We start from the raw sequence: 72,089 nt of genomic DNA, 5'->3' as shown, positions 1-72,089 counted from the left end.
TTGCTGTCAATATTCTTAATCTTTCATAAATACAGGAACACTTTCCTGATCTCTAGGACGCATGATTGCTGAGGGTAAGCCAAGTATTAAGTCTGTGCCAGCACAATGGGTTCACATTCTCCCAACATTTAGTATATAAAAATTTAACTATAGCTTGACTAAGGGAAAAAGAGAACACATATTTACACAGAGGGGATAATTTTGCCCTCCATTTCACTCAGTGGGCACGTGCTCTGCCCTGAGAATGAGATCTGATCCCTTAGCCTGTTGTTTCTGGCTGTTGGCCGGCCCGTGAGCATCGCACTGTGCCGAGATCCTGGTGTCACTACCTAAGCAGCCCACCAATGGACCGGCCAACCAGTAGACCCTTACTTGTTCCTTCTTTTGTTAATCCTCCATCTGCATTTCTAAAATCAAAAACCAACGGGAAACTAGTGGTATTTTTTCTAATTTGGTGGCAACACTTAATCTAATTTTTTTACAGTCTTTATCTCACATAGTTTTAATAGTCATACATTTACCTCAAAAATATTGTGTGGGGACACAGAATGCTTCAGCTGTCTCATAAAATATTGCATATGCTCATATTGCCTTTTTAATGTCCTAATGAATCAGGCCTGAAGGACCAGGTTAAGCAGAAAAGCACTGCTCTCTTTACCTTACTACAAGCTCTTAAATTAGGTACAGTGGTTATCCCCATTACACTGATGGGGAAACCCAGAGAGGTTGAGTAATCTCCTCTATGTCAAAGAGCTAGTGAGTGGAGAAGCTGGCTTGTTGAATTTTTAAAAAGCTGTTTTACATATGTTTCCGCTCCTTTGTGTTAAAATAAACATGGGGAAATGCCCCAGAAGTGTATGAAGTATAGAGTCCAAGTCCTTCACCCCTGGCTTCGCTAGCCCCATTTCTCAGATATATTGACCAAGTAGCTTTGTACACATCTTTCCAGACACTTTTCTGTCTCCTACAGTTGCAGGCACATAAAAACAAATGTAAAATATCAGTCTGTAAGCTCAGAAGTAGAAGAAATGTAACTGCATATTTCCATTAAATGTCATTTCTCTTGTAAGCCCCTGTTCTGGGATTGCAGAAGTAAAATCTCAGACCGTAGGATAGTTTCAGCCAATTCAAGACTCTAGGGAATTCACTTCTCTGCCTTCCCACCTTCAGGTGTCAGTCTATTTTGGGGGGTCCCGAAGTGGAGGGTGGGTGGTGAAATGGTGAGGGCCGCATCTACTCCTCTGCTTCCGTTCTCTATTTATAGAGCAGCTGCTAAGATGTTTTATTTTTTTCATTGCTTGCTGTAGACATTTGCAAGATATGCCTCTAACTTATCAGATGCTGCTTAAGTGAATATTTACTGCCACAGGTATAGGTAAGAATATTAGAATTGTAGAATTCCATTTACACACTCTTGCCAGGGACTTTCCATGTTTCCAGACTTCTGTCTATATATTAAAGTATGTAAAGTATGTTTTTTTTTCATTTTTCAATGGTCAATTAACTTTTCAATAATTTAGGAAAAATTGTTTTTTATATTTACCCGAATACTTACCATTTCTTGTAGTCTTTATTCCTCCCTGCAGATCTGTATTTCCATTTGCTGTTATTTTCTTCAGCATGCAGAACTTCCTTTAGCATTTCTTTTTCTTTTAGTCTATTTTTTTTCTTTTTAGATAGAGACAGAGAGAGTAAGAGCAGATGCTCAGGGGTAGTGGGGAGGGAGAGAGGGAGAGAGGGAATCCTAAGCAGGCTCCATGCTCAGCACAGAGCCCCACCCAGGGCTCCATCTCATGATCCTAAGATTATGACCTGAGCCCAAGAGTTAAAGGTTTAGCTGACTGAGCCACCAAGGTGTCCCTCTTTAGCATTTCTTGTACTGAAGTTTGGCTTGCAATACATTCTCTCAGCTTTGTTCAAAATGGCTTTGATTTGCTTTCATTTCTTTAAGGATATAGTTGCTGATGTAATCTTAATAGTTGAGAGATTTTTCATGTAACATTTTAAAGAGAAAATTTCATTATCCTCCATCTTCCATCATTTTTTTGTAAGAAACTAGTCATCATTCATATCGCTGTTGCCAACTGTAATGTGCTGCTTTTCTTCTCTGATTGTTTTTAATAAGTTTTTAATCGTTGGTATTTACCAGTTTGAACAAAAGATACCCAGGGTATGTTTATCTTTGTGTTTGCCCTGCTGAAAATTTGCAATGTTTAAGGGTCTGTTGGCATCTTTTTTTTTTTTTTTTTTATCAGTTTGGAAATGTTTTAACTATTTTCTCTTTAAGTATTTCTTCTGTCTCCAGATCTCCTTCTGGGACACGTATGCCAGATAATAAAATATTGGCCCACAGGTCTTCAATTGCTATTATGTGTATTTCTTCTTTTTTCCCTGTTTTTCTGCCTTTGGGTTAATTAACTGACTCTTTCTTTGGTAGACCTAGCCTGCAATTAAGCCAATATAATGAACTTTTTATTTCTGATATTGTATTTTTAGTTATGCAATTTCCATGTATTTTTCTTGCCTATGTTTCTGTTTTTAACTTCTCAGCTGAGATACTATATATTCATCTATTTGGTCTACCTTTTTTCTAAATTCTTTAGCAGAATTCTATTAATGGTTTCAAAGTTTTTGTTAATTTCGACATCTAAGTTATAGGTGGATCTGCTTCTATTAATTAATTTTTTCCTGTTGCTTGGGCCATATTTTCAGGCTTTTTAGTATGTTTAGTAATTTTTGATTGGGTACTGAATATTTTGGATGATAAACCTTCTGGATTATGTTATCTTTTTCTAGAGGGTGTTAAATTTTGTTCTGAAAGGCTAATACATGGCTTATAAGTTCCTAACATAATCCTTCGATCTTTTGGAGGTTTGCTTTTAGGGTTTGTGTGTGCTTGTGTATCTCTTTGGTTTTATCCTTCATTCTGTGACACAGACTTAGTCATGGTTCTTACCCCTAATGTGTGGATCTTTAGAGATTCAATGAAAAGTGAAGGTATCTGTTAAACCCAATTCACCTGGCCAGTCTTGAACTACAAAGTCTCTCCACTTTTAGGTAGCTGCTGAAATGCTTTCTCAGTTCTTTATTCTCTAGCAGCTGCATTCTGCTGAGTTCCTGATATTCTCCCCATGAGCATGGACAGTTCAGATGTAAGGCAAAGTCCAGGGTATCTGCATGCAGATTTAGGGGCATCCCTTCTGTGTTTCCCTACTCTTTGGAATTTTTCATTCAATTTACTGCTCGGCTAGCAGTCCCATATTCCATCCTTTGTGTCCTCTTCACAATAGGATACTGTTTCCTGGTTGATTTCTATTCTCTGCCTGCATTGCAGTAAGCCCGAGAGTGTCCTCAGGGGGAAAGCCAACTAATTATGGAGCTTGCCTCGTGTGCTTTCTGTAAGGACTGGATTTTCTCCAGTTTCTGCCTGCTTTGGATTGTACACTGATGTCTTCAACAGTTGCTTTTTTAATATTTGTCTAGAGTTTTTGATTGGTATTTACAGGAAGTTTAGTCTGACACAAGCTATGCCACTGTTGATAGAAACAGAGCCTCCTCATAAACTAATACCTAATATTCGTTGACTACCTGTCCTTTGTCATGTGCTGTGTAGAATGATATATATTAACATTGATCAACCGAACCACATTACAAGGTAGGTATTCTCATTCTCATCATTGTTATGTTACAGAATTAGAAACCAAAGCACAGAGTGATAAAGAAATTTGCCCAAGTTTATAAAGTAAAGGACCAATACAGGACCCAATGCCATATATGTTGCATATAAAGCTTGTGTTCTATTTCAATGATTTTCAAATTTAGCTGTAGATTGGAATTTCCTGGAGAGCTTTAAAAATACCAATGCCCTGGTTCCAACTCCAGAGATTTTTTTTTATAACCAGTCTTCACTGTGGCCTGGCTAATGAGATTTTAAAGAGTTTCTCAGATGTTTCAAACACTCATCTATGGTTGAGAACCACTGTGCCATGCTGTACTTCGTGTGATACTGACTAAATCCCATAAGCAGGTCAATATTTATTTACTTTCTTTCTAAATAATAATGGAATGGAAAGACGTTTCATATACTTACTATTCTGGTACCTTAATGATTAAAAGTGAAAGAAAGACTTCTTGAATATTTTAAATTAATTTTGTAAAACCTGATCCATTACTATGGGTTCTGGTTGCTATTATCTATGTGAGGAATGCTGCTTATGAATGTAACTAATAATTCCATTTAGCCTCTAATAAGAATGTTCCACTTGTTCACTTGTTTTGTGCTTAAAAATAGACTTCTAAGAGCTATTAGAATACTTCCAATCAATATAAATAACATAAATAGCTAATAATTAGAATAAAAGCCAATACTCCCATGTGAAGTCATTTGATGTCTTTTTTGTAGGTAGCAGTCATAGGATGCTGGTAGGGCAATAAGGAGCAGCACATGATGGAAAATGATGAGCTTACATGAAGTCTGGAGGCCTCAGTTTCAGATATTAGTCTGGCTTGAATGAACTAAGACAGTCTCTGAACTTCTCTGGACCTCAGTTTTCTGTTCTATGAAATTTAGAATTGAGGCCTTATGGCTTCACAGCTTTATGAATATCGAATTATTTTCTGCTCAAAATGCCCTTTCTTTGCTTGCTGTCAGGAAGATAGAACAGTTACTAGAATCAAGGACATACGCAAACATCCAAAATAAAAGTATAGCATTTGAACAAGCTTTTAATTGCATGCATTTCAGTGAATACACCCTGTTATGGACTGATGGTCTAGGGGTCAAGTGGATAATGCTAATTCCAGACAGCGATGGCTTGCTGAATGCAGAGGAAATGACGAACAGTGGTAAAATTTAATAAATACCTAACGAGTCGCATCTGACCCTGTGTTTTAAGAGAGAACTCAACGTGTCTTTGTTGGGAAATCCCATGACACCACACTGTGTTTTCACCTGGCAAGTGATGCTGGCACCAGTAGTTGCCTACACTGAAGCCTTTCTTTCTAGAATAGTTAACACTGATTTGCTTTAGTCAGGATTGCTATTCTTACTGGGGGAGCCATGGCTGTGATAAAAAAAGTAATTAAGCCCACCAAGAAAGGCTGATTTTGTTGGCTGGCTACAGCCTAGGATTTGGAAACAATAGACGGGACAATACTGTTGTGTTTGGGAATAGTTTTGCTTTGATCTGGGTATCGTTCATAGGTTGAGCACAAAGCTGTTTTTACTGGTAGTTAAACATTTGGCAATTGCTGATCAGTAACAATGTACTGGATGTCCTACTGAAGTAGCATGGTTCAGTGAGCAGAACATTGATTGAACTAGAATGTAAAAATATTTGTACTTAAGTGTGTCTGTGTTGCTATTGATTGGCCTTGTGAATTTGTTTTCATTCTTTAGTATTTTGGTATATGTGCGTATGTGTGTCTGTATTGGTTTACTTTGGGATGTGCTGCCAGGAGATAGGATATCTTTAACTAGATGAGTTTAAAACATGATGAATTGAAATATTTAAAGAAATAACCTAAGGTGATGGTAAAAAACAAAAAAAAATCAGAAAACATAAAAATGAAGGATATGAGAAAGCTGAATGAAAAGCATGTATTCATGTAAAGATATTTGAGAAAGAATATCTAAGATGTTCGAGACGTCTATCTTAAGCATAACAATGTAATTAAAAGACAAAGGAGAGTTGGCTCATAGATTTGCTAAGCATCTTTCATACTTCTTTATTTTTTATAGTCTTTAGATAGTTCTAGTTCTGCAGTTTTCTTGTTTGTAAATCCACATAGTTTCTAAGTGAGAGCCAAAGCCATGTTCCGTTCTTGGAACAAATTCCTCAATATATCAGAACTTCACACGGTCTCCTTCGATTATCTTAACTCTTACTTGGGTTAAGTGCATGTACTGAGGTAGGATCCATGTTGTCCTTGTGGGTGCACGTATTTCAGCTAATTTGATCATTTACTATTAGGCAACTATTTCTACGTACCTTCATTTTAAGAACAAATAAGCATGTTAAATGTAACCTAGATGATGTCGAGAACAACAGGTTAGACGAATAATTCCAGAATTCTTCAGACCAGGAGTACTTAAAAATGTTCTATACTATTTACATCTTTCTACAAAATAGGGGGATGTATTTTCAATCTGGACTAAATTAGTCATTCCTTTACTTGCCTACCGGCGCACGGGCTCATTAACCCCTCCAATCCGGAGGCTGGGAGGGGTAGTGAGGGGAGGGGATTGGGGGTTCACAGCCCCAAAGGCAGATAGGACAAAGTGTTCTACCAGGAAAAAAAAGATGCAGGCCTCTGTGACAAGTTCTAAATTGTAACCTCGGGAAAATGTGTAGTTAGTAATCAAATTTCTACAAAGAAAGAAAAAAAAAAAAGCCAACCCTATGATGCAGTGGAACAACCAGATCTTGAGGCCAGATACGCATGAGAAAGGAATTACATGAGATACATAAAAGAGAGGAGAAGGAAGAGCTGAAAAAAGCCGTGTCAAGATTGCAAGCTCCGCACTCACGTAGGATTTGCTGTCTGTTGGGCCCAGCTCTGAAGGGGCCTGCTCCTCTGATGGATCTCTGTGCTGCAGGGGTTCGCCTATCAGCGAGTTTGCTGACCGGAGTCTGGAGGCAACACAGGGGAGTGAATAAAAGTGCAAGCTACAAGCAGAGACTGCTGGGGTGTGAACCCTGACTCCTTTACTGTCACCTTGTGACTCTGGGCAAATTTCTTAAACTCGTGCACCTCGGAGGATTCAATTACAAAACGTGAACATTAAGATACCTGCCTCACATATGTATTAAATGAGATACTACGTGTATTAAGTGAGATCATTCATGCAAGGAATTAGGAGAGTGTTTGATCAGTATTAGCTCTTAGAATGATGGTGATTTCCTTTGAGAGATTTAGTGGTGAAAGGATTTCAATTACTGAAAATGTAATTGGGTTGCGGTGAGCCAGGAGATTTTGCATCGTGACAATTATTGATATAGTGGCAGACAAAAGAACATAGGCAACCAATAATACTTGGGTATGAGGAAATGGACAATTTGGGGTATCAAGAACTGTCTTAAATTATTTATTCTGAAATTTGGACTCCATTGGAATTTATTGCTTTCCTTTTTTTTGCTAGAGGCATCTGTATTTGGTTTGGTTCCTGGGGCATAAGCTCCCTGAGGTGAGGTCCATGACCATATAAGTGCTAAGATGGAAAAAAACTTTTGGTCATAATAATATTCTATAAAGGACCCTGGATTTGTTTATTTTGAAATGCAAGTATTAGAGCAGAATATAACAGCAATTAGAATGTTCTCTGTCACTGTGCTAATACATTTTTTTTCTTTTAACTTGTGGTGTTTTGAAGATGACCCAAAGCTTGGTTAAGCATGACTAAATTACACCATGTAATATGTTCATTTTACTAGAAGGTTAGTGTGAGCTTAATTTTATACAAACATTAAAATATTATTGCATGTAATAATATACTCCAATTGCCTCCTAATTAAAGAATTAGTAAAAACTCTCAGTTGGATATGGCACAGAAAATTTCTATTCTGATTTATGTTTGATTCTGCTTCTCATGTTCTACAAGGTTTTTTGAACTTGATTACAGATCTCTCTTACTGTTTTTCTCTTTTTGAGCTATGTTAGAATTTATTGGTTTGGAAAGAAGATATACAGATGGCCAACAGACACATGGAAAGATGTTCATCATCACTTATCAGCAGGGAAATGCAAATCAAAACTACAGTGAGCTTTCCCCCCACACCTTCCAGAATGGCTTAAATCAATACAAGAACCAACAGGTGTTGGCGAGGATGTGGAGAAAAAGGAACACTTGTACACCGTTAATGCGAGTACAAACTGGTGCAGCCACTATGGAAAACAGTAAGGGGTTTCCTCAAAAAGTCAAAAATAGAGCTACCCTACAATCCAGCAATCACACTACTGGGTATTTACCCAAAGAATACAAGAACACTAATTCAAAGGGATGCATGCACCCCTATGTTTATAGCAGCATTATTTACAATAGGCAAACTATGGAAGCGGCCCAAGGGTCCACTGATAAATGAATGGATACAGAAGAAGTGGTGTATATAGACAGGGAATATTATTCAGCCGTAAAAAGAATGAGAGCTTGTCATTTGTAATGACACGGATGGAGCTAGAGAGTATAATACTAAGCTAAATAATTCAGTCAGGGAAAGACAAATGCTATATGATTTGGCTCATATGCAGAATTTAAGAAACAAAACAAAGAAGCAAAGGTGAAAAGAGAGAGAGATCAAAAAAAGAGACTTTCAGGTATAGAGAACAAGCTGATGGTACCAGAGAAGAAGGGGGTGGGGGGGTTGGGTGAAACAGGTGTTGGGGATGAAGGAGAGCACTTGGGATGAGCAGTGGGTGTTGTGTGGACGTGCTGAATCACTCTATTGTACACCTGGAACTAATAATAACAGTGTATGTCAACTAACTGGAATTAAAAACTTTAAAGAAAGGAACTCATTGGTCAAATGCTTCCTTTAATGCTTCCCATCAGGTCTCTCATTAATATAATATGTATAATATATGTATTATATATTTTAAAAGTATATATTAGTATATGTACAAGTGTATTAGTTATATCAGCATATACAAATCAATATATTGTATTAATATGATATGTCATTATTGCCATATTCTAATATATATTTGTATGTATATATCTGTGTGCCTATATTCATACACATGTATATTTATATATATATGTATATATACACAATTTTTTTTGCCTTGCCAGTGAATATACTTGTTCAAGGGAGAGTCTTTATTATGTTGCTGAGGAGGACTTACCTTCTTCTGCTGCTCATCAGCACGCCGACTTCCAGCTTTATTTGTTTCCTCTTCTGTAAAGTAGGGGGGAAGCTCATCGCCCTTCTTTTTTTTTTTTTTCTTTTTTTAGGAAAAGTAACCTCCTAAGATTTTCATTAAGATATACTCTCTTCTTGGGCTGAACTCTTAACTAGAAGCTATTTCCACGCAAGGCTGGTTTCGTGGGTGTTTGACTTGTGCAGCTGTGCAGGGCCCCATTCTTGGTTTAATTCTTATTTTTATATTCTTAATTTCTGAATAAAAAGCCCCGTGTTTTTACTTTTCACTGGTCCTTTGAATTACAGAGGTGGTCCTGTTTCAAAACTAACATCAAATTTCATCCTGAGTTGCTGAAGTTCACAGAGCCACTTTAACGGTTTCCATTATATTACTAGTGATAGCACAAGACTTCACGCACCGTATGGATCGCAAGGGTTTAATCAAATGTTTTATCTGAGGATGTCAGGCATTCACTCTGTTCCCCATATTGAGACACAGACTGCAAATAATAAGGGTAAGTTCTTATGGCACTATGATGAGGACTATGAAACCTCGAAGGCTTATATTTTTACTCCATGCAAATGAAATCTTGATGGACTCCTCTTAGTCCATCATTTTGTGATGAGATACCCTAATTTTCTTTAATTCTAATAGAATGTTGATTAGGTTTAAGAGAATCATTTTTGAAGAATAAGATACAGGCATTATTGTTTTAGTGTATTAGGATTGCTGTAACAGATTGTCATAAACCAGCTGTCTATACTAGTCAGGGTTCTCCAGAGAAACAGAACCAATAGGATCTGCCTCTATATACATCTTTATTGATTTATCTATCTGTCTGTCTGTCTGTCTATCTAGACTTAGATATATAAGAGAAGGTAGATTATGGGACGTGGCCCATGTGATTATGGAGCCTGAGAAATCCCATAATATACCATCTCCAAGCTGGAGAACCACATCTGCCAGTAGTGTAAATCCCAGTCTGAGGCTCAGGTGGGGGAGCAACAGGTGGGGGAACAGCACCGTGTTGAGTCCTGGAGTCTGAAGGCTTGAGAACCAGAAGCTCTGAATTCAGAGGGCATAAGATGGAAATTTTGCTCGAGAAAAGAGAGAAAGCAAATTGGCCCTTCCTCCATCTTTTTGTTCTCTTCAAGTCTTCAAGGGATTGGACAAGGCCTGCCTGCCAGCACTGATCACGGCTGAGTTCTTTACTCAATCTACTGATTCAAATGCAAATCTCTTCCAGAAACACCTTCACAGATATACGCAGACATACTTTTACCAGTTTTCCGGGCATCCCTTAGCCAAGACAAATTGACACATAAAAGTTTCATCACAGTGGTTTAAAACACCAGGCATTAATTTCTCATATTTCTGAAGACTTGGTCCGACATCAAGTTACCAGCGGGACTGCATTGCCACCAGCACATCGAGGGCAGAGTCCCTGCCCTTCACTCAACTTCTGATGGTTCCAAGGTTCTTCATCTTGTGACTATATTTCTCTCTGCTCCATCTTCACCTCTTCTGTATGTCTCTCCTCTGTGTGTCTCTCTGTGTGACATAATAGGCAATATATATTTGGTCATTGCCCCTTACTCTCAACACAGAGCTCCTAAAACTCTTGTAATTTCCTAAGGGATAGAAGTGATGGGAGCATCAGACACAGAGCTCATAAATCACTTGGAGTTTCTTGGGTGAAAGAAGCACCTTTTGCTGTAATGAGGTTACTCTTGGTGGGCTCTTGCATGGGGCTTCAGGGTAGACACTGGCCACCAGAGAGATCAAGCCATGATTAGAAGGTTGGAACTTTCATCACTGCAGGATGGAGAAGCTAGAGACCGAGTTAGTAATTAATCATGCCTATTTGATGGAGCCTCTATAAAAGTCCCTAAACTATAGGATTTGGAGAGTTCCAGGCTGATGAACACATCTATGTGCTGTGAGGGTGGCACACCCCAACTCCATGGGGATGGAAGCTCCTGAAGTTGGGAGCTCCTGAGGTTGGGAGCTCCTGAGGTTGGGACCCTTCCAGACCTCATCCTGTGTACCTCTCCTATAAGCTTTATAATAAACCGGTGGATGTAAGTAAACGTTTCCCTGAGTTTTGTGAGCTGTCCCATCAATTACCGAACCTGAAGTTGAGCTGTGACTTTGCAGCCAAGTTGAACAGAGGGGTGGGTACCTGGGGAACTATTATTTGCCAACTAGCATCTGAAGGGAGGGCAGTCTTGTGGGACTGAACCCTTAAACCTGTGAGTCTGGTGCTAACTTTGGGTGGTTAGTGTTAGAATTGAATTAAATTGTAGGACGCTTAGTTGGTGTCTGGAGAGTTGGAAAATCAATTGATATGTGTGTGTGTGTGTGTGGGGGGGGAAGATCCCTACATATTTGGTGCCAGAAGTGTTTTGAGTTGAGTTTTTACACTAGTCTCCACACCTCTTCTGTCTCTTGCTTATAAGGATACACATAGGATTGCATTTAGGGTTCATCAGAATAACCCAGGATACCCTCTTCCTCTCAAGATCTTGAATTCAATCAACCTTTTGACATATAAGTTATATTTAGTCTTTTGCTGTCTAAAGCGATATTCACAGATTCTGGGGATTAGGACCTAGACATATCTTGTGGGATTCACCTTCAGCCCACTCCATGGACCTGTACTGATATGAACATGTGGGATGTTCCAGCGGGGAATACACGTGAAGGTGTGCAATGCGCACACAATGATTCTTTACTCTGAAAATAAATGTCCCTCAAAGAGCAAACCAAAGTCATCATCCTTTTAAAGCTGATTCAGAAATACATGTTTTTAGGAATTGACGGTTTTTGTACTATGCTCCTTACTCTGCCATTTTTGTAGGTAATATTCAAAATATTTGCCCTAAATGTTCTCCATTATTCTAGCTTGTGCACCTTTAGATAAGAAATTAGGAAACATGAAAAAGTCCCTTAGTTTCTCTAATCTCACTGAAAGGTTATGGAATTGGGTTAAAGTTTCAGTTCAGTTCCTTGGGGTTGGAAATTTTGCATTTATTTTGTGAATTGGAACAATCTCCATGTGGGTAGAAATTAAAATTAAACTTTTTTTCAATGGAAAGTTGAAACATAACAAAATATCAGGGAAATAACATACACCCACACATTTACCATCCAGGTTGAATGATTATCAATTCCTAGGTCACTGTCACCTGAGCCACCACCCATTCCTCATTCTCCATTTTTAAAAATTATTTTCTTTTAAATGATTTCAAACTTTTGGTAAAGTAAGACTAGTACAAAGGACTTCTGCATACCATTTTTCCAGTTGTCGACTTCATCATTCTTCTCTTTCTCTCCAGGACAGACTGCCATCACGTGCTGCCAGATACGACTTCCTGAAGACACTGTATCATACAACCTGAATGTTCATGGAGGAATGTTGGATAATCCCCGAGGAGTGGCGTTCTGGAAAATAACTTGTCTGTAATACTCAATAACTTTAAAGTCTTGACTGACAAAGAAAGATTGAAGGACTGTGTCAGACTGAAAGAGACTGAAGAGGCAGAAATTAATGCAATATGTGACCTTGGACTGGATCCTTTTTTTAGGTCACTTTCAAGACAGTTGATGGAATCAGAACATAGATTTTTAGATTATGCCGAGAAGAATATTTTAGTCTACACGGGGAATATGTCAGATAACAATGCCATATTAATAAAGATATAATAGGCACTTTGGTGATAATCTAACTTCCAACTTTAGACACAAATACTGTGAGAATTCTGCTTCTGTTGAAACCTTCTTAGTAAACCTGTACTGCACCTTTAGTTGCATAAGTGCTACAAAGTTTTGAAAAATACACAAAATAAATGCAAAAAAAAAATCCAACTTTGGGGCCACAGCTATAGTGTGTGGAATAATCTTTTATTCTTCTTTTGAGTGTGTTTTCTTGTTTTTTGAAATTTATGAACTGTAAGTAAAAGGAGAAACAAGAAGGAATATCCATGAGCATAGAGACAGTAATAGAGAGGCAAGAATGAATGAAGTTGTCAGGAGCACGAGTGAAAGGAGTGAAGATGATGGTTAAGAGAGGAACTCTGGGGACGCTGGCACCCATTCGGAGAGCTGGAAGAAGAAGACTAGGAGCTCAGGAAGGGACTGAGAAGTATGTCGAGAGAGGGAAAACAACCTTGAATGGCTTGGGGGCCCACAAGTCACAGGAAGAAAACTTTGGGTTTTTTTAAAGGAAGGAAGTGAGTGGTCAACATTGTCAAGTGTTACTGAGACGTAAGAGAGGTTTCAGTGACATGGGAAGGGAAGAAGATTTTGGAAGACTTAGGAATGCATAGCAGTTAACAAAATGGAAGTTCTTATAGAAGGAGCCCAGTTCTTTTTTTTTTTTTTTTAGCCCAGTTCTTAAGTGAGAAGAGAATTAGCAATAGCCACAGGGACATAGGAGGAGAGTGGAGTTAACTCATTTTCAAGACAGAAGACAATGGGCAGCATTTGATTGCTTATGGGATAGACATAGTAGAGAGGAAAGGGGTGGGAAGAGAGATATAGAAATGAATGATGTCCTTGGGATGATATGGGATTTAGGACCTGGGCAAAGAATACCCTATAGATTCGTGTCATTGTGACAAAACAGTAGGGGAAAATGTGGGTACAGATTTATGGGTAGGAACTGAATGAGCTTACATCTGATATATATGGTTTATTTTATTACATATATGAAATGTATCATATATTGTCATATATATGATATTTATATAAACCCTGCAGATACAAACTTCTTCAGCTGATTTTCATGGTCCAAGATGGATTTCTTTCTATCTATCTATCTATCTATCTATCTATCATATATCTATATGGAAAAGCGATGTGCTGAGAGAGGAATAGCATTGTAATGTCAGTGAACACTGAATACATACTAGAAAAATAAATGGTAATCCAAAATGTTAAAAAATTAAACATCGATGTATTTTGGAAAATCCGTTGGTCTCTTTTTCCTCCACTTAATTTTGTTTTAGCTGGGTGATATTTTTTCTCTTTTAATAATACCCACTAATGTTACCTAAATAGAAATTTAAAAAATAAAGTCAACCAGCTATTCAAGACATTACATCTAAATCGGTCTTACTTATATCCCAGGGAGTTGTATTGGTGATAGAACAGTCACTGCCCCCGTGCCATCTGCCATAAATACATCCTACAGTCAACAACATGAAAGCCATTAGGAATAAACACACAGGGTTTCTGGTATGCTGTGATTGTCACCTCCTTGGATCTCATGCCCAATGCCTAAAATGAGTTAAGCATATAAATCCTGCAGACGCCGATGTCTCCAGCTGATTCTTATTATGTAAGGATGGGAAGAGAGTTTTAAAATGAACCAGCCAGGGGAAAGCTCAGTCAGCACTGTTAGGGATCTCTATACCATGGCTTAGAGGAGGTGGATGGATTGGGTGGGAAGAATGAGGAAACAGAGTTCAGGGCAGTGTTCAAATTCTGGGTTTCCATCTCTAAGAACATGCCCATTACTCTAGAGGATACCTCCTTTTTTTTTTTTTTTTTTTCAGTCCCCCTCCTCACTTATTTTCTTTTTTCTCTTCCATTTTCTTCTGTCTTGATCTTTCCAGGTGGCCACTGGAGAGCAGGACTAATTCACATCCAGAAGAATGAAGAGTTGGAATGAGTCTTTCTAATCCATTGACCCCTATGTTCTACCAAGAAGGAAACTCTCTTTTCCAAATAGTTTTCTTCCTTCGTATTGTGGAGCTAAAAAAAGGAGGCATGAAAATAGCTTCGTAAGCACAGTGATTTTTTTTTTTTTAACCCTGGATTTATTTAGAGTCATCACAGTGCTCTAACTTCTGTTGATACCTATTTTATACCTAACAAGAAATTCTGTAAAAATAAAGGGAAAAGCTTATGGACTCTGACTACTTTAGACATTTTCAACTATATGTGTTCATTAAATATCTGTGTTATGATTACAGCAGTGCAAGAGCACAAAGCAAATAGAAAGTAGAAGCTTGATACTCCGCACAGTGGACTTACAACCATTAAGATACTGATTGGTTTCCTGAAAGGCTATGGGGGCTAAGGAACAACTAGAATAGAAAATTTCTCACTATTGACTCATTATGACTAGAATAGAAAAATTCACAGTAGCTCAAAATACCCGATCTTTGATCTCTAGAAAGGGAGGATTTGAATTGTATGCATATTTTTATACTATTTCCTCCATAATGCCTAGAGTGTAGAAAAATGTTCAAAATGTATTTGTTGAAAAAAGTTTTGAGTGTGTAGTAGGATACATCTTAAAGGGTCTTTAAAAGGGTTGTTAAAGTTTTGGAAAACAGCCATGCAATACTTTCCTCACTCCTTCTTCTCTTCCTTCCCTCCCTTCTTTCAGTTCTTACGTGTCTTTCCTTCCTTCCTTCCTTCTTTTTTCCCCCCCTCCCTCCTTTCTTGCCCCTTTCTCTCTCTCTTTCTTTTTTTTTCTCTCTATCTTTCTTTAAGAGGTGGGGGGAAGCACCCCCCACTGCAACCCAAGAATCTGAGGGAGGCTCTTCCAAGATTAAACTCCAAGGGGCAAATCCCCAACACCAAGCACAAAAAGACAATGTTCTCGGTCAAAGCCAGGAAGGTCCTATTGCTTGCAGGACTTATCCCTTGAGACTCCATGTGGTGTAGCTTCTACATCTCAGGCTGCCATGGATTTATCCAGATTCCAATGTTTCTGAAAACTCTGATGTCGACTCCCCCTAGAAAAGGTGTGCAATGAAGCCCATTTGAGACTTGCCTTGACTTAATAGTAGCATTGGCGGTCAATAGCCTCGATGGTCTTGGAGCCTCATGTATGACTAGTGGAAAAAGTCACACCCCCAAAGTCACTTGAAAAATAACTGCCATTGTGTTACGGCTCTCTGAGCATCTATGCTGTGTGATAGACATTGCTAGTGTTTCTATAGGGACCAGGATTTATCTCAAAATATCCTATCAGGATACACTCAATTCTTGTCATTTTACTGAGAATCCCCTAAGGAAATCAAAACCCAAGTTCAGCAGCAGGAGGAAAACCGTCGTCTCTATGAGTCTAGGCAGGCTTCTCAGGCGTCGCAAGATCATTCCGTATTGAACTTGAGCATATGTCATATAAAAGAGTACTTTATCATTACAAAATAAAAGTATGAAATTTATCCTCAAACCTGTATTGACATTCACAGCATAATTTAGACATCCCTAGTGCTATTTCGGACAGTTTGATTTTTCAACATGCCCCCTGAATTGCAGAATCCAGGCAAAAAGACTAACAGGCCTGCAGTGCAGCCCACATGATGAATGGATAAAAACCTCCACTTTTCCCTTTCTGAAGCCCGAAGTCCCTCCACACAAAATATTATTTTGTTTCTTCTTACATTTATTCTTTGCCTTTAAGTTGGGGCCTGTCGCAGACTGTAATTGTTTTAGTGTTTGGTTTACGGTAGGTTGTCAGGCTTTAGCAGGAATCTGCAAATTCTATTTCACACCATAGTATCCTGTAAACTCCCTACATCAATGGTTATAATACGGGGGAGCAGGAAACAGGGAGAGAGATGGAGGTTATCGTTTTTGGAAGAGCCCGTGAAGCTGCAAGGACGGTCTCAAGAAATAAAGTGCTGGAGCAAGGGAAGAAGTAAGGGATTCAAGTTCTCTCAATCTTTATGTTGCTTTCAGCTCATTCCTCTCCCAGGCGTGGAGGCGAAGTCTTAGAAGATGTTTTCTGGGTGGACAAGTTATGCTCATGGCTTTCTGGAAGCTGGAGGCAAGGAGAACTAGCCCAAGCAGGTGGAGGTGGGGGTCATCGTCTGGCAGACAGCAATGATGGGGTCCCAATGTGTGGCCAAGTCCGAGTATGACTCAACCACCAAAGATAGAAGCGAGTTCCCATGAAGATCTCAGAGGTCAGCCCAGGAGCAGGATGGCAGCACTATTTTCTCAGAAGGGAAAGATGGCTTTGCTGAAAAGGCCCAGCATTTTTACACATTCCAGTACTTTTTGATGTGTAATGTTGTATACCCGTGATTCTCAAAAAGGAAAGCTGTCTAATCTGGTACCATTCCTGGAGAAATCTGTGGAATGGCTTCGTGAATAGTTTATTGTGTGCCGTCACCGATAAAAGTCTCCCCTGGGGCTTCATGGCCCTTCTCAAAGTCCATCTCATAATGCACGTTTGGAGACTTTCTAGGAAATAGGGGGTCTCTAGCTAGCGCTATTTTGGCAAAACGATGCTTAACAGATAAAGAGACTGAACTTGACAGTGTCATTTTGAATACTTTACTGTCACTCTTGGATAAGCTTCATACTCTACGCCACCTTCCCAAAAAGAAAAAAAAAAGTACACAGCATGTAACCAGTTCAAGCAATTTAGTTCCACTATACTCAAAGGCATATCATCTAGGGTGCAGTCTTCAAAAGACCTAAGATCTATGCCAACTGAAGGTAAAATTGTACACAAAGCAGGCAAGTTTAAGCTATAAATGGACAGGTTTATGCTTGCTGTGGAGGGGGGCAAAATCAGGGTGCTAAGCTCCGTAACTATATGTGATGGGGAGGCTTTCAGAAAATGAACTAAGTCCTGATCGTATGTGATAGTTTCATAAGTTACCTGAATATTGGAGAAGCCCCATGGGACAGCTCACAGACCAAAGGAACGTGATGATGACATTGGGACCCTTCAAAAATTATATCTTTGGGGGGAAATAAAAGAGCAGCATAAAAGACAGCTTATCTTCTATTAATTAAAGAGCCATCACTCCACTTTGGAAGTGGAAGGCAGCGAGAAAGTCCTTTCTTTTCTAAAATTCTTACCCCTTCTGCCATGGGCATTTCTTGGGCTTACGTGTTTTCTCTTTATTGAAGCAAGAACCCGATCTTGCCTTCCAGAAGTCAGCCCCTCTGCATTGTCTGGAGAACAGCAGAAGACAGGAGGGGAGCCCTGGGATTTGGGACTTCATGATAACCGTGAACTGACAGATGTATTTCCTGTGGGCTACGGCTGCTGACTTCCAAAACACACAGAGCAAACACATGTTCAAAACGGTAAGTACCAAAGTTGAGCCTCCACTGTTATCTAACCTTAGGTGGCTCAGCAAGCCTAAGGAGCGCCCGCACCAACTCAAGGCATCAAACAGGCTGCGTGCCTCTTTTCGGGGGGCTCATATCCCAGTTTTCAGAAATACATCAGAATCCAGGTCAATCCATCCCTGCCTGAGATACAGAAGCCGCAGCGCACCGAGTCTCGGGGTAGGAGGTCTGCACGCAGTGCTTACTCCTTTCGCAACGGACTCTTCCAGGCCTTGGTCAGGAAGAGCAGGGTCTTTATTGTGCTCGGTGCTCTGGATTTGCTCCTCGGAGCATGACCTCAAAGTAACCTCCTGCCTCGGATGCTCGGGCTGCGGTGGGGGCTGCATCCCCCCACCCCCACACACGTCCAGGGCCCCTCCTACATGTCGCCAACCAAGACCTTGGCCACTGAGCACATGGCGATGGCTGTGTTCTGGGACACCTCTGCGCCAGCCACGGGCTGGATGAGACTTTTCATGGTTGCCTGGGGAAAAGTGAGCTGCAGCCCACTTCATGGTGGTCCAGCTGCTCTTGGCTCACACACACACACACACACACACACACATACAAATCAGAATTTGTATCCTCTGACCTTCTTCTTTACCTGCTTTCTTTCCTCTCTTTTTCTGTTTTAGTATTTTTATCTATCTTTCTGGGCAGCAGGAGGAAATCCTGTGGAGTTTTCCCTTTCACCTGTTCTTTTTTTTTTCTTTTAAGATTTTATTTATTTATTGGAGAGAGAAAGAGTGAGAGAGCTCAAGCAGGTGGAGAGGCAGAGGGAGAGGGAGAAGCAGACTCCCCGCTGAGCAGGGAGGATGTGGGATCACGACCTGGGCGGGAGGCACCCAGGGATCATGACCTGAGCCACCCGAGCACCCCCCCCCCCCATCACCTGTTCTTAACTCTGGGCCATTCTGACTCCTGAGCTCACCTTCTTCCCCAGATGTCTTTCCCCCAAATCAGTCCCCAGGAGTTCTGTGTTGCTGGCCCTGGAGACCAAGAGTGTGATGGAGGCTCACCTGTCATACCTGTGTCCCTACCTTTTGCCTGCTGTGATGCACTGGTCTTGTCTGTCTGATGTGGGCAGACGGGGCGGGGGGGGAGGCAGGCTGTGCTTGTGGGGTCAGTGACCTACAGTGAGGGTGTGGAGCAGTGATGGGGGCAGACTCGCTGCTGTAGTTCCACTGAGCCGTATTCACGGGCGAGCACATGCATGTGCACGTGCTACACACATGCACACACACACTCACACACAGACGTTTCTTCCTCTCATGATGTGGAGAACTTACTGGTGAAGATCAGATGGGTAACACATTTCCACAATCTCAGCACCTTAAAAGAAAGCCCGCTGACCTATTGGTTTACAGCCTGTGGCTCAAGTTCTGGCACTGGACCCCTTCTTTGAAGCCAGGGAGACTCTCCTTCCCACACTGCCCCCCAAATTCAGGATCTCTGTGACTTTAGGAAGACCTAGCCCCTTCTAAAGGGCTCGCATGGGATCAGACCTGTGCAGAGAATCTCTTTGGATTTCCTCTGTCACCGGATTCTTAGCCTCATGAGTGGAGTGACACGCAGGCTGAGCCCGGTGCTGTCTGGAGGCAGGCACCTTGTCATCTCTTAGGATTCTGTTTGCTACAGATTTCCTGAGAGGTTACATTTCATGATAATCATGAGAACATTTGCAGTGAAAGGAAGACATATGTATAAAGATGCATTTTAGAAAATCTAAATGGATGCACAATTACCTCAATTGCTTTGGCGACAGTTCGTTTATTGGGAGGGATGAGAACATGTTGGGCTGCGGAGGGAAATATTGAAAACCTAAAAATTTAGCCACTCCTTTGGCTGCAGTTTTGGCCGGGCTGGGATGGTCCTTAGGCGTACTTCTCCTAAAGACTCGTACGTGTCTGCTGTAGGTCTTACGGGGACGCTTAAGCTTATCTAACAAGATGAACATGTCACTGTCACTGACCTTTCTACCCCCTGATTTTCCTTGAACATGGATGTGATGCCTGTAGTTGAGCCACCTTCTTGTGCCCAGGATGAAAATGGCATGAAGTCCAAAGAAGCCAACCTTGACCCTATGGTGCTGCTGAACCCACGCTAGAGCTGCTAATTCCAGACGTCTGGCTTCCTGAGAAAATAAGCCCCTAAATTAATCTACTATTAATAGACTTTTCTGATTCTTGTAGTTCAAAGTTATGACAACTGAAATAAATGATATTTATTGTTCTAAAGAACATGAAATCCCATGACATTTAATTCATGACATAAATGAACACCATTGCTTTTGTATTTGTATTTTTATATGACTTTTTATAATGACAATCTGATACAAAATAGTATATCATTAAGGACTAAATCCTATGGGATTGGCTGGGGGTGCTGTGGGTGTTTGAGTTGCCATTTTTGATTGAGCTTTGTTGTCAATTCTGGGTTAGAGTTTTAAAAGAAATATATTGAAGGATAATTAAGAATGTCTAAAGACAGAAGGAGTATTAAGAAGTCGTTAAAAATAAGACTTTCTACTTATGAAGTGTATGAGTGTAAAGACTGAGTCTTAGACATAAGTTTATGAGTGAGTGTCATTTTGCGTAATCAAGAAGAATGAAATTTGGACCCAAGAAATCTTACATCCTGAAAGTAACCTTGGGTATCCAGATTGATCACATTTTGATTATCAATGAGTAAAGGAAAGGTTTTGCCAATACAGCAGATTGACATGCAGTGGACACCGTTACAAGAGACATGGGATAGAGGATTGAGTCAAAAAGACATTAATACATGATGGAACCATTAGTTTTGCCCCTCATCCAGGATTCTTCCAAAACAAAAATAAAAGACACCAAAACAGATTTTGATGACCTCATTACATGCATCAAGATATGTCTTGTTACTTTTTTTATCTGAGTTGGTTCAAGTACAATATTAATGAGGTCAAGATCATATCATAGATCCCTGGATAGCCTAGCTAATTTGCACAAAGAAAATTACATTTTATAATCATGGCTTCTATGAGTAACTTAGATCACTTATGAAATATGTCACTGATCACAAAGGACAAATGAGGAAAAGCACACAGATGTTTCAAAGAAAAAGCCATCACCACTAATGAGGAACAATGTTAAATACCCGCAAGCGTAGGGTTTCAGAAAGTAATATATTTGGGGGATTTTATAGCTTAGTGGTTTTCTATAAATATTTTTAATTGCAGAATTCTTTGCTCAAATGTTTCCTTGGATGCCCAATGTGTAAAACAGAGAGTTGCACTGGCCGATGACGGAGTTAATGAGGGCATCTGTAAACCAACAGGCTGGTGATTCTCATGCTTTCCTCTTCCTTTGGCCCCTATTCTTCCCTCTTCCACTCAAACTGCCCTCTGAAATAATTTTAAAAATGTGATAATTGGAGTTCTGTGAATCACAATTGTTAAAAACTGATCTGGCCAGATGCTCTCAATTTAGAAATTCAGGAAAAGGCCACCTGTCTGATATCATCCAGTTAGCAGCAAACCTGGAACTAATACTCAGATAGGAGAATCCTGTCTGTAGAGTATAATCCAATAGTTCATATTTATGTATCTACCACGTAACAGACCTAGTTGAGCATTCCAGATGGGCAGGTGGCTGGGCTCCACACTGTTCCTTATTCAGGGATCCAGATTGGTTCTAATTCTGTTATACCATCCTCCCCTTGGCCAGCCATCAACTCCCTGGGGCAAAGCTGGTCACAAAGGATTCCAGGGCCACTAAGGAGACAAGATTGCAGATTGAGGTGCATCCATGAAATTGGGACCTTGGTCTGGAAGTTGGACTTAAATTTAAATGCATGGCAATACTTGTAACTACAAATGAGGCTGAGCTGCCATATGCAGAGAAGAAGGAGGACAATTCTGGAGGACAAGTGGGAGTCACTGTCATGGAACCCTGTTTCTTACAATTAGAAAACAAGCATAATCTTTAGTTCTAACAACAAAATCATCTTATATTTAGGAAATCTTTAAAACTCTTTCATATCTGTTTTTCACTCAATATTCACAAAAACCCAATGAAGTTGAAAGAGTGGGAATATCCATGTTCATCTCAATAGTGAGCTGTGGTCTTTGGGAAGTACAGCAATAACAGCTTTTTAAGATAAGGTTTCACAACACATTAGTCTTGCTGCCAGTGTGGCTGTCAAACATCTAAGAAAGGCAGTTCATTATTAGACCTGAGCTCCTTGACCGGACTATACAATCCATTTTCTTTTTCTTTTTCTTTTTTAAATTCCTACTTCCTTAAACTTATTTCAGTCACTGTACTGACTAGTTAGTAGATCGTAAACTCCTTGAGGGAAGTGTAAGGTATCTGCTTTAGGATTCCATGCCCTTGCTGAAACTCCTTAAACATAGATACTTATTGAATACATTTCACACAAATTTTAAGTATTGATTATTGCCTACATGTTCATGATTAGACCAGAGCAGTTATAGGGGACTTAGTTGATTTGTTTGGGGGGCTTTTTCATTACTTTGAAGTAAGCTATTAAGGCTTGACAACAAAACTTTTGACATGGTAAAAGGACGTAAATTAGATGTTAATAGATAAACAGCTGTAGACAGACCAGTCTATGAATAATAGGAAGCTCATACCTTCATACCTGGAAATCAGGTACGTAATACTGCCGGATAATATATTGACTTATGTGAGCAAACGCTGTGTTTTCAAAAAGATAAATGAAACGTTTGGCTGAGCTCAACTTTGGCCTTCTGCTATCAATATACTGTGCATGGTAAAATATTGAGCATGAAAACATGACTTGGTGAACTAAAAAACAAAACAAAACAAAACAAAAACAAAAACAAAAACAAAACAGAACAAAACTTCTACGTACATCTATTATCCATTTGATTGCCTCCTTCCAGCAGACAACTTTTCTGGCGACCCGAAGGTTAAGAAAAGCTATATTGTAGGTGACTGGCTCCTTGATTCTGCTTTGTGAAATCATTTTTTGGAGAAGGTTTAGCAGGCATGGCATTAAAAAAAAAGGGTCCTCTAGCTCAAGAAGGCTAAAAAGTGATGCGTTCCTTACTCCATTTGGAAATTCACAATAAACACTAGCATATTAAGTAGTATAGGGTTAGTTGAGGTGCAAATGATCTATTTAACTTCCTTTAACCCTATATCTTTCATACTGTTTAATCACAAAGCATGTCATTCCCTGCCCCAACCCCAGCCTGCCCCTTTGTCCCCCAGCCATAAACACCTATTATCACTCCATGGATCACGGATTCATATTCACTATTATTTTTGGAAACACTGGAAGGACTAATCACAGTCTTTTGAAACAAGATGAAAAGCATATGTAAACTGTTACAAAGTTTTGATTTCCATTCATTTACTAAAATATAGAAAACAAGTGCAATTATAGAAATCTGCCTATAGTTATATTATCTGATAATTTCCAATTTCAGTAGTGTTGCTGAGGTTTCAGGAAGTAAAAAAAATAATTTGTCTTTTAAAAAATTTTACTGTTTCCCCTTACACATATATGATGTTATTTCAGTGAATAAATGTGGTTCACCTTCTTTTTCCTTTTCTTCACTCCCTACATTCCTCCCTTTACCCACATTAGCATTCTTGACTCTACTCCACATAATTCACATCATCAACCTGTTAGACAGCAACCACATGTCTGGACTCACACAGAGGAAGACACATCCACACACCCAAACACTGGAGGACAGGCTTCTGGAGGTCAAATTCTCAGGTTCGCCCCTTGGTGCGATTACTTGCTGTGCGACCTTAGGGAGGCTTTCTAATGTCTCAGTGACTCAGCTTCCTTATTTTTAAAATTTGTTATTATTTTTAAAAGATTTTATCTATTTATTTGACAGAGAGAGAGAGCGTAAGCAAGGGGAGCAGCAGAGGGAGAGGGAGAAGCAGACTCCCCGCTAAGCAGGGAGTCCGACATGGGGCTGGATCCCAGGACTCTGGGATCATGACCTGAGGCGAAGCAGATGCTTAACCGACTGAGCCACCCAGATGCCCCAGCTTCCTTATTTTTAAAGTGAGGTAGGTTAAGAAAGATGTTGTGAAGAAGTGAATTATTCTGTGCCATGTGCTTAGAAAAGTACCTATTACATAATGAAAATTCAGTAGTATCAGTGATTATTATGTTATTATTATTAAATTCGTCAATAGCCTGCTTTTCGAAATACGATCGTGTCTGCACGATTTTCTCCATCTCCATCTTACCTACCTTTCTCCATCTTACCTACCTCACTCGGTTAGAGTTCGTGGAACTCCTCCCAAACCAACAGAATTACTGTGAGTCAGTGTCTTCATATCATTCTGTGGTGTGGATACATCCTAAATTATTCAGTCCTTCTCTTAGTGATGAACTTCCATCATACTCTGGTGTTTTACCATGGTGAATAATGCTACAATAAACACCTGGGTACTGTGTCTGCTGTATTGTTTTTTTTTCCCCTTCAAAAAAAAATTAAAAATTAATGGCAAAATACACATAACAAAGTTTGTCATCTTAGTTATTTTTTAAAATTTTTATTTATTTGAGAGAGAGAGAGCAAGCATGGGGTGGGGGGAGGCGGCGGGGAGAGAATCCTCAAGCAGACTGCACTGAGCAAGGAGCCCAAGGCTGGGCTTGATCCTATGACCTTGAGATCATGACCTGGAGATCATGACTGGAGTCCAAACCAAAAGTTACCCACTTAACTGACTGTGTCACCCAGGTACCCCTACCACCTTAACTATTTTTAAGTGTAAAGTTCAGTAATGTTAATTCATGTTGTAGTGCAATGAATCTTAAGAAATTTCTTCAACTGGCAAAACTGAAGCTCTGTGCCCATTAAACAGAACTCTCTGTTTTCCCCTCCCAAAACTCCCGGAAAACCCCTTCCAGTCTCTCTCTAAGAATTTGACTACTTTAGTTGCCTCATATAACTGGAATCATAACAGTATTTGTCTTTTTGTTTTTGTTGTTGACTAGTGTAATTTTATAATATGCATAATGTCCTCTGGGTTAATCCATGTTGCAACATGTGATCAGAAATTCCTTCCTCTTTAAGCCTGAATAATATTCCACTCTATATATTCATATATTCATATACACACTACATTCTGTTTATCCCTTCATCTTTCAATGGGCCCTTGGGTCATTTCCATCTTTTGGCTATTGTGAATAATGATGTTATAAGTATGGGTGTATAAATACTTCTTTGTGATCCTGTTTTTGATTCTTCTGAGTATAATTCCAGAAGTGGAATTGCTGGATCATATACAATAATTCTATTTTCAGCTTTTTGAGGAACTGCTATACTGCTTTCCTCAGAGGTATCACCATTTTACAGTATCAGTTCTTATTTCTATTGGCTTTCTCTTAACATTTTGAGCCCCAAATGGATTGATAACTTTTATAGACAAGATGTCTGAGAAAGAAAAAATGGGTGAAATCCATGGGAACATATGGAATCCTCTAGAAAGGAATCTAGGGGGACTGGATTTGGAACTGATGCAGCTATAGTCTTAGTACCATAAAAGGTCTTTGTAATTAGATAATCTCTGCTATAAAAACTGAAAGGCTAACTTTTGACATTTAAGTGTATAATAATTATATTGTCATACGTTCAGAGATGTCTTTATGAGTTGAGAATTCACCTTTGTATCTGAAAATGTCAGCATCTTTGCTATTAACAGCAGTAGTTTCTAATCAAGATCCAGAATTCATTTGTGAAACAGAAGTCTTATTTTTCCTACTTTTTTGTGTTTCTGTGCTCTAGATTTTAGATACACACATTAACTTATACGTGACCCTTGTTTACTCCTATGGTTTGCTTATTATATAGCAAGTCCACTGAATTATGTTAGTTTTAAAATAAATTTATTTATTTATTCATGAGAGACACAGAGAGATATGCTGAGACATAGGCAGAGGGAGAAGCACGCTCCCTGCAGGGAGCCCAATGTAGGACTCGATCGCAGGACCCCGGGAGTCACGCCCTTAGCCAAAGGCAGATGCCCAACCACTGAGCCACCCAGGCATCCTTGCATTATGTAATTTTAAAAGATATTTCTAAATGATGTTATACAAATAATTTCTGTTTAGTGGCTACTAGAAATCAACAATATGGCAGATACCAGTTACAAAAAGTCATATTAATTATTACTTATCCAAATATATTCACAACCCCTTTATGTAGGTATAGACTTATTTATGGGGATTGTGGGATCTTTAAAATTCATATAAATCACTTGGGTATCTTGTTAAAATACCATTTCTGACCCAGTGGATGTGGGATGGACCCCATGATCCCTCATTTCTAACAAGCTCCCAGATGATGCTAGTGCTGCTAGTCTGGAGGCCACACCCTGAATAGTAAGAGGCTAGAGTTACCAACAAAGATCTGATTCTTTTGGCATGAAACAAGTCAATTTTTTCAGTTGCTTTTCATCTAAGAAATTATTTTTTTTTCAAGATGTGTTTTTCCTGGGCCAAAATATTCATTAAACTCTAACTTGCTAAGCAGATTCTTTTTGTATCTCTGTCCTCCTACAATAATCATCAAATTCTTATTCTTAACTCCAAACAACAAATTTCATTCTTTGTACTTCTAAAATTTTCCTGTTTAGTGCTGGACTCCTTTGTTTTTCTGAGCTGCTGCATCAATAAAATCCAGTTACCAACACTTCCAACTTTAAACAGATTTGACACATTTTTTTTTGCTGTATATTCTAATATGTAGAGAACCCACATAAATACAGAATGTTTGAAATCATGATATAAAATATTATGGTAATTAAAATTTTTATGTGATAAAAAGTCTCCACTTTTATATGGAGACTGTAGATCTCACGATGAGGGAGTAACACTATCGCTTATCTTATGGAGACACTATATTCTATCAAACTTTTCAACATACAGTTATTTTATTTGAAGGAATATAATTCAACACTAGTATTCAAGAGAAACATACTATTCCTTTAACTAAACAGAGATGCCAGGCACCTGAGTGGCTCATTTGGATAAGCATTTGACTTGGGCTCAGGTCATGATCTCAGGGTCCTAGAGTTGAGCCCTGCTTCAGGCTCCAAGCTCAGCTGCTCAGTAGGGAGTCTGCTTCCCCCTCTCCCTTCGCCCTCCACCCCGCTTGTGCTCTCTCTCTCTTAAAAAAAAAAAAAAAAAAAAAAAAGACTCCCTTACCTAAATAAAAATGCTTTCAAGGGAAGCAGCATGGTTTACCAGAGTGTAGAATTGATTCTAGGGAGTCAGACAGGATTCCATGATGTGAAAATTCTAAGACCAGGAAGATGTTGAATTGTGGACTGGGGAGTTGGTTGTTTTGCAAAAGGAGATTGTGAAAAATTAGACGGTGTGTAGTACAGAAGGAAATGAAAAGGCACAAGACTTCCAATGACCTCAAGGGTGAGTTTGAGGCACCAGAAGCGGAGTTGACCACCTTAATAAACAGAGAATAGAAGTTCAGCTTATGAATAGAAGACAAACCAAAGAAAGTCTGAGGGTTGATGCCTACCCAAGGCCCGGCTTCTCCTGTTGTATGGAGTTCTAACTCCCTGTACATCCCCCTCTTGTCCTTTCTTTCTGTTATTTTTTATCCTTCTGCTTCTGTTTTTTTTTTTTTAATTCATTCTCCTCTTTAGCTCCTGACATAATCATTGCAATCTCAATATGCTTTTCATTATTACAATGGAATTGTAATGTTGTAGGTAGGTGTAAATCAGAAGGAGGCTATTTTTTGATTAATTAATTAATTCTAACAACATAGATATCTTCTAAATAGATCTTGCTTTGAAATGTGTTGACTTGAAAGTTAGCATTATAGAAATAGCCTTATAAATATTTACTTCTGGGGTCAGAAGAAGTATAGGTGTAGCAGTGTAAGCATTTTATACTAGACAAAATATTGTAGTGAACAAAAAAGACCACCTTATAGCAAGGTGTCTCTAATTCTTAATATGAAAAGATATAAAGAATACTGCTTGGTGAGGATGAATGTAAACTACCACAGTTAATATTTTTATATTGCTGCTAGAGTTGAAAGGTGATATTTGGGACCTAACCATTTCTAACTTCTTAGTTACCCCATTTACAGCACAAGACATAAAAGTCATTTAAAGGTTTTATAAATGTTAATTCTATCCTTTACTTTCAGAACATTTTTTTGTTTATTTTTCGCATGTAGATTATAATGAATAATGAAGATGATTATAAAATCTAGAACGAGGCACACATACGAATGCACACATTGTATTTTAATTCAGAAGGATTTAAATCACTAGTCTTGCTAAAACAAAAAGCATATAACATGTATTTACTTATTGGCTGTTAAACTCTCAAATGTTTCCAGGAGAAGAGTCATGAAACATTATAATTACAATAACTAGAAAAAATATTAATTTATTCATTTTAAAATCTGGAAGTCACGAAAATGATCAGTTCTTGTGAATTCTACGGAACATACCTATGGAAAACAAAATATGAGCAGGCTTTAACTTTTGCAAAATTTTAATTAATGTCTCTGAATTTGACATCATTCAACTGCAAAGATAATTTTTATCTAATACACATTAAATATGTAAATAAAGTCAATGTAAAGTAATATGTAAAAACTTCATCCGAATTCCTCTAAGGCATTTTCATTTGGGCCTAGGCTCCAGTTGTTCTTTGATCCCCCATCTACAACAGTCCTGTCACCCTCTCTCAGCTCGACCGCTTTGATTTCCTGCACAGCACTTGTCAGGGCTTGAAATCATCTTGCTTATATCTTCATTTGTTTATAATCTGTCCAGTCCAAGGTGAGTCCAGATTTTGCAGGGTCTGAAGCTCACACAATTTTACTGATCCTTTAAAAAATAATTCAAAATTAGATGTACAAAATTAGATACAAGTTCTCTTGGAAAGACCCATGCTAGCGAGGAGCCAGGAAGCTTTGCTTCCTTGGCTTCGGGGTAAATTTGCCTCTGGTCCCTCCTGTTAGCTTGTAATATCTCGGAGAGCCGGGAGTTTATATCTTGGTTACTGCTCTATCCCCAGCACTTCAAAGGCGTGCCGTACCTAGTTTTAGAATGAATTAAGGAACATGCGTGCCCCACGCACACTTCTTTCAAGGCCCATTATGGCTTTCCTCATGGCAAACACACATTGCTGCTGTTATCAGTAACAGGGCACAGTGGCCTCATATTATTTTTATTGTTCTATTTGAGTTCCTCTATTTGTTTTGCTATGATGCTTTTAGCCAAAGTAGTTGTATTGTAATAAGAACTGCATTTTTCTGTCTAAAGTGCCAGCCAGCAGGGCACCTCTCATGGTCTTACTCCCAGGTGAGTAGCCCTGAAAGATGGGGCAAGATCATATTTTACTAAAAGACAACCTACAGAATGGGAGAAGATATTTGCAAATGATGTATCAGATAAAGGGCTAGTGTCCAAGATCTATAAAGAACTTATTAAACTCAACACCAAAGAAACAAACAATCCAATCATGAAATGGGCAAAAGACATGAAGAGAAATCTCACAGAGGAAGACACAGACATGGCCAACATGCACATGAGGAAATGCTCCGCATCACTTGCCATCAAGGAAATACAAATCAAAACCACAATGAGATCCCACCTCACACCAGTGAGAATGGGGAAAATTAACAAGGCAGGGAACCACAAATGCTGGAGAGGGTGCAGAGAAAAGGGAACCCTCTTGCACTGTTGGTGGGAATGTGAACTGGTGCAGCCACTCTGGAAAACTATGTGGAGGTTCCTCAAAGAGTTAAAAATAGACCTGCCCTAGACCCAGCAATTGCACTGTTGGGGATTTACCCCAAAGATACAGATGCAATGAAACGCCGGGACACCTGCACCCCGATGTTTCTAGCAGCAATGTCCACAATAGCAAAACTGTGGAGGGAGCCTCGGTGTCTATCGAAAGATGAATGGATAAAGAAGATGTGGTTTATGTATACAATGGAATATTCCTCAGCCATTAGAAACGACAAATACCCAACATTTGCTTCAACGTGGATGGAACTGGAGGGTATTATGCTGAGTGAAGTCAGTCAATTGGAGAAGGACAAACATTAGATGTTCTCATTCATTTGGGGAATATAAATAATAGTGAAAGGGAATATAAGGGAAGGGGGAAGAAATGTGTGGGAAATATCAGAAAGGGAGACAGAACGTAAAGACTGCTAACTCTGGGAAATGAACTAGGGGTGGTGGAAGGGGAGGAGGGCGGGGGGTGGGGGTGAGTGGGTGACGGGCACTGAGGAGGGTGCTTGACGGGATGAGCACTGGGTGTTATTCTGTATGTTGGCAAATTGAACACCAATAAAAAAATAAATTTATTATAAAAAAACACAAAAAAACAAAAAACCAAAACAAAAGATCATATTTTACTTCTCTTTTGGGGGATTTTATGGGTATTTGTATTTATTTTGTGTTTCATTTTATTTTCTGATTTTCTTAATTTACTTTTTCTCAAAGAGCAAATATTGATTTTCGTAATAAAAATTAAAATAAGTTCTTAAATCAATTAAGCTCAAGTCTCATAGTGTGCCTGAAGCCTATCATCATTTTGAAGAATACCTTTGCCATGTGAAAATCTTGTTCACATTTCTTAACCATTTTATCCTAATTTTTGTCTTCAAAGTGGAGGCGGCTTATTTTATACTACAGACAGATATCTTCTGCAATTTGGAGTATTTCTCAATGCCTCGTTCTAAGATCTGCATTTTGTAAATATGAGTTATGCTTCTTGTTCCGTTGAAACATCTTGAGATTACATGTGAAAAATAGTATTGCTCTTACCAGTCTGAGTAACTATAAGGATGAGTTTGGGCCCACAGCCATCCTTATTCTATTTCTTTTCAGAAAGCCCTACATTTTAAAGGCTTACATTTTACCAGTCTCGGTATATTTGATCTCCAGTAATTAACTGTATAGCATCTGGGACAATTACACATCTGTTATAAATGTGGAAGCTGATTGAAAGAAATGACTAGGTGACTTCCCCTTGTGGGACACTGGCTAGAATGAAAATATAGAAACAGACTTCGGGGATTAAAGGTAGCCAATTTTAGTACTGTCTTTTCTTATTAACATCACTCAGAATGTTGCTGGCTAACTCTACTCATTCCAGCACCGTAAACTCACGCTGGTATCAGCCCAAGAAGAATATAATTAAGAAGAAAATTTACTGTCTCCCAAATAAATAAACGAGAAAAACCCTATGCTTGCCTCTATGTTAAACAGAAGTTACTTTGAGATTATTTGATTTGGATTATCCATATTGGAGTACTCCATTAGTCTTGACCATCAACAGTTTGTCTGTAGAAATTCTGGAGCCAAAAGAGGGTATATGAAAAAGTATAATCAATATTTATTGGGAAAATGATAATGGAGGGATGTGAAAGGCACTTCCTATCACCAAGACAACAGTTTTCAAACATCAATTGAACAGAATCAGATGCCTGTGAACCAGACCTTGTTTACATGCAATATTTTTGATGAGCCTTTAGGAATTATTCGAGAATGAGTAATTTGGAATTCTATATGACCTGGCATGATGGGACTGGGTCTTCAGGGAGCATCAGGAGTTCAGTATTGTGGAAGGAGGTGCGACACAGAGAGAGCACTACACCAGAAGTTAAGATTGCACATTTGTGGGCCCCTGGGTGGCTGGCTCAGTGGTTGAACGTTGGCCTTCAGCTCAAGGCGTGATCTCGGGGTCCTGGGATCTAGTCTCACGTCGGGCTCCCTGCATGGAGCCTCCTTCTCCCTCTGCCTGTGTCTCTGCCTCTCTCTCTGTGTCTCATGAATAAATAAATTAAATATATTTTTAAAAAGCATAATATTTTGTTTTCTTTTTTTAAAATATGAATCTTTTAGCAATGATAATGTAGTGGGTGGTTCTTAAACCTTAAAGTGCATCAAAATAGTCTAGAGGATTTGTTGTTAAAACAGATTCCCTGCCTTTCCTCAGCCTCACAAGACTGAGGATGACGAGGGACAGATAATTTGCATTTCTACCAAGATTTCTGATACCGATGGCTTAGAAACCACAATTTGAGAACAACTGGCATAGGATATTGATGGGCTAAAAATCACTCCGACGTGTAGTTTAAAGGTTATAAATCTACCAGATTTATTATTTTACATGCCTTTGTGCAAAAGGTAAGGAGAGACAAATCTTCAGCTTTTCTGCTAATGAAATGAAAAGGCTATTCTTATAGTTTCTGATATTGTAGAATTTGATTTAAATATGGTAAACCATGACTACTAATTAGCAGAAATAAAGACCTGTAGGGTTTAGAATGTAGCTTCCACGCATCCTTCATCCAGTTACCCTCACAGCAATATCCTGCTTACTATAGACAACATCAAAATTCAAAAATTGACGTTAGTCTAGTTAAAGAAAAACCTTGCTCAGATCTCACTAGCTTTACATACACGCAGTTGTGTGTATATGAAGCTCTATGTGACTTTATCACATGTATGGATTTCTGTAACCACTACCACGACCAAGAAACAGAACAGTCCTACTATCACAAAGATTTCTTTACCTCTTTATTTCTTTATGTTCCTTAAAGCAACATCCACCTTCCTTGCCCCTGTCCTTAAACCCTTAAGCCATTTATTTTTTGGTAATGTGCAGTAATGTGTCTTGATCTTCAGAGCTTACATCCTTCCTGTACTGGCTAGGATAAAATTCAGAGCTCTAAGATTTGGAAGAGCCATAGCCGCCCTGGCCATTAGATTTGCAATGAACAGGTTTCAGTGCCACTAAAGGTAAAGCGAATGTCCTGGTTGGTATATGATGGATCTTTGTTTCCGCAGCACAATAGGGGGGTGGTGATTGCTAAATGTAGGGCTTGCATCTCCATATTTTTCCCACTGATATGGAAAGAGTTAACTCCAGTTCTGAAAGTTCTGGCCAGTGCTCAGAATTTCTAAGAAGGTTTTGCTTTCAGCTCTCCTACACTCATCTGAAGTATTCCAGATAAAAGGCACCAGAAAACTCTATAAGTCTTCTGTGTCAGGTGGTTGTGATTAGAGGAAAATGCCTGCCAGCTGTGTCCACACTGTTAGGAGCGCCTATGGGCTGTCACCATCGGCCTGGCACTAAAGTGAGAAGTGAGTTATTGGTGTCTGAGTCTTCAAGAAAATTAGATCTTAAGAGTAAGAAGTTGTTAAATGGCTGGGCCAGTGTTTTCACAAAAGGAGAGGTGTGGCCTAGGGCAAGAGGATTGGCTGTTGACAGTGGGGCCTTGATCTGGGCTCTTTCAGAGGGGAGCAGGGATATTTGCAGATGAGAGCTCTGGTCTAAGCCCAGTCACTGAGCACAGGGGGTGACACCGCACTGTGAGTTGACTCCTTGGCACAGTGTCTTAGGGTTTGCAGAGGTGTCTCCAATATTTGGGGTCTCAATAGAAAGCAATGGACTATAGTTTTGTCTATTTTTGTTGTTGTTTAAAGGCTTTATTTACGTATTCATGAGAGACCCACAGAGAGAAAGGCAGAGACACAGGCAGAGGGAGAAGCAGGCTCCATGCAGGGAGCCGGACGTGGGACTCAATCCCGGGACCCCGGGGTCACGCCCTGAGCAGAAGGCAGACTCTCAACCGCTGAGCCACCCAGGCATCCCTGTCTATTTGTTTTTCACATGTTTACAATCTCCCTCCCCCCGCCCACCTATTGATACTATAATGGCTTAATATTAACCCAATTGGACAAACCCAGGTAGGCAAAAAGAACAAGTAAACTTTTCATCCTTTTCCTGGTCATTGTTTGGGGGCTTGATAATTTTCTTAAATACAAAATGAAAATCTGCATATCTATTTTCCTTTTGTTTCCTGTTTCCACCTACCATGGGTGGTTCTCAACATTTCGTGTGCCTAAGAATGAAGGCACAGGGTTTGAGGCACAAAACCTGCATGCTATCCTTTATTGACAGTTGAAGAGATGTTCAACGGTCTTTTTTTTTTTTTTTTTTAAACTTAGGATTTTTATTTTGCTCTTTAGGAACCAAAGCCCTGCCTACGATGAGGCTCCATTTACATATTTTCATGCATTATTTCTTGTGACTGTCACAACCATCTCATGAAGCAGAAAAGGCAGATATGATCTCCATTTTGAGGCTGGGTAAATGAGACCAAGGGCTTACATACACTGGGAGATAATCTTCTGAAATGTTATCTATTAATCATACGCATACAAAGTCTTCTGTCCTTCTTTGTGTGTGACCCTTCCCGTGACCAAGGAGGCTTCCACTTTGCAAAGAGTTGAGTTGTGACTGTTGTGCCAGGAATGTGAGAGAACCAGTCAGTGTCCAGAAGAACTTCGTGTTCCTGTGAGAAGAAATGCTCTTGAGAATCAAAAGGATTCACCCCAGAGGGTGGCAAGATAAAGAGTTTGTCATAATAACCAGTGGGAAAGGGAATAGAAGAAATCTAGACTTTGACTCGTTAGGAGTCTAGGTGAGAGAGTCTTGGCTTCTTGGGTGTCGGAAAGAGTTTGACGGCATTTGGCTTTGCCAAAGGTCTGTGGGTCTTTGGGTGTGTGGACCGTACCTGGTGGTATGGAGACTGCGTGCATGGAAACCCAGCCGATGACTGTAGGTGCCCTGTGGCCATCCAAGGAAGGCCTGCATTGACCTTAAAAATAAAAGAGCCAGTTACTTTGCTAACACTATGAGTTTATTAGGGAAGAGCAGAGGAATTGCAACTTGGGACAAGCAAACTGGCGAGTCATGGGCAAGTCCAAAGGGACAAAGGCAAGAGCAGCTTTTGTCAGGCTTCAGGAGGAAATCGGGGAGGGTTGTTTGGAAAAGTCCATTGGAGAAGAGCAAGAGTTTGAGGTTGTGGAGGTTTCTCATTGGCTGCAGGCGGTGGTTAGTGCGCTGTCGCTGGGGCAGGAGGAGATCTTCCCTCTTCTTAGGAGCAGGAGATAAAATTCCTAAGTGAACCGAGTCCTCCCTCTGCAAGATAAGAATTGCCCTCCCTCTTCCCACTGGTTCTGCAGGCTGCACCTGGTGGTGCTTGTGTGAGAGCTCCCCCTTCAGGGCTTCCTGGCTCTGTTCTCAATGGGTTTCCTTTTCTCGTTTTCACACCTGAGCTTTAGCTGTGCTAAGGACCAGCATGGCTCCTCTTGGTGGCGGCCTGCGTGACCCCTCCAACAGACTGGCTGTTGGCTTGTGTTCTCCTATGTTTCTCAATCCCATCCCAAACGTCTTTTATGGACTCTTCCCTTTCCAGTGGCCGGGTCACTTGGTAGCTGTCCCTGTCATTAATGGAGGGATGTGATATAGAATGAAAGAAACCCTCTCGTGCTAGTATTTCAGTGCAGCTGGATGGTGATGAGAGCCTTCACTCTTGCCAGGGGTGGAGGAAGCAGTTAAACTCGCCTTTTATCTCTGTAGCTCTCCTCTTCTTTCTCTACATCAGCTTTCCTCAATTCGCTGAATATCATCCAAATAATGAAGGTGCATGAAGGACTGTGAAGAAGGACTAGGACTCACATGCAGGCCACGGAAGACATTTATATTAATATTTCAAAGACTCAGACTGCCTTAAAAGAATCATTGATTTCCTTAACATGGTGGCCAACAAAAAGCACGGGGTTCTCTCAGCTCAGAAAAATGCAAATCGTCTCAGCCCCTATGCAAGAGATTTTAAAACACGGAATTGATTCTTCTTCTTCTTTTCGATGTGGTCCATACAACTCACATCTGTCTAAACATACACTATTTTAGCTCATTAATATTTATCCCTCGCCTACAAATATTTCCATTCCTCAAGGAACGTTTATTGATCTTTGCCGAGACTAAGCACCGAAGGCACAAAGATGAATAATGGATGGTTAAAGAACTCGAGGAGATCAGATTCTAGTAGCATATAAAGATAAATTACATATACATGGCAGCAAGCTTTAAAATAGAGCTATGACAAGGGACTATGCTATAGGCATCGGAGAATGGAGCGGCTGCCCCTGCTTGCCATTTGGGATGGCACATGAACAATGAGTGAAAGACTGCAAGGTAGAGAAAGGGGAGACAGGAGAAGGAACTGTTCCGGCAAAGAGAAAGAAAAGATAGAGAGCTGTAGCCTAGGTTGTTGGGCTGTAATGACAGATCAACCCAGGGAGGAAGGATTGACTGAAAGAGATGCTCTTGGGCTCTCAGAACCGAGCTATAAGTGGGCTTCGAGCTGGTGGTGAACCTGGAAGACCCTTATCATGTCACTCCCGCCTACCTGTTACGTCTCCATGGGCCACAGCTCTCCTCCAACGCAGGAACCTCCCGATCCCTTAGGCCTACCAGGAGCCTTCTCACCTTGGAGCCTTCGTGCATGCTGCTTTTCTGTCTGAAATATCTTTCTCTCTCACCTGACTCTCTCCTCTGCTCTTTGTCCAAACATCTGTCTTTTGGAAGTCTGCCCCTTCTCATCTCTCAGGTTCCGTTTAATTTCCGAAAGATCTTCCTTGCCCCTCTGACCAACCTAAAAGTGTAGGTTTCCTTTTGCTACTCTCTCCCCTTTTAATTTTTCTCGTAACGTTTATCTCAATTTAGAAGTACATACATGATCATTTGTACTGTACAAAATCTATAACTGTTTCTGTTGCCCTAGTTTTTATTCTCCTCTTTGACTTAAGATTCGCCACCACATTCCCAGAATAGTCTCCCTTCTCCACCATGGATTTCAAAATACTGTCATTCCCTCCAGATCCTGATGCCCAGAGGAGAAATCAGGCTGGAGCATGAAATTTAGGACTATCTTTATGAAGATAAAAATTTAAATCCAAGAGAAGTGAAGGGATCACCTAGGAAAATATAAGTGGCAAGAGCTTGAATCATGTAGGCTTCTGAGAGCTTCTGATCTGATTTCCCTGGAATGTTACCTCTGTGTTGTATCAGATTCACGGCTTGGAAGTAAATTTACTGAATTCCATTCTTTGGTTCTAAGGTCTTCTTTTCTTTTCATTCCCTCTGCATTCTCTCCCACATGCTTCAGGGCATGACGTGTGAGGCTCTAGCTTCCTCCGGGAAGCCCATCCCTCCCGGTCCCAGCCCTCTGGGCAGCTTTCACTAGGGCTGGTGCTCTCCAGGAAGCCCTGGGCTAGGCCACTGGCAGTGGCAACATCATTACACCACCTGTATGTCCTTCCTGGAGGGATGCTGGCGTTGCTAATCTTAGGCATGCCTCCCCTTTTCCCAATTGACCTTGAAGCTCGTGCAAACAGTAACTGCAAGGCAAATTCCTGCTGTGGAACTTCTTGGCATTATCTCCATTTTCCTCACTAGACCTGAACTGGTAGAGTGATACAGCAGAAAGAGCTCTGTATGTAGCAAAGGAAGAACTTAAAAACAATTCCAACTTTGCTGTTTATGAGCTATGTCTTTGAGCAACTAATTTCACCCCTCCGACACTTACTTTTTTTTTTCTTTTTTAATATGGAGCTTCCTGTCTCATGAGGTTAACGTGTGAATTAAATATAATGGATTCAAGAATGCTTTGTCAAGTGCTAAGTACATATACAGCTCGATACTCTCATTTGGCATTCGTGTTATTTATCTTTTTTGCGACTTCGCTTATCTTCATAAACAGATCAACAACTTCATAAGGGCACAGATCTTATCTTGAATTTCTTTGTATAACCTCTCAGTGACTTACACATTATTGTTGCTCAATGTGTAATGGTTGTTCAACAAATGAGTGTTGGTGATCTGCCTGGAACAGATGATGATGTTTTCTAACAAATACAGCCCCTATATTTTCAAATGTGTCCCAAAGAAAACATTTTACTCTTGTATCTATACACAGTTAGATTTGGAAATTTGAAACAACATCCTAAGGACGAGGTTTTAACTTCAGCCACTTGTGTGACTTGAGATAAGAGCCGAGGAGAGACGAGAAGCATCCTGACCATGGGGGAAGGATATTTTCGGGAACCCTCTGAAGATTTCTTCTTTATGATTTTGAAGTTGTGAAAAAATGTAGAATTCCTTCTTTGACAGTCATAGCAAAAGGCATTAGCCCAACACATTTGCATTCCAAGGAAGTTACTCAGGAGTGTCATACCTCCTGCGGCTGCAGCGTTGTACAGATTTTCTAATTGGTGCAATTAGAAACAAAAAAAAGGCAGTGTCGAGAGAAACAGAAATAGAAAGCAAGAACTATTGGTGGTTGAGGCAGAAGGCATATATTTTAAAAATTGGACTTGACAGCAATTCTTACAGCCTGCAGTAAGTATATTGGTTTAATACAAGGAAGTGATCAATTTAGTGTGAAGGAGCGAAGGACGGAGAAATAAGCGAGATGCAGAGAGGGGCAGGCCCTGTGAAAAGGAGAAGATCTCCATGCGATGATACTCTCTTGTCCCAGGTAAGGACCTGACATCGTTGGGCAACAGGTCATTAACCTCAGAACCACATTGCAATCAATGTTCATTGTGATAATATTCGTATTATTTATAATTCAAAATAGCAGCCGATCTTGAATGCTGTGTACACCACACCCTGGATAATTTTCATTCAGCTCTCAATCATCGTGCTCTGTCGGCATGATTTCATGTTAAACAATCCATTTGGGGATTGATTCGATGAGGATCCTGGCATGAGAGATCCAACTGATGTTCCAAAGCAACCTCTCACCGAGACACTATTAAGTTATATATTTTTGGCCATTTCAGTTGTGCGTGACTCCTTTAAATTTCTGGGTATGCGGTTTAGTGCCTATTTATATGGCTTTTATATGTCTATGTGTGAATGCATATATATATCTCCTTAGATGACTTTCTGCTAACTCTTGCCTGAGTTAATGGCATTCGTGCCTGCAGTGGCTGCTAAGTCATGCCTCTAGGAGATGCATGGTCTTCCTTAATGGTTCCTTTTTCCTTCTTAACCAGAGAAAATTCAGTGGGGGTGAAGTGATATAAAATTTTTTGCTAACTTTTAAGTTTGCTACTTTAATCCTGTTTTAGGATTAACATATGTTCCTGGAATTCGAAGGAAAATGAATAGCATTTAGCCTTGTCTTCTTCAGCACCAATGACTTAATAAAATCTTTTTTTTCCCTTGTAAATAGCAGAAACTAATATTTATAACTCAAAATGCTGACAGAGAATTAAGTTTATTTCTAGATTGTTCGTGAGCATAAGCAGCTGTGGTCACTGTCGAAAACAGGTTGGTCAAGGCTTGAAGTGAAATTAATCGAATGAAAAAGTTGCTTTCCACCGTGACTAAATACACGCTAGTAGGTATCAGTCAAATGATCAGTTTAAGACTTGCAAAATTGAAGTATTTCCTGGTTACCGAGAAATCGTCATAATTCTCTCAGGCCTCTATTTCTTTTTTGATAAGTCCATCTGTCTGATCTTTGTTTTCTATCTGAAGATTTGTTTTTCCAGCAGGTTCAAAAGTCATTACTTTGCCCTTTTTGAGAAGTGAATTATTTTTTAAATTTATGACAATAAACTACCACATTAACTTCTGCATAATAAAAATATCTAGAATAGTATTTGGGACCATTATTTTGAACATAAATGTTTAATTTAGGGGTTGTAATTGTTAAAGTAGAAATTTGGAGGTAAGCTTGTTCTGGATTTGGCTATATTTCTGACACCCTGAGTGTGAGGAGACTCCTTAACCATGGTTTCCAGTCAAAAACAAAACAACAACAAAAAAATTTAATAACAAAAGTGTTATAGTACCAGTTGCTTCACTTACTTGGTGTTAATTGGTTTGATTAATTAATTTTACTTCACCAACTTTTTAATTCTGCTGACACAATATACAGTTTGTATTGACATAATATAGCCACAGTCTGTTTATCCTAATTCAAGCATGCACATATGCCATTTTATCTATTTTTAATGGCCAAATAGTACGATTTATAAAATTTTAATTTTCTACTTAATACTGTCTCTGCTGAAGCTTGTGGAATCATTTGGGGACAGTTATTCTTGTTAGCTCCAAACTCATTTGAATCGAGCGACATAAATCAGTGCTCAAATTATTTCTTCTGCTTTTTAAAGTTGGCAGAGACAGTTTCTCAATCCCTGAAAGTTTCACAGGGACCTTTTCTTGGGTTGAAGGAGGCTCTGATCCTGAGATTTCCTTGCCCCAAAGCCTTTAAGGGCTTCTGGTTGCTATGGAAACAAGACATGCATTTCTCAGTCAGGCCTGCATGACCACGTTGGAGAGGAACATCTCATAGAAAGTTTGCTGCCTTGTTTCCCTAACCTGTCCATGCTCCAGGCCGATGAGAGGACTCTACGTTTTCCAGACTCGTTTCCTCTCCTCCTTAATCCAATCTCTTTGACTAGTTTGACCTAAGCTTCCAGCTCATTCAAATTCAAGATCTTGTAAGTTTTTTTCTGATCCCCACATTGAGATATAATTATATTTATCTTTGAACTTCAATAATGTGTTGATTATACTTTTGGGGATCCTTATTTTGCCTCAATTAATGATTATTTATGTACAAGCCTTTTAGCATCTTAATGACAGGAATGTGTCTTTCTTACCTTGGTCTTCCTTTTGTATCTAGCACAAATGCCTTGTACCTAATAAATGGAGAGATCCTAGACTCTGAATGCCAGGATATGTGACAGTCAGTTTCAACTTTGTAACCATGCTATAAATAGATATTGTGGGCGTAGAGGTCGGGGTGGTTGTTTTTGCTTTGAGTAGTTGTGGAGGCCACAACAAAAGATATGAGCTTTGAGCGGGGACATGACAAAGAAACACGTGTTTTGCCACTAGGAGCAAAGAAGTCGATTTTATTCCTACTAGGGATGATAACACAGATGAAGGTATAGGTGATGTTATGGATGGACAGGGGGCATCATTTTAGTTGGAAGCTAGATTTTGTGAGAAAGATGTGAACTATGGGAGGTGAGGTTGAGGTCAGCTGTGAAAGATTGTATAAGGTATGTCGCGTTTGGAATTCATCCTTTAGGCAACAGGAAGGAGATGGAGTTTTTAAAACTACGTATGTATGGAAGCAGCTTAAGTATCCCTTAATAGATGAGTAGATAAAGAAGACATGGTATAAGAGAGCAAACTGATGGTTGCCAGAGCGGAGGAGAGTGGGGTGGGGGGCAAAATGGGTGGAGGGGAGTGGGAGATGCTGAATCAGTCATGGAGATAAAAGGTAGAGCACAGGAATAGAGTCAATGGACTTGTACGAGTGTTGTGTCGTGACAGAGGGTGGCTCCATTTGTGGTGAGCACGGCATCAAACATAGACGTGCCAAGTCACTATGTTGTCCACCTGAAGCTCAGGTAACATTGTGTGTCAACTCAACTTCAGTATAAAAAAGGGAAAAAAGAAAACAAAAAGGCAAAAACAAAACAGGAAGAGAAAGAGGTGACAATGGAATATTAATCAACCATAAGAGGAATGAAATCTTGCCATTTGTGACAACATAGATAAACCTAGGGGATATTACGCTAAGTGAAATGAATCAGACAGAGAAAGACAAGTATCACATGATTTCACTTATACGTGGAACCTAAAAGAGCAAAACAAACCAAACCAACACCAAAAAGAGAAACAGACCCATAAATGTAAAGAACAAACTAGTTCTTGCAACTATATTACTAGGTGCAAGAGGGGAGGCGAGTGGGGGACAGCCAAAGGGGTGAAGAGGATTAAGGTGTACAAAGTTATAAGATAAATAAGTCACGGGGATAAAAAGTACAGGATAAGGAATACAGTCAAAAATACTGTACTAACTTTCTGATGCCAGACGAGAAGTAAACTTACTATGGTGAGTATGTTATAATGTATGTGAGTGTCAAACACTATGTTGTGCCCTTGAAACTAATTTATATTACATTCAACTATACTTCAATTAAAAAAAAAAAAAAACGTGAAAAAGGGTATGTGATGGCATCGGATTTTTTTTTGGTGAGATGTTTCCGACACAGGGAAACCAGTGTCAAGGGGGCCGGCTCCCCAGTCACAATCTATAGTTGCCAATTTGCATCCAATCTACCTACCCCGGTAACGTGAAGTGCGCAGCAGCCAATGCAATTAGAACCTGCAGTCACCGGGAAGGCCACAGCCACGGACCACCTGATTGTAGAAGACTCCCTAGAAGGGCAGAGCACACTATCGGAGTGGAGCGTGCATCGTTTGAAACTTTACATTTAATATATTACTTACATTTCTAAAATGAAGAAATACCTATATTTGCACATAATTCTGTATTTGAAAAAGGATATGAGATTTGAATTGCTCATGAAAGGGGTGGAAGGGAGTGTGCCTTCTGAAAGTCTGAGGAGGAAGCTGGCCTTAGGTCACTTTCAGAGCTCCGGGCTGAAAGCCAAAGCAAGGTCTCTTGTTCTCAGACAGCTTCCTCATCTGCGTGGGGCTAGTTCAGTGTGCTGTTTATCTAGACAATGTGAGTTTTTGGTCACATCCTGACTCTGCTGCCTTATCTGCCATCAGCCTCCGATATCACTTCTCCTTTCCTCTGTCACCATTCATCATCGCTTGGCTTTCTAGTTCCTAAAATATATGGGTCACATACATTTCCAGTGGAGTAGAACGGTCTCCTCCCCCAGAAAGAGTGATAACGTTATTCATCCTTTATGATTTATAATTTCTTTTAGCCAAGGATGCTCCCAAGAATCGCTTGACCGGTCAGTTATCGGAACGATTTTTTAACCCAGTAAAAATGAGTTGAAATGACTATTGCCACGGGGGAGACAGAAGGTGCTAGAACACCGAGTGGGGCAGTATCTTACCCAGTGTGAACTAGAGTCGGCAGCGATGGGTCCTGGGACAGTAGAAGGCCCTGGTTGGAGCTCCCAATCCTTCATCGCACCAACTACTAGCTGAATGGCCTTTAAATTCCTCTCCTTATAAGTTAAATTCCTGAAATTCCTGACTACCTATAAAATGGGTCAGTTCATGTTAATAGTAAGGAGTATTGCTCCAGGTTATAAGAGGGCTTCGTGCATGTCTTTCATGTAGCCATTAGGAAGCCCAGCTGGAGTCTGATTAACAGGGGGGAGGAAAGGATCCAATCCACCGCAGGCTCACATGGAAAGAGGTGCCATTTTGTTACTTTCTCCTTGGCACATTTTTATTTATAGCCGTACCTTCCAGTGAAAGTTTGTCCTGTCTGAACATCTACATCACTGCCAAGCAAAGGAGGCTCAGATACAGCTCCAAGCCTTTAGTTTCTATTTTTACAACAAAATCTGCCCATAGCTGCCTGTTTACATTACTCTCATCCTATCTGGGCTTGACAAATGTTGTAAATTAGGATTATAAAAAGAGAGATAAGGGGTAGGGATGGGAAGAGTGAAGTATGTCTGTGAATTCTGGGCCTCAGAAGAATTTCTGAGGGTGTGTGTTTTCAAAGACCAGAGGAATTTTCAGGACTCCAGGCCAGTATTCCAAAATGAATTTATTTTCATATGCTTTTTTAAAGTTTATTTTTTCTATGTATTGCTCCGTTTTCATTAAAATGTAAATCAGTAGATTTCTATATGCAGGGGATTATTTCATGCGACTTTTATTGACTTCATATTTCATAAGAACTTAAAAGATTTTAGTTTTATGATCATGTCCAAAAGCAACTTTTTCCTCAGTAGTAGTAGTCAGAGCCTTGATCTGTAGGAATTTGTGATTGGAGGGATATAAAAAGTTAATTCGATAGAGACACAATAACTATGCGCTCTTTCTGCTGTGCGCTAATCCTTTGGAGTCCAAGTAAATGAGGGATAGCAAAAGAAAAAAAATTGTTAGGCGGCAATTTTTACTGTGAAGGAAAATACACTCTCCTTGCTATGAACGATTCAGTTGTTACCGTGCTGAGGATCCCAGGGTAGTAATCTAGGAGGTTGGAAAGTTTTGAGTCAATAATTTTTATAATTTTTATTCCTGATTTGTTTATTTTCTTACACTGGCCAAGAAAAAAATGCATAGGTGCATGTGTGTGTGCGTGCACATGTATACCCTCCCACCATCCTAGAACACACATCCACACACACACACACACACACTCCCTATACCTAAAATCTCAAGCAGACAAATTCCATATATGTGGGAAATTTTATTGACTCATGCTTAGAGGATAGTGCCAAAAACCAGTTTCTAGGAACCAGTAGCTAGGAAACTAGAACCAGCTATTCTTGTCCTCAAAGTTATGTAACCTCAATCTCTTTCCTGGTCACCGGCTGTGAATCTATAATATTTTCTTTGATTTCCCATAGTGATTTCATATCAAAACCTCTATTTCAAATTGTTAAAAGAGGGACACCTGGGTGGCTCTGTGGTTGGGCCTCTGCCTTCAGCTCAAGGTGTCATGATCCCAGGGCCCGGGTATCGAGTCCCGCATAGGGCTCCCTGCATACAGCCTGCTTCTCCCTCTGCCTGTGTCTCTGCCTCTCTCTGTGTGGCTTTCATGAATAAATAAATAAATAAATAAATAAATATTTAAAAAACCCACAAATAAATTGTTAAAACAAATTTCCCCCTAATCCTTCCAAACTCGAGTGTGACCTATCTGGGTTCACGGCCTTACCATTCTTTGAGTTTCATTGAGGTGAAACCCTAGAGTTGAGTGCCATTTCCCCAACTTCCCCTGTAACGCTCAGATTCTTTTCACTCCCCTCTGGCACTGCTTAGTGAGTCCTTCACGCACGGTCTCCTACCTGTCTAACTAATATCTTGGTAACTGGGGCTCTAGGTGCCCCACTACAGTCTAAGTGTTTGTGTCCTCCTCAGAATTCATATGGCAGAAGCTAATTCCCAGTATATTAGGAAGTGGACCATTTGGGAGGTGATTATGGTCATGAGGGCAGAACCCTTGTACACGGGATTCACATTCTTCTAAAAGAAGCCTCTGAGAGCAACCTCACTCCTTGCACGACACAGCGAGCAGATGTCATTTATGAAGGAGGAAGCGCACTCTCACTAGACACTGAATCTGCAGGGCCTTGATCTTTGACTTCCAGCTTTCAGAATCGTGAGAAATAAATTGGTGTTGCTTATAAGCCATCCAGTCTGTGGTATTCTATTAGAGCAGCCCAAACGAAGACCGTACTTTAATTTCAATCCTCTTATTTACCAAATCATGCTCCGGTTACCTTCTCAAAACACAGCTTAGGTAAGATGAATCTCCACAAAGTCTTTAGTGTTTCTGCATTTTTTTCAGCTTTACTGAGATATTATTGACATGTAAAATATGTCAGTCTCTGGTATACGAGGTGATGACTTGATACACATACATATTATGAAATGATCGCCACGATAAGGTTAGTTTCATCCCCTCCCTCACATAATGAGCTTCCTATTCTTTCCAAAGACGTGACGTGGAATTCTGTGATTATATCCCCTCACATTTTTATCACTCCATTAGCTTCCTCTTCCAAACCTATCTCAACAGCTTTGTGGTACCTTACTTGGTCCTTTCAGTCAGAATTAATGTTAAAAAATGTGATGTATACTTGAAAAGATATCTAAAGCTACATCTGAAACAAAAAGAACAAGCTGTCTTTTTATAAAACACACACACAAAACCGCTTTTCAAGTCCTATTTTCTTTTGCCTTTTCTACTAAGAATGATCTCCATCTTGGAAAGGGTAGCATAGACAGGTTACAAGAGAAATGAAAATGAGGTACAAGACATCAACAATAGAGACCATTTAAATCCTTCTCATGAGAAGATTTTATCCCCCAGATAAGTGACTTTTGTTCTGATGAAAGAAATTAAGGCTCCATCGAGGAGCTATCGTTCAATCTTTATGTTGAGCATATGGACAGAATGATATATCTTGTAAAGACTATTTATTTATTTATTTATTTATTTATTTATTTATTTATTATTTATTTATTTATTTATTTATGAGATCGAGTGAGCATGGGAGGGGCAGAGGGAGAAGGAGAGAATCTCCAGCAGACTTCCCACTGAGCTTGGCCCAAGGTGGGGCTTGATCTCACGGCCTTGAGATCGTGACCTAAGACTTGGACACTTAACTGACTGAGCCAGTTTTATTAAAATCCTTCAGTGGTTTTCCATTGTCACATATAGCATCTTTTCCCCATCTGGCTTTTTATTTCTCTAGCCTCATCTTACGCCACTCTCCTTTTTTTAATGCCATATTAAATGTATAGGATCAAATGTATATCATAATTGCAGCAATTATGACAGCATATTTTTTATTTAGTTTATTTGTCCTCCTCCCACAAGGCTTTTACAGTAGGCATTCCTTTATCCTCTAGGCACAATGGAGACAGCACGTGTTCTGGAATGATGTAGATCTAGGCTCTGGTTCTGGCTTTTCCCCTTACTAGTGTTGGCAAAGATGATTAGCCAAGCTGGTTTTTTGGGGGAAGGAGTCAAAGAGGGACAGAACGGCTGTCCAGCCGGTGATTCAGAATATTTCCTAACCCTGTACATGTTTGGTTATGGTTATGTGATTACCGATTATGGGTTGTCATTGGAAAGGTGTATATCACTTCCTCTGAGGCTTTTAAGAAGTGAGGGTGGCTTCTCCATATTTCCTTTCCTCCTTTTGCTTGATAAAAATGATTGTGAGCCAGTAAATTGTGAAAGGCTTTGGTTTCTGAATTATTTGCACAGAGGGGAGCTGAGCTGCCTGATGGCCAGGAACCTTTCACTTTTGATAGTCATTTAGGTGAGATGTTTATTTCTTGCTTATATGTTGTTATGAATTATTGTGTGATAGTCATCTCCAAGGGTGGCCACCAGTAGTTTCTTCACTCTTGGCACACATTTGTCACTCCTTACCTCCAGAGGCAGAGCTTATTTCTCTTCTGCTTGAATCTGGCTGGCTGGCTTTGACTACTGCATGCAGTGGAAAAGATGTTCTAGCTCAGGATGCAAGAGGTCTAGTACTTTTACTTTCTGCTACTTGGGACCCAGACACCCTATCGTGAGAAGCTCATGCAGCATGGAGACTCCACGTGGAGAACTGAGGCTCTCTGGGCGATAGCTCCAGCTGACTTCCCAGGCAATAGCCAGGCCACATTTTCAGCAGGCCAAGGAGCCAGCCCGGTCATGTCTCAGACAACGGTAGCCTCAGTAATCATTATGGGAAGAGGGAGAACCTGCCAGTCAACTTAAAAATCATGAGAGAATATAAAGTGGTTTTTAATAGGCACCAAAAGGCTTTTGAGTCCTTTTTTTTTTCTTTTCTTGAGCAGTGAGCATTACTCTAAGTAGTGCAGTTGCTTTGTGACATTGGTACAGTTACCTGAGCTTCTTCCTTCAGCTCTCATTTGATGATTTAAAAACCCTACTGTATTCATACTGTTGCTGTGATTCAATAAGACAATGATGGAGAGTTCCTTATTCCGTGGGTGATGTGCGGTAGGCACTCAATTTACGCTTGTTTGAGTGAATATGAGTCTTCGGTAGCCTATAAAGATACGTTCATTTAGAAAGTAAAGGACCAGCCTCATTTGTAATCACAAAATACAAAATTCTGTGATAGAATGCATCTCAATTCTGTACTTTATTGCCTTGAAAGTAGACTCACATTTTGTGATTGCATTCTGAGTTTCTTCAGCTAGCTTCCTCTTCATCTTTGTATTCATCTCAGCATATTTTCTTCTATGAATTCCCACTTCAGTTTTATATAACACATCTATTCTTGCATCTTAGTGAGAACACTGAGAAGATATTCTCTTACTAATTTTTTCTCCTGCAGTGTTTTTTTTTTCAGATGTATTCTCCTTTTCTGTTAGGTGTAGGATTATTCACAGACCTCATACATAATTGTCCTACTTATTAATTCAACAAACATTTAGTGTGCACCTACTGTATGCTAGTCTCTAAATTAAATTTATTTTCCTTTTAGACACACCTAATTCCTACTACCTATCAGTTTGTTTTTCAGATCAGGATAAATTATAGTAAGAGTATAATTTATAACAAACTATAGCTTATGAGTCAAATCTGACTAACTGCCTGTTTTCTCCAATAAACTAATTGGAACATAGACATTCATTTTTTTTACTATTTATTCATGAGAGACACAGAGAGAGGCAGAGACACAGGCAGAGGGAGAAGCAGGCTCCTTGCAAGGAGCCCAATGGGGGACTCTATCTCAGCCACCCAGGTGGCCCAGAGTTGATCGGTTTTAACAGAAATCTTCTAACCCACAAAACCTAAAGTATTTACTATCTGAATCTTCATAAGAAAGGTTGTCTGGATGCCTGGGTGGCTCAGTGGTTGAGTGTTTGCTTTGGCTCAGGGAGTGATCCCAGGGTCCTAGGATCGAGTCCCACATTGGGCTCCCCCTCCACAGGGAGCCTACGTCTCCTTCTGCCTGTGTCTCTGCCTCTCTCTGTGTCTCTCAGGAATAAATAAATAAAATCTTTTCTTTTTTTTTTTTTTTTTAAGGAAGTTTGTCAACTCTTGGTTTGTGGCAATATGAACAGTTTGGGTTGGCATAGTTTGAAAGGTTATGACTACATGGGTGTGAGCTGCTTTGACACTGGAAAGTCTGAAACCTATGCCATGAAGTAAAGGAAAAGGTACAGGGAATTTTTAGTCTTTAAAAGAGAAGCTTTAGGGGGGCTATATAATTTAAAAATGCCAGATCTGATTGATACACATCACCTCTGCTCATAAATGGCATACCACTGGTTGATGAATACACTACGGAGATACTTACAAAGGCAACCTGGAGTTTCTATAAGGAATGGAACAGTAAATACTTTTGGACTCAGCAATTACACCAGGGAATGATTTCTAGTGAAATGCTTTCCTATGTGTAAAAAGAGGCATGGTCAAAGATGTTGATTGGGGCTTTTGTTCATAATGGCCCAAACTGGGAAACAACTGTTAGTGTTGAGGAATGATTAAAGAGCATTGAATGGGTGTACCCACTCTATACATGGTTCTTTTTTTTTTTTTATGATAGTCACAGAGAGAGAGAGAGAGAGAGAGAGAGTCAGAGACACAGGCAGAGGGAGAAGCAGGCTCCATGCACCGAGAGCCCGATGTGGGATTCGATCCCGGGTCTCCAGGATCGCGCCTGGGCCAAAGGCAGGCGCTAACCCGCTGCACCACCCAGGGATCCCTATACATGGTTCTTTAATGGAACAAATACAGCCATGAAAAAGAATGAAATAGTTTTATATTTCTTGTCAAGCTATGTTATTATTCTGCAGCAAAATATTTTATACTACGTAAATATTTTAAAAACATAAGTAAATATTTGTCTATAGAGTTAAGGCTAAATTCAACTACATGTGACAGAAAATCTCAAATTATGGTGGCTTAAGGCAGATAGAACTTACTGCTCTGTCACGTAAAGTCCAAGGTGGATTCCAGGGCTGCTGTAAAGAAAGCTCTATGGTGGGAGGGCGCCATGCTCCTATCTTGTTGCTTGCCATGGGTGACTTTCACTACTATGGCTTCTATGGTTCAGGCAGCACAATGAGGAAACTCTATAGTGTTCAAAGAGAGGGCTGACTATATGTCACTTGGGAATCTGAAGGGGTCAAAATCAAGGGTCAGGGAATTTGAAGATTGCAATCATGTGAAAGAAAGGCATATCTTGGTCATGATAGTGACTATAAGATGAAGACAAGAAGGTAATGTGTTCGATATGAAGTGTTTTTTAACAGGAGGTGGGTCACAGAATTTGGAAATCAATAAAGAAAGGCTGCTAAAGATTCTTCTCCTAAAGACATTTAAAACTAAGAGGAGAATATCAGAAATGATCTGGTTCGACTTAGTCATTTTACATCTTCTAATAGAGTCTTTTTTTTTTCTAATAGAGTCTTAAAGAGAAAAATAAAAGCTTCTATTCTAAAGCATTTTAAAGATATTAACCTTTCATGTAAAAAATCTTTAAAAATATGGTTATACCTGCATTTTTTATTTACTTATTTCTGTATTATTTCGTATATCATTATTAGTGAGGGATAAGAATCTTGCATTGGTGTTCAATGTGAACTCTGGAGTCTAATTGTGAGGGTTGGATCCCAGAATTTCTACTCAGAAAGTCTATTTCCTGCATCAGCTTAGTTATTTTTGTCTGTTTCAGTTGTTTCATGTGTAAGAAATGGACAACACATCAGAGGTTGTGACAAATGACATCATATACATACAGTGTTGGCAGTGTTTGATAATGATCACCAAATATTAGTTAAAAATGACTCATTTAGCTGAAAACATGCCTTTGTTAAAGAGAATATGATTAAATCTATGACCCAGAATAAACTATTTTATTAGTTAGAAATTCTGCAAAGAACTGAATGCTTCTGTTCTGATGGTATCTACTTTCTTCCATTGGAGGTGCGCAATGAGTTCACAGTCCTGATGACATTTTTTGGCTCTGGCCTTCATAAATCTTACATTTGGCATCATAGAAACAAACCAAGTTAGCACTGGAAGAAATCTGGGAGGCCATTTATACCATTGTCCTCGTTTTGTACATTGGGAAGTAGACACTCATGAGGCAGTTGGTATCAAAACTTGGATAAAAACATGGGTCTTTCCATTGCTTAACTTGGACTTTAAGCATTAGGTAATCGTGGCCTCAGGGAGACTAGTGAAGAATAAGATGCTTTCAACATTTTAGAGTAAAAAAAAAATAAACCTAACCTCTTATTGGAGATAAATGTTTCCACCACATTTTTAAGAGAGATTTATTTTGAATGAGAGAGAGAGAGAGAGACAGAGAGAGAGAGAGAACAGGCATATATGTGGGAGGGAGAGGCAGAGAGAGAGGGAGAGAGTATCTCAAGCAGATTCCCTGCTGAGTGCAGAGCCTGCTGCAGGGCTTGATCTGAGGACCCTGAGATCATGACCTGAGCCAAAATCAAGTGTCAGACGCTTAACCCACCGGAGCCACCCAGGTGCCCCACCCATAACATTTGTGAAGAAATTTATTTATTTATTATCTTCTCTTCTGGAACTAATTGTGGCCCCTCTCTTTTGAAGGGATAAAGTGGCCAATTGCTTATTGTTTTCTCTTTCACCTCCATCCTTTGTCCTGAGTTGTTTGCTTTGTAAAGTTGTCATTAATGGAGGATACGGGTTGTAGAATTAAGAGGGAATCATCATGGAAGGAACTGGAAATCAGTTTTAATCAGCCTGGGAAAATCAAAACACCTTTGAACTTAAAGATGTCTGAATTTTCCAGCTCGTTGATTTAATTTTAAGAAGTTTGGATAACAAAAGATAGAATATATACATAGTTCACTGCATTTAGGTAAAACAATTTTTACTTGTGTGAGATCATTTCTCTCTCACTTAAATTGTTTTTGTTTCCAGAAAACCTACACAGGAAAGAAAGCATGTGGCTATGTGGTACCATTTGAGCTAGTTGGCAAATTAACACCTGTATCTCTCAGGATGATTGTTGCAGATAATAATTTCCAGTCTAGGTAGTTAAAGCAGAAAGGAATTTACTAGAGGGTGTAGGGCTACTTATGTAATTTCCAGGAGTGCCAGATACCAAGCACATATGCGGCATCCAGACCTGGGACTCTTCCAGTGGAAATCTACTGCCACTGCTGTCCTTGCTCCTCGGCACCCACAGCACTAGGCACCGAACCTTTAAAATTCCCTGCTGCTATCCCCACAGAAGACCACGCATGGGCACACTGAGGCTCTTGGTGCTGACTTCCATCTTCCAAGTCTCAATGGCTACATCTGTGTAGTTGATGGTTCATGTGCAGAACCCGCATTTCAGGGGAAGCTATGAAAGTCTCAGGGCCTCATCTCTGCAAGGAGGTCGGCATGGGGGTGGGCTCAGCATCGTTGCAGAGGAGATAGACAGTAATCTGAATATGTCTGGGAGGGAGACAGGGCCCTAGCAATCCTCTTTACCATTTTTTCCTGAGTTGTCAGTAGGGACAAGTTTATTAGAATGTATATCATTTCCAAAGAGGAAAGTGATGGAGAAACTAAGAAAATATACTTGGTATAAAATGCACTTTGAATGGGAATAACCTACTAAATTCAGTTATGTAACTTGGCTCATATACAGACAATTCTATTTTAATTCTAGAAGGAGTATTAAGAGAAGGATTAGAATATGGGCAGTCTTCACTTTGCAGAGTTCCAATATGCATGAATATCAGTTGCCACCGTTTAGTTAGATAATGACAATATGGCTTACGTCTCGGTCACCGCAGTGTATCACCGTGTGTGGTTGCATAAAGTAGAAATTTCACGGCCAGCTCTTCACTGCACAGATCACTACATCAATCACTGATGGGTGTCCTGATCAATGACTGGTCATGTGTTTTCTTACAGAGCCTGTTGGTAACTGGCCATTGTGCATTGGCCGATTCGCACACCAGGAGCAAAGCATGCAGTTGTGTTGTTCTTTGACTTCGGTAACAAACCCACACGACATTTCACAAACACTAGATAGCAGGAAGAGGAAATTGGCCAACAAAGATGAAAGCGTAGTGGAGAAACACAAAGTGATAATATTGACAGTAAGATTCCCATGGAAAGTCACCAGCGGCTGTAGAACTGGCTGATCATGGGAACACGGGTGCGGCCACCAGTTGAGAGACCCTGGGGGTGGTGGTGAGAACAGCTTAGCGATGGAGATTTACTCACCCAAATGAGGAAAGCGGTTGAGGTGAAAAGGGTGATGTCTCAGAGGAAGTGATGCTAGCAAACTTCACGGCAGAGGAACTCTCAGAGATATCGCACGACATTGAAAATGTAAAGGAAAAATATGTTGCAAACAGATCCAAACATGAAAGGGTATGACAGTTTGCCCAAATAGGGGAAAAAAAAAAAAAAAAAACCACCTCACTCAATTATCATATTGTAAATTACATGATGAAGAAAAATCAAGAGCTGTTCAAACTATTCTTGATAAGCTCTTTTTTTAAACAAAGAAATAAACATTAGGGGCACCTGGGTGGCTCAGTGGTTGAGCATCTGCTTTCGGCTCAGGTCATGACCCTGAGGTCCTGGGATGGAGTCCCACATTGGGGTCCCTGTGGGAGCCTGCTTCTCCCTCTGTGTCTTTCATGAATAAATAAATAAAATATTTTTAAAACTAAACATTTTAATTCTCCATGTTTCTAATGTTTTAAACCACAGTGTATTAAATAAATATTAATTTTACTCTGTTATAACCAACAACAGGGAAGTTTTAATATTTTGACAAAGATTTTTGAAAGTCATGGAACAACTGCAATTCTATCCATTAATTAGTAAGATCACTTCGCGTGGTTTCACCTTGCTCAGTTGTTTACATGGTCCGTACCGCCATGCAAGAGGAGGACCTGCCTGCACCTGCAGTGAGGGTCTGCGAACATCCCATATGTCCCTATTGAAAGAAGCACTTTCCAGTTGAAAGGCTGTATGTGCCTTACCAGTTAAGACCCAATGTTAAAAGCACAGGAGTCCGTGCTTGTCCATAGGGCATTTTAACGCAGATTCGAAAAAAGAAAACTGTCCTTCTCTCTCCTGGCTATAGTGAAGGAGGGGTCCCATTAGATATGGCCCTGCTGTGCCCCGCTCAGCCTGCTGATGTGAGAGGGGCCCCGGGCTGGTTTCAGGGAATCTTAGTCCGGCTGACGGAGATAACCACATGTGTGTCTGGACCCCAGAAGCTGAGCACAGAGTTCCCACTACCAGCAGAGTGGGCAGGAAAAGCTTCAAGGTGGACGTGGGTCTCCATCAGTGTCTTGAAGGTGAGGAACCAGGGCTGGGGGTAGGGAGAGGCAAGTGGGGCCAAATTCTTAAAATGTGGGGTCAGATTCTGTCTTCACTTAAATTTTTGATATTTTATTCATTGTGAAGTGTTTACATTAATTTTGATTTTTCAAAGTAATTCATTAAAAAGTTGTTTGGTTTGATTAGTGAGTTTTTTGGTCTCTTTCCCTAAATTTGGACTACCCCGCGTACCCTTTCACATTCCCTGCCTTACAACTTTATGGGGTACTTTATGTTGCATTGCTGATCCACTATCAAAAGCAAGGGAAACAGCATGGCCAGGACTTCAGGGACTGAAGGGAGACAAGAATTGTGATTCCTTCTTTAACGTTATTTGTTGTTAGAAATTTAAAATGCCGGCAACATTCAGTTTTGGCTCCAAGTGACAGGAAAACATACTAACCTCTGAATAATCTATCAGAATGAGAACATTTGACTGTAATTTTATTTATTTAGTTATAAAATAAAATCATATAATTTTATATAAAAATATAAAATTTTATAGAAAAAATTACAGTCATTTTATGACAAGCTACATGATATTTTTGTTGTGTGTAGGGATTCAGGTCTAAGTTTACACACAGGTAGGGTTGCCTGATTTAGTGAATGAAAACAAAGAGTGTGTGATTACGTTTGAATTTTAGATACACCACAAATAATTTTAGACTAGGAGTACTCCATGAAATATTTAAGATAGACTTATTCTAAAAAAAAAGAAAAAAAGAAAAAGAAAATCACGCCTGATCTGAAATTCGAAATTACTGTCGTGAATTTTATCTGACACGTCTACACTCTGTGAGGCTGTAACTGGTTTAGAGAAGGTTAATTCCCATCTCCTTAGCTGGCATGGCCACGAAGTTTAGGTCTCAACACGTTAATGAAAATCACATGTGAATGCCTCGAATTGGAAGTGGTTTTGCAAACAGTAAATTTTTTTAAGTGCTAACTTCTATGTCTTTGAATAAAAGAGTTTCTTTTAATTGGGTATACACTTCTTTTTCTGTCCTTTTAATATTGTGCTTTCTTTCCTTCTTTGGACTTTCAGCACAACAAAATTGGGCTAACAGGGGTCAGCCTTCATCTTTTTATCTCATTCTTTTGACAGCTGACAACTGAAAAGGAAGCCACGTGAAATCAAAATATGAAATCAGGCTCCACCTCACAGCTGGGTGTTGCTTACTTCCTTGTTCATGATCCATTACAGTGCTCAATTTCAAGTAACTTTCCTCTCCTGATCCATGTAATAATTATTTTTTTAAAATTTTTATTTAAATTCCAGTTAGTTCACACACAGTGTAATATCAATCTCGGGTGTACAATACTGTGATTCAGCACTTCCATACAGCATTCAGTGCTCATCACAAGTGCCCTCCTTCGTCCCCATCGCCTATTTCACCTATCTACCCCCCTACCCCCGCCACCTCCCCTCTGGGAACCATCCGTTTGTTCTCTACAGTTAAGAATCTGTTTCTTGGTTTGCCCTCCCTCTTTTTTTTCCTTCTTTGCTCATTTATTTTGTTTCTTAAATTCCACATATGAGAAAAATTATATGGTATCCTTTTTTCTCTGACTGATTTACCTCACTCGGCATAATGTTCTCTAGACTCCACCTTGTGTTTTGAAGTCATGGTAGATTATCTAACTATCTATCACATTTCATATTTGTAGTATGATTAATTGAATGGCTAACAGCCCATCTAGCATTCATAGAGTAGTAGAGTTTGGAAAATTGGCCTGTGTTAGCTGTAGTGATTTATGGTTTTCTGTTTAGATCAGGGAATTCTTATTTTGTTACATTTTTTTCACTTGCCATTTTGTTTTTGAGATTGGTTCTTTATTTCTTTTGCTTTCAAGTTTTTCCTAATGGTACTTTACTGCCAGAGCCAACACAAAACATTATGTTACATTCAGCGAAGTCCGTTCGGGTGCCTTTCCTCCTCTTACCGTTCCTCTTGCTCTACGTTGCCAGGCACCTTTCTTAACCTGGCAGCAAATGCATACCATTTCCAGTCAACCCAGACTTGTTCTTGCTGTTTCAACAAGAACATTGGAAATACTCACTCCTTTTGTTCTGCTCATCTTCTCTGAGATTTAAATCCTAGAGAGAGAAAAACCACTTATTTTTCTGCTCCTGATGAATTCATCCCACTGCTTGGATATTATATACTTAGGGCCCATGGAGTCACGGGGTGAATCTGAGGGACCAAGAACTTGCTAGCAGTGACAGGGATAAGTGCATAATATTCAAAGACCCCTGGACCCATCAAGGATTTTGACAATAAGCTAAGCACAGTGCTAAGTGCTAAGGGTACAATTGTGCATCTTCTGTTTTTAAAGAGTTTGTGTGCTTGGGGATAGATAAGCATACATGAATAATTCTGATGATAATTTCATTTATTATTGTTATTTAATGCTAGTGTTCTGTGTAGAGAATGATGCGAGCTGAAGTGGGGTTAAAGGTGATCTTTTCGAGCAAGGTAGGAAAGAAGCTAGTGTCAGCACAAATCCGCAGTGTGGTTACAGATTCACGTAGCACTGTTAGGTGATCCTTGTCTGAATATGGACAGCAACACTGAACACCATGCACTGTGAATGTTGATTTTGAAATAAATTGGTTTTGCTACTAAATACCAGGAGGATGGGGTGAATTGAATCTCTTTTCCTTCAGATTGTGAGCAGCTAAAGATGCTTCTGTCTTCAACGGCGGCCCTTCTCAATAGTCAGGTGTGAGACATAGAGCTCCAACAAAGAGGAGGTTGGTTGTAAAATCAATTAGATCTGGCAGGAAACATTCAAGTTTGGCAGGTTTCCCAGGAGTCACACAGTTTGGGAGGCAAGCAGAAATGTCCCACCAAGCAAAACACTAAGGACCTGTCACCATTCAATTGTCTACCAGCAGCAAAAGCCAATGAGCTCTGGAAGGAGGTTGTTTCAAGTTCTTGAGCAAGAGCTATCAAATGTGAATAGTTTTATACTCTTTGAAAAACATTTTTTTCTTAGGATACTGGCAATCTTTTTAAACTTTTTTTTTTTTTTTTTTAAGCAGAGGGAAAAATGGCAGAAGAAATACAGAAATACATGGTATCTGAAGCTTTTGCAAACATAAAATATTTGATGGCATTTTCAAAAACTGAAATCTTGGGCAGTCCGGATGGCTCAGAGGTTTAGGGCCGCCTTCAGGCTGGGGTGTGATCCTAGAGACACGGGATCGAGTCCCACGTCAGGCTCCCTGCATGGAGCCTTCTTCTCCCTCTGTGTCTCTGACTCTCTCTGTGTGTCTCTCATGAATAAATAAATAAAATTTAAAAATTAAATTAAATTAAAAAAATAAAACTGAAATCTTATTTAAAGGAAAGTCTGAGCCCTGGGATATGGGCTATCATCACAAGTCCCCATAGGATACCTTAGCTCCTATTTGAACCTGACTCTGGGGTCTTAGCCTTGACAATAAACAATATCAACAATAAATCAGGCTCCATGTGGTTGCTGGTTGTTTTGTTGTTGGAGCCTGCGGAGACTCGGTTCTTCCTAATTCAATTCAATTCAATTCAATTCAATTCAATTCATTTCAATTGAATAAATGTTTGTTGATTATTCCCATATGGTATTTATAGTAATTGGGGTAGTGGGTTTTGGGGGAAAGGGGACTAATTCGGCAACCCTTACTTATTTCATATCTCTCAGGTCAGATCTATGATTTGTGCTGAGTATCAGATTCATTCTGAATCCCTGAAAATGACTATATTGAATGTGATTTATTTTGAGATACTTTAGCTTAGTCAGATGTACACAAACACATACAGAGTATCCTCTATCTCTTGGATCAATTAATTGACATTTATAGTATTCTAACCAGAAATACATACTGAAGTGGTTGATTAGCACTTGAAAAACTAAACCCTGATGTCTCCAGGGGTGGCTGAATAAAAGTGTGCCAGCGAACTTTTTTTTCTCATCAATCCTAGAAAGTCACAAAATTTTCATAGTGGATGTTGGTGAAATAATTATGCTCAAAATATTTGAATTGGCTGGAAATATTTTTTCCAGCTCTACTGAAATATAGTTGACGTATAACATTGTGTAAGTTTAAGGTGTATCATGTGTTGATTTAATATAATCATATATTGTAATGTGATTACCATTACAGAGTTAGCTAACACCGTGATGTCACATAATTACCGGTTCTCTTTTGTGGTGAGGACGTTTAAGATCACTCTCTTAGCAACTTCCAAGTATGTCATATAGTGTATCATTAACTGCCTGGTGACCACGATGCTGTGCATAGATCCCCAGAACTGATTCATTTTAGGATTGGAAATCTGTACCTTTCACCAATATCTTTGCATTCCTGCCCCCTCTCCCCCAAACCCCAGCCCAGTAATCACTATTTTACTCTTTTCCTATGAATTATCTTTTTGAGGTTCCACATATAAGGGCTATCATACAGTGTTGGTCTTTCTCTGACTTATTTCATTGAGCACAATGCCTCAAGGTTCATCGCGTTGTCACAAATGACAGGGTTTCCTTCTTTCTCATGGATGAATACTATCCCATTGTACACCTGTACCATATTGTCTTGATCCTTTCATCCATTGATGCACACTTATTTTGTATCCATATCTTGACTATTGTGAATAAATGTCGTGATAAACATAGGAATGCAGATACCTTTTCAAGATCCTGTTTTCATTTCCTTTGGATATATACCCAGGAACGGGATTGCTGAATGATATTAGATTTATTTTTAATTTTTTTGAGGAATTACCATACTGTTTTGAACGGTGGCTGCATCAGTTTACATTCCCACCAACAGTGTGTAGGATTTTCTCCACATCCTCGCCAACACTTATTATCATCCGTCTTTTGATGTCAGCCATTCTAACAGGTGTGAGATGATATATCATTGTGGTTTTGATTGGCATTTTCCTAATAGAGATATTGAGCATCTTTTCATGTTCCTGTTGGTCACTCTTTGAAGAAAAAATGTTTATTCAATTCTGCTGCCCATTTTATTTTAAGAGGGGTGGGGAGGGGCAGAGGGCATCTTAAGTTGGCCTCACTCCCAGTGTGGAGCCTGAGATGAAGTTGGGGGTGGGTGGGGCATGACGCTGGGCTAGATCTCAAGATCTAGAGATCATGATCTCATCCAAAATCAAGAGTCAGTCACTTAAACAACTGAGCCACCCAGGTCCCCCTGCCCATTTTAAAATTGCTTTTTAAAATGTTTTTTTTGCAACTGAATTGTGTTAGTTCTTTATAATTTTTGGATATTAGCCTCTTACCAAATCTATGGCTTGTAAGTATTTTGTCTCATCCTGTAGGTTGCTGTTTCATTTTATTGCTTCTTTTGCAGTACAAAAGCTTTTTAGCCTGATGTAATTCACCTTATTTATTTTTTTCTTTGTTGCTTGTTCTTTTGGTGTCATATCTAAAAATCACTGGTAAGATGAATATCAAGGAGCTGTCATCCTCTGGGTTTTCTTCTCAGAGTTTTATGATGTCAGGTCTTATGCTTAGTCCTTAGTCCATTTTGAATTCTTTTTCATGAGTGGCACAAGATAGGGTTCCACTCTTTTTTTTTGCATGTGATTGTCCAGTTCTCCCAACACCACTTTTTTGAAGAGACTATCCTTTCCCTAGTGTGTATTCTTGGCTTATTTGTCAAATATTAGTTGACTGTATATGCAGGGGTTTATTTCTTGGGTCTTAATTCTGTTCCATCGGTCCATGTGTCTATTTTTATGCCAGCACTGTATTCTTTTGATTATTATAGGTTTGGAGTATAGTTTGAAATCAGGAAATGTGCCACTTCCAGTTTTGTTCTTTTTTTCTCAGCTTGGCCTCTTCAGAGCCTTCTAGTCTTCAACACAAATTTTAGGATTTTTTTTTTTTAATTTTAGGACTTTTAAGAGTTTCTATACAAAACGCCATTGGAATTTTGATAGGAATATTATGCAGCAATGACCACCCTTGTGGTAAAGGTGTAAGATTCTAGTGAGCCTGACAGACGTGCTAAGCAGTACCGTAGGCTTAGGATTCGCATCATTTCTGTGGCAGCTGCATGCAGAGGATCTTGCAGTTCAATTCTGCTCAGGTCATTAGCCAAATCCTGCTGCCAGGATATTGTCACATCTGCTTTGAGTGAACTTATTAGACAAAGTGGGATCTGTGTGCCCTAAGGTCAGAGAGAAAAGACTTGATGTGGTTTGCAGAACAGGTATATGACTTTATGTGTGAGCAGATATCTAACTATGTTCACCTTCTCGTGCGCATGGCTGAAATTCCATCAGAGGCTTCTTTCTGAAGTAATCTTGTGACTGTGCTATTGCAGGACAGAAACACCTCTTCTGTCCTGCAATATGATGCAGCCCTCATCTACCCCTTTCTGTGGATGACCAACAATATCTTTAAAAAATCTGATATTCCTGATATTCATGAGTGACTTCTGATCCGCTCCCATCAGTGTATGCTGTGTCAACAAATATTTAATAGAGTTTTCTCCTTTCCTAGCACCGGAGGGGAAAGGACTTTGCTAATTAGGAGCATGATTGGAGAAAATGATGTATTATACCTCTAATTATTTTTCTTTACCTTTAGATGAAACTTCTAAGAGGTATTCGGCGTTTGAAGAATTTTCAAAAGAGTTTTTCTTTTTATGCTTCATCTACCATGACACCTTTTTTTCTCTGGGAGCAAAGTCAGAGAAGGGTATTTGGAAAGAAAATTCTGTTGCCATGATTAAAAGAAACATTCACAACTTTTAAAAGCAGCTATGTGTGGAAGAAGCCTGGTGCTGAGAGTGAGGTCAAGCAAGGGATGGGAACTTGATTTTCCCAAACCTGTCTGAAGGACGTGTTCAAAAATTTCTCCATGAACTTCTCGGGATCTAAACATATATAGTAGACATTTAGTTAGTGACAGCATAAAATGAGGCTTTCCAGGCTGATATGAAAATCTGAACATTTAGCTTAAAGTCCCTCTAAAATTAACACTGCAGGAATGCTAAAGATCAGATCAGAGAATCTGATCAAGAAAAATGAACTTATTAAGTAATGAAGACACTGAAGAGAGAACAGAGGAAAATCACTTGGTTGAAATACATTTGTCTTTTCAGAACGCTTGCCCTTTTGCTTCTGTTTTGAGGGGAACACTCTGAGTTTCCAGGAAACTATTGGCCTTCCTACTATCCCTTGTTCTCTGCCCTTGCTTGGGTATGTGGCTCATACTCTAATACCAGTAAAGAAACGATGACTTATTATGTGTGCTTTCATTCCTTCCAGAAAATGAATTTTATTAGCACCTACGGCTTGCACATAACACATTTGCAAGCACTTCATTTGTTGGACCCTGGTAATAAAAATGAGATTTCCTTTAACAAAATGATATCCTGACATTCATAAAAATGAAGTAGTAGGATCAGTCAGCCAGCTTAGAAGGCTGCATGCCAAAGTGATAACAGTTTAAATAACATAAAGTACAATGTCAAGGTAGTTCAAGTAATAATATGTAAATATCTACTAAAAAATAAGGAGAAAAAGACAATTCTTTTTACTGCAATGTACCATAAAGAGCCCACATTCTGTATGACTAGTTTGGATATGGCCAATGAAAACCAACAGTTGGTATAATCTAACTTGCTCTTCTTAATTTGTAACAAAATGAGAGTCAGAACAAATGATTCTACAGAAATCATAAAAGTGGGAACACTAGCCTTTGTTCTTCAAATGGTGAAAATTTAAACAAATTCAATGAGCTCAGGACAGAAGATGAGTAGGTTAATAACATATTGGTTACATAATAAATCAAGTTCAAATAAATGGATCTTATGTCTATTTTTTTCTACCTAAATTGATGTCACATTTATCTTTATGATCCTGAAACTATACCTTTAGATTGAATTTGTGGGAAATTAAAAAATATTATATATTTATTTTTATATGAAAACCTTTTATCAATTGCCTTCATTTCTATGTCATTGCTAATGAAGCATGATGGAAAGATGCTTCAAGAAATAGTGGCTTATTTATAAATGGAAGAATTTTTATCAACACCAAATGGGCAACAACTAAAGGTCAGTGGTTCAAGATAAAGCAACTCATAATTTATGGATTTTTGTAATGCCTTATGAGGAAGTTGCAATACAAACACAGATTTGTTTATTCTTTTTAGTTTCTCTTACTCATTTGCTTCTGAGTCAGCTATTGTCTTTTTAAATTCATCCTTGATGTGAAATTGCTAATTCAAAAATAATGTGATTAAAACATAATAGAAAATTATTGCCATAAATGCTCCCACAGCATGATAGTAGAAGCTCATTATAAATGATTTTTTTATCTTGTAGTTCACTATTTTCCTCTACTAATCGATATAGTTGACAGTGTTTATGTACCAACGAGTAAAAGGAAGTGATTTGAATCTGTTGAATTTTATTTTTAAAAAATATTTATTTATTTACTCATGAGAGACACAGAGAGAGAGGCAGAGACACAGGCAGAGGGAGAACCAGGCTCCTTGCGGGGAGCCCGATGTGGGACTCGATCCCAGGACCCCAGAATCATGCCCTGAGCCAAAGGCAGACACTCAACCACTGAGCCACCCAGGTGCCCCAAAACTGTTGACTTTTAGAATTAAAAAGAGGTTTACAATTCATCTAACTTCCTTACTTAATTGGTGAGGAAAATGAGTGTTGGGTATGTTAAATCATCTGCCTCTGGTGACACAGATGCCATGCTTCTATTCTATTGCTTATTTTTCTAATGTTGTGTTCAATTAGCTTATTGTATCCAGGAAACTCCAAAGTCCTTTGAATACTGTGGTCACTGGTTGTCCCCTATTCCTCCATCTGTGTGGGCATCTGTTCTACAGGGTTTATGCTTCTTCCCAGGGATCCGAATCCTTATTTCTCATCTGACTCACTATCTCTAAGCTGGCCAATCCACCGACTTACTCAAAGGACTGAGTCCTAAAACTCATGTGGCTCAGGGAAGAGCAGAAGGTTTGCAATGTCCGTGATTTCTGCTGGTACTACTAATTATTCTTGTCCCATGGCTCATGCACACATGAATATACATTAGTTCTACTGTTTAACTGCTGGAAAAATTATTAAGAAATATTCTAAATGATGTGTGTTTTAGCTAATTTCAGCAAAATGAGGCCCTTCCATATTCATTCTTAGATTAATGTATTTTTATGATCATTGAAAGAATCCAAAACATGGCATAAATTCAGAACTTAATTTTGATAAAGGCTGATCAAAAATATAATCTGAAAAATAGAATGAACTAGAAAGATTTTTTTTTAAAGATTTTACTCACCTATTTGACACAGAGAGAGAGAGAGCACCGCAGAGGGAGTGGCAGGCAGGGGGAGAGGGAGTGGCAGGCTCCCTGCAGAGCAGGGGGCCAAGGTTGGGCTCAATCCCAGGACCCTGGGATCATGACCCAAGACTAAGGCAGTCACTCAACTGACTGAGTGAGCCCAGGTGCCCCAAGGAAGATTTTTTAATTAAGGATTTTTTGGCATCAGGTGTTAAGTTTCTAATCTTTTTTCTCTTAGGAACAGGCATTCGAAAGAACAGCATGTATCAGGACATATCATATTTGCTTAGCTTTTTATTTGCAAGGAAGTAGTAATCCGAAATTATGCTCATTTAACTAAAGACAACAAGCATTGGGAACCTATTATTTTTTTTTATATTTCTTCTCTTTTTTTCCCTCTCTTTTTGGTGTGCTCTCTTTTCTAGAGTTCTATATTACAGTATTCCAGCTTCATTAAGTAGATCTACCTTAATGAGGAAGATGTAGATAAGAATGAAAAAAAAAATCCAGATTCTAAGAAATATACCAACTTGAAACTATGTTATTATTATAATGCGTTTATCCTTTGCTATTGAAACCTATTCAGTCTCTAAGATGGGATAGTGAGAGTTCCAGTAGTAAGTTCAGGTAACAAGGACCATTGTGAATTATTTGAACCCATTCGTGTCCTGCATTTTGGATACCAAGTAGTAAGAGTTTGAAAATTGAAGTATAAAAAAAAAAAAAAGAAAGAAAATTGAAGTATACCTTTCTTCTAAATGGACCCATTTTGCCAGTTTTATCTGAATCTATTCTAAATTTGGAGAGTTTTAATAGGAAATGTTACTTGTATTTTTGAGTCTGTAGGGTTAGACCATTCTGCTGTCAGGCTTCCCATGGACACTTGATGTTTTTATTGTCAGTCATTTTTTAAAAAGATTTTTATTATTATTTATTTGAGAGACAGACAGACATAGTGAGAGAGAGCACAAGTAGGGAAGAGAGGGAGAAGCAGGCTCTGTGCTCAGCCATGAACCTGATGCAGGGCTCAATCCTTGGGTCATGACCTGAGCCAAAGGCAGATCCTTAACCAACTGAGCCACCCAGGTGCACCTTGTTTTGTCAGTCATTTTGAAAGAGGGATTTGGGAGAAGGACATAAAACAGAGGTGAGGTAAAAAGCATCTCTTCACTTGGGGGTTAGGAGTGAGTCTGCGTCTAGACTCTGAAGCACGAAGACTTCTGGAGTAGATCCAGTGGAGGGACTGTTGGGTGTGTGATGGGGCAATGATATCATTGTTCAAGTGAAAGAGGCTCCCAGGTCTGTGAGCCTCTCACTCTGAACCCCATCTAGGGTCCTGACCTCCAGCATAGCCTGTTAAAATTTGTCACTTGATTTCACTTGTAAATAAAGAATGAAAAGGGAACCTGTTTCCATGTTCAGAAAGAAACCAACATGGGAAATGTCCTACTCCCAGACTAGAGACAAGGATTCCCAAAGCATTGACTGGATGTGAACAACGACCTCTGCAGACTATGATAGTGTAAGTGATATCAGCAGCGGAGGCAAAGGTCCAGCAGCAAGATAAGATGTCTGAAACAGGAACACTAATGTGAATGGTAATAACGCCGTTACTACTACTAACCCCAGCACCACCACCACTACTACCGTTATGATCACTACTACCTCTAACACATGATTAAATGCTCTGTCCCTGGCATTGCTCTAAGCACTTTTCTGAAATCACTCACTTGATCGTAATGACAACCTATGAATTGCTATTATTGTCCATATTTTGCAGATAAAAGAACTAAGAGAAGATTCAGGAAAGTCCAAGATCACACAGCTAAGAAATGTCAGAGCCAGGCTTGGAAGGTGGGTAGCCTTCTGCAGAGCTCCTGTTCCTCATAGCCATATTATTCTATACGATGATCTCACAGAGCTAGGGGATGGGTACATGAAAGCTAATATCTGGCAATAAAGCTGGTAGAGTCTTATTTAAAAAAAAAAGAAATAAAAAAAATTTTATTTGCAATATTTCCAAACAAATATAGTTTAAGATATTTGTATTATACTGTATCTTTCCTATTATAAATGTTATTAGTGTCAGTATTTAATGTCTTTAAGAAAATCTGATGTTTTTCTTTTCAGAAAGGCTTCAGGACATTTTGATCCATCTTATGGGTATAAATCTGATATGATATAGAAGGATGATGAGGAGGTTAAGCACACAGCGTTTATCTTGGATGTGGCTTCCAAATTATGTTGATGCTTACCTTGATATTTACCTGACATAGATATAGATTTTAAAGCATGGAAGAATTATTTGGCTTTTGTATGCTTTTCGTGGAGGTAAGTGCACCCGGTGAACTGTGGACTCGTTCTATCTGTATTTAGACACTTCTCTGGGAGCCCAGCCGTCGTAGTCGTGGGCATTAACATACCATCAAGGCAATTTGGGAACTAACCCTGTCCCTGGGGACGAGGATGGAGACACTGAGTTCAGGACCAAGGACAGCGGTGACACCATTGGCTTCTCAACAGCCATTAAGCGTTGGGTGAGAGGATTGAGACTTGGAAGTCAGTGTGATGCACTATCTCTCTGAGCTCCAGTCGTGGAATGCATGTACTGAGAGAAAAAATTCGGGGTTGGATTAAAACAGATTGCTTCCAGGCTAGGAATTGACTGAGCTTTACTTTCCTCTCTCTTGCTTTTCAGGGCTAAAGTAGGGAAATATTTTCATTCCTCTGTCTTCACCTTATGATGTTCCTCTTTGATTTTGGAATCACTGCTGGATGTTTTGGTGTTTGTCCTAAGGTTTCAGAAAGAAACCATAATTTTCCCACTTGAATTTCCTTTCAATTTGCCTGATTGGAATTTGATATCATGTATCAAGTGATTCATCAGTAGCATTTATATCTAATCATTTGGGCAGGAAGCCTTGCATAAACACAATTATGTTGGGTAATTCCCAATTATCTACATGGAACTCAAATGGATATGTGTCCTTTAAAGTCTCCAGATGCCAATTTGGGGGAAAACACAAAGCAAAACAGAAATACACTGTTCTCAGCCAAAAGTCTCTTCTGGAACAAAGTTCTACATAACAACAGTGTAAGGGCTTAACCAGGGATTCTCAAACTTGGCACTACTGACATTGGGGGAAAAAAGGTTTTATTTTATTTTATTTTATTTTATTTTATTTTATTTTATTAATTAATTAATTAATTAATTTATTTATTTATTTATGAGAGAGAGAACACATGCAGATGAGAAGGGGTGGGCAGAAGGAGAGGGAGATTCAGATTCCCCACTGAGTAGGGAGCCCAAAGTAGGGCTCAATTCTGGGACCTTGGGATCATGCCCCAAGCCAAAGTCAGAAGCTTAACCAACTGAGTCACCCAGGTACCCCTCTATTGACATTTTGTGCAGGATATTTCTTTGTTGTGAGAACTGTCGTAGGCATTCTGGAATGTTCTGGCTCTCTAAAATGCACTCAGTGATGTCCCATAAATAGGTCTCATCCATGTGCACATTTATTTTAGATGCTGCAACCCAACAACAATAAACAGCATGGCCAAGACATTCAAAGTTCTAACCAAACAGGTGAAAAAAATCTAATAGCTATTCACACAATTAGCAGTTTTCAGAAGCACTTGAAAATCACATCTTATTATTCTTTCATAAAAGTCTTGTAAGTTATATTAGTTGTGGCTAATATTATCTCCATCACAAGGTGAAGAAACTAAGTTACCATTGAAATCCACAGGTATTTGATGAGTTCATGCAAGTGTAGGTTTAGAGCTTGAGTCTCCATGGTGGGAAAGCTCCTGTCTGGGAGTCCATCAAGGTGAGTGGGTGTGTGGGTGTGGATTGCCCGAGTTCAAGTCTTGGTTTTACCAATTCCTAGCATGGAAAACTGGGCCAGTCATTTAATCTTACTATTTTTCATTTTACTTGTCTGTAAAATAAGGATTATACATGGTAAGATTAGAAGGGACTTTTTTTTTTTTAGAAGGGACTTTATAAGGTATGCAAGATTGTGAAGAATAAATTATCAGCACTCATACGTAGTAAGTGCATAATAAATATCAGGTATTAATAATAATGACTATATTATTATTACTATTATTATTATTGAGAATGAATAATATAAAGACAGGTTGCCTAGATTTGTAGTCAAGCTTCATCTCTATGAGCCACATGGCCTTACACCACTGATTTCTCCTTTCTCTGCCTTCATTTTCTTACCCACAGAAGATGATAATGAGGGAACCACCTCACCTGAAAGAGCTTCTGTGAGGATTCAATGCACATAGTGAAGGGTGACTATGTATAAACTACAACAATAATAATGAACTATAATAATAAAATGAAACAAAATGATAATCACTCCTGAAACATAGTTATATTACTTATATATTTATGTTATGTAATAAATATAATAAAAATAATTATATTTATAAATAAAAATAATTCTTCTTCTTCACTAAATACATTATCTTTCCAGACTCAGCTCAATTTGAGCTTAGCCTACATAGTCTTATCTGAGACCACCTGTATCAGCCAGGACTTTTGTATGTGAGCCAGAGAAGGCGATACTTGTCATCTTAGGGCTTTTTTGGACGAATACTGCTGGGGAGTCAGAGCAAGGCTGGAAGTCCAGCTCTGGGAATGGCCAGGAACCAAGAGAAGCCACAATTCTGGAATCAGGAGTTGCTCCTGGAGTCACCCAGCAGGAGCAGCCTGGACACTGTTGCCACGGCCAACCGCATCCATCCATCCTCAGATCCTGTGCTCCTCCCAGAGGGTGGGGGTCAGGGGCCCAGGAGAGGCATCTGCCCCATTTCAACTGGCTGCATGGGGCTGGAGACAGAGGGTCTGGCCTGTGTGGTGGGTGGCACAGCCTCTCCCCTGATACACAACACATGGGAGAAAGGGAGTTCCTAAGGAGCCCTGGGTGGTATATGAAAGGGCTGTGGATGTCTCAGGCTTTCCTACCAATGTACAATGTATTTACCTGGGGAGGGGGGTGTGGGAGGGAGGGTGGAGAGAGACAGAGAGAAGAGAGAGAGGGAGAGAACACTCTGGTTTCCCCTCTAATAGTTAATCACTATGATACTCTAAGAATTTTAATCTTTTAATGATAAATTATTTCATTGAAATACATCAATTTTTCCATTTTATAGCTAAATATTTGCTTTGGGTAGGGGTGCAATCAATGTCTCACTAGTGGGAATAATGAGGAATGAGTCTATTGAAAAAAATACTCAAAATGGTAAAAGAAAAACATTAAATCACTTCACCTGCTTTTTACAGGGCACTTACTATGCACCCGACTCTGGCTGGTGTTTAGGACCAAAGGTACAAAGAACACATGTCGTCCTCTAAAAAGTGATCGTCCAAGCAAAGACACCAGCAAATTAGAAATGCAGCACAGTAAAAAGTAGCTGTAGTATCGAGTGACAAGTGTTTCCATAAAGACATAGGTAATACGCTTTGGTAAAACAGAGAGAGATGTCACTGCAGGGTCATGAGCTCTGACCTGAAGTAGCAGGAGGCTGGGAGAGAGGACATTTCGGGAAGGGAAGAATCAAAGGAAAGAGAAAAACCATAAGGAGAAAAGACAAATATCTCACAACTGTTCTATATGTTTCATTGCATCTTGTTGCCATTTTTTGGTCTCTTGTGATTTTTTTAAATGAATTTATTTATTTATTCATGAGAGACCCAGAGAGAGGCAGAGACCCAGGCAGAGGGAGAAGCAGGCTCCCTGTGGACCCCAATGCGAGACTCGATCCAGGGACTCGGGGTCACTCCCTGAGCTGAAGGCACACGCTCCACCACTAAGCCCCCCCGGTGTCCTGATTTTTTTTTTTTTTTTAAGGCAATAGAGCTGGCGAGTGACAGCCCGCTGTCCATCCGATCCTGTGCGATGTGTAGAGCCATGTTTCTGGGGTAATTTCATGCTAGTCGTATTTCTGAAAGTGCTCTCAATCTAGGGCTGCCTCGCCCTTGTGTGGATAGTATTTTGAAAGGGGGACACATGCCAGTGTTTAGAGAGAAACAAAACGTCTCCTCTGCCAATCTAATTCCATTTGAACATGTCCTTATGCTCATTTTGATAAGACCTAAATCAGCAAGTCTGGCTCAGGTGTCAGGATGCATCAGATGAAAGTGCTGCAGAGGGTGGCACGATTGTGAGGTCAATTAGCATCTTAATTACCCACTAAAATTAATTAAGGTAAAGGCGGGCACTAGAACAAATGACCCATGTGGGCAATTAGAATAGCCCTGGATACCTAAGATAAATCTGCCCTTCTTTTCCTGCCTAATCACAGTAAAGCCGTTCCAAATTTATCTCCTTTGAAAAATTATTAGAAGACTCAACTAGGCTTTAAGAAGGCGAGTGCAGCCTGAACTAAAATAAGAGGTGAAAAATCATGGTCTCAGATTTTTTTTCCACTTAAATTGGTGGTCGGCAGGCTGTTCCGGTAAAGGAGAGGAAGCCTAGGAACACGCATTTTAGGCGCGAGGGCCGTAGGCCTGTGCGACAACAATTCGACTCTGTGGTTCTTTTTTTTTTTTTTTGGAAGAGAAAGACAATAATTTTAGTATCAAGCATTAAACCGTAATAAGATGTGTGTGGACTCTGCAGTTCTCGTGGGAAAGCCTGCGTAGACGTCGTGAGAGGTAACGGTTGTGACTGTGCTCAGTAAGACTTTGTTCACAGACACTGCTAACTTTGAACTTTATGTAATTTTTACATATCCTGACATATTCTCCTTCTTTGGATGTTTTCTTCCCCCAAAGCATTTAAAAACGGGAAAGCGGTTCTAAGTCTGCAGGCTGTGTAAATACACGTGGCAGGACAGCACCGGCCTGCGAGCTGGTTTGTCCACCCCTGGGTTTCATTCACGAGAAACTCATGAAGTGAGATGACAAGGCCCAGTGGTTCCATGTGGCCCGAACATGACAAAAATAAATAATATATATGCTAGCTTAGCACCGCAGGGGGTGACAGGGAAGAGCAAGACACATTTTTAAAAATATTTTATCAGGTTTTGTGGCCTTTCTCCAAGATGTGAGTCCATCACGTGGTGATGAGCCTTTTTCAGGCAGCGCCATGTATCCGTACAAGAATGTGACTCCCAATATCACTGGGAGCCAACAGGTTCAGATTTCTTTTAATTGCACTTGAAATATCTTCTGAATCTGACCACTCTCTTTTAAAAGGTTTTATTTATTTATTTTTTGAAAGAGAGATAGAGAGAGAGGAGAGAGGGGACAAGCAGGTAGAGGGAGAAGCAGGCTTCCTGCTGAGCCAGGACCCGGACGTGGGGTTTAATTCCAGGACCTTGGATCCTGACCTGAGCCGGAGGCAGACGCCCAACCAACTGAGCCACCTGAGTGCCCCTGACCACATTTTTTGATAAGAACTGATATTTACTGGAATTTGAGACACGGGTGATGGACATCGACGTAGGCCCGCGGAGCGCCGCTGCGAGCTGTGGTGTGATATTCTGGTAGCAGTACTCTCGGGTTAGTGTTAAGTACCTCTGAAAAGACTGTCTAGGGTAGGATATAGGCGCAGAGTTGGACCTCGCTCTTGTACCGCTGTCTTGCTCGTTTCACTCACCTGCGGATACACCGTGGCTGTGTCTGTGTCCTACGTTGATCCGGTGGATTCCTGGGGTTATTAATACCAGGTTGAGAGTGATCTATTTGGGGGGGGCAGTTTCCAATGACACAAAGGTTGAGTTTTCTCTCCCACCCACTTCCATCGTCCCTCCCTTTTCGAAAGACTTGTCCACTTACCGTTTTTATATTGCTCCATTCTTATTTTTTATTTGCCAATTCAAAATCCTGTGGAAAACCAGGAGTGTCGTTCTCCTCTAATGTGACACATTCTCCCCCTGAGAACTGCTCTCAAAAAACAAAAACAAAAAAAACCCAAAAACCAACAATTAGGGTGGAATGCTTCTCCCAAATATGTCTAAGTGTTTTGAAATATTGTGGTGACGCAGGCTTGGTAAATGTCTTGAGGTTTGACGGGAAAAGAAATTTGGGTTGAAGTTTGCCCGGAAAACTTGTATTCCTGTAGAGAACACTGGTCCTAGGGGCACACGGGCCCCAACCTTACCGTCACACCTCTTTGTCGTCTCACACAGATACGTAGGTGCGTGTATAGTTATTGTGTGCACAAAATCATAAGTTACGTGCACGCATAACTGTGTACACGACAAACACACAGGTAACAGAATTTTAAAAGGTCAACATAAAAACAAAAATGGATGTTCTAAGTGTTTTTCTCTTCCAGTCCCATAAACTGCTTTGTGCGCTCTGGGGTGCACCCCCCGGCCCTGCTGCGGAGATCAAACATCCTATTGGCTCTGAGAGCTGAGGTACAGGCCATCTGTTTTCTGCTTCACTGATGTTGTATTGTTTAATGGCTTCACACTTTAGTGGCGCATGGAGCACTGAATCATATTGTTGTCCATTTGGGCATGAGGATGCAGAGTTAAGCATATAGAATATTCTTTTCAGTTGTGGCCCATGGTGAGCTTGATGAGTCTGGTGGTTTCCATGATGAAGCAGGTTATCCCGAGCACAGTCAAGCTGATGCAGCTCGTGCCCGGGCAGGGGCCCTGGGGAGTGGGGATTCTAGTGCAAGCACCATGGCCATTTATCTTGGTTCAAATGGACTGTGACAGTCATTCTGAGGGCTGGCTCTGGTCGAAGCCAGTCAGTTCTAGTCGAAATGAGTTCACAATTTTTCTAATCGCTTCCCAAAGCAGCACTTAGCCCTTTGGTGGCGGGTGCGTCTCATTTTATACCACAGTGATGGAACCTAGCACCATGCATATACGGACACATATAATAAACTGTGTCCTATGAGTTTAAGAAACCATGCTAGGGAGGCCTGGGTGGCTCAGCGGTTGAGCGTCTGCCTTCGGCCGAGGGCGTGATCCCAGGGTCCCCGGATCGAGTCCCACATCGGCTTCCCACAGGGAACCTACATCTCCCTCTGCCTCTCTCTCTCTCTGTGTCTCTCATGAATAAATAAATTGAATCTTAAAAAAAAAAAAAAAAAAAAAACACACCATGCTATTCTTCTCCAGCATAGGAAAATGTAAGCGCTTCTCTG

The 72,089-nt window shown here is 39.8% G+C and overlaps 2 long non-coding RNA genes across 3 annotated transcripts; both read left to right on the top strand.

The window, feature by feature from the left end:
* The first annotated feature begins 13,676 nt into the window (after nt 1-13,676).
* Nucleotides 13,677-20,148, top strand: LOC140632733 (uncharacterized). Its single transcript, XR_012030429.1, has 3 exons — nt 13,677-14,645; nt 17,770-17,925; nt 19,968-20,148. It is a non-coding gene; the product is annotated as an uncharacterized lncRNA (long non-coding RNA).
* A 17,994-nt stretch (nt 20,149-38,142) lies between these two features.
* Nucleotides 38,143-65,824, top strand: LOC140631642 (uncharacterized). 2 transcript variants are annotated; one of them, XR_012029175.1, is made up of 3 exons: nt 38,143-38,338; nt 64,742-64,815; nt 65,338-65,824. It is a non-coding gene; the product is annotated as an uncharacterized lncRNA (long non-coding RNA). The 2 variants fall into 2 exon arrangements; XR_012029176.1 differs by lacking the exon at nt 65,338-65,824 and adding an exon at nt 65,092-65,292.
* The last annotated feature ends 6,265 nt before the right edge of the window (nt 65,825-72,089 follow it).

Source organism: Canis lupus, chromosome 4, assembly GCF_048164855.1.
Source record: "Canis lupus baileyi chromosome 4, mCanLup2.hap1, whole genome shotgun sequence".
NCBI lineage: Eukaryota > Metazoa > Chordata > Mammalia > Carnivora > Canidae > Canis > Canis lupus.
This window is presented reverse-complemented; position numbering and strand designations above follow the sequence as displayed.